This window comes from Colias croceus, chromosome 14, assembly GCF_905220415.1.
Source record: "Colias croceus chromosome 14, ilColCroc2.1".
Classification (NCBI taxonomy): Eukaryota; Metazoa; Arthropoda; class Insecta; order Lepidoptera; family Pieridae; genus Colias; species Colias croceus.
In genome coordinates this window covers 7232890-7303209 of record NC_059550.1, presented here as the reverse complement: position 1 = coordinate 7303209, position 70320 = coordinate 7232890, and the positions used below count along the sequence as shown (strand labels likewise).

The following is a 70320-nucleotide window of genomic DNA, read 5'->3' as shown; positions in this document are numbered from 1 at the left end:
ATTATTTATAGATTTTTTTTTCAGATCACAAACTCGAAAATATGTAGAGCCAATTAGTTTTAACTTTAATTACCTAGTTTTTCTTATTATCTGAATATCTAATAAAAATACCTACTTTTAATTACTTTCAATTAAATTAATTATCATTATAATTTTACGTATTAACACTTTCATTTTACAGCAGGTGATTCTTATAAGTATATTTTTTATAAACACAACAAAAATTAATTTATTTAAAGGAGAAAGTGTAATATGATCTACATAATTAAAATGTTTTTCAGTAACGAAACAGATATAAAAAAAAATTGCTAGATGACCACAGAACATAATTATATACTCAGGGGAGTAGACTTTGATACATATAGGTACCTACCTATATTGCTTGTATTATGCATACCCAACAAATTGATTTATTTGATACCATCGATATCGCTTTTCAGTCTAGGATAATAAAAGCAAAAGCTCTAGTAGTTAACGTCTTACACGATATGCAAATAGTAAATTCAAACCTAATCTACTTAAAACCTAGTTAAAGGAAAAATATCAAATTATTTAAACCAGAAAATATAATATGTAAATGTAAAATCAAAAAAGTTCATTGCGCGCTTTTCTCCAACAATCTAAACATTCCCACATAAAGAAGCAATCATTAGACCCATTATCCTACTATAAAAGCCTTTAAACCTATACAAAAGTCTTGAAATTCTTAATGCTTTCTGTATTGATTATTTTCTTTACCATTTCTTTACTCATATATACCACAAAGCCTGAATGACAAATAAATAATATAATTGTGCGTCTCTACTTTCCCTCATTTACGGATATGAATCTTACCTAGATTTAGCACAAAGAATATCTAGGCTTAGTTTATTACGTTATTAGTTACGGGTTATTTTTAATGTCGCAGCGGCTGTAATGTGGCAAACTTTATTACTTTTACGATGGACTATAAAACATTTATTACCTTTCTTAACTTGATTTTAAATTGTTTCTCTTCATTTGAAATCGTGAGCTTCTGTAATTCTACAAATATTTCTTAGTTGAATCGTATATTATTATGTAGTATCTACCGCGTTAAAAATACTTAAATAAATTACAATTATTGTTTTCTAGTTTCCCTTTTCACTTTTATATGTTTTTAACGACTTCAACGATCATCAACGACTTTCTTCCAACGACTTCTACGAAAGTAAATATTGTTTATAAGTATCACTAGAAGGGAAAAATGAGTTTACTTATTAAGAATGGTTTAAAGCTCTTATAATACGTAGCTCTTTTTGCAGAACGGGCAGGAACAATACGCAAAAACCTACCGTTTTTGCTTACGTGTTCGTTACTGAAGAAAATTGCTTTTACCAGTATTATATGAAAAAAAAATGTAAACAAAAGTATAAGCAAAAAGGTAAATGATACAAATTATGCTGCTTTACTTATATCATTTCAAAGTAAAACACTGAAATCTATACAAATGTTATTTAAATTTTAATTCTACTAAGCTTTCTTCAAACTAATTATAGTGGAAGTTAGAGTAGTAATATATTAACGGAAATAAACCTACATAACAGAATATGTTTATTTATTTTTCCTAACATCAACAAAAATGCGTAGATAGTTCAAAAACTTGTCTTGCAAAAACAAAAGCTCGGCTAATTGATATATTTATAGATCCATACAAATTATTCCTTTGTTAAATCAAATTATTTAAATTCGTATATCTTACAAAGTTGGTTAAATAATAAACTAATAGATTAAACAGAAAACGCTTTGTAAAGTGGAAACTGTCACGGTGTGAGAACGATAAATGCATCTTCCATTTAACGCACAACGATTCCTTTATGCTTTCTAAGACTTAATTTTGTTGATTTCTTACTGAGATTTCACTTGCACTTCTGTGTATACTTTGATTGTTATTATTGAAGAGATGATATATTTAATAATTATGTAAATTACTGAATTGTGTGTTGGAACTTGGAATAAATTATTAATTTATTTCTAATTGTAGTAAAGTTGATTTATTACAGGCATTTGTATGCACTTTAATAATTATAGAGAGAACCCCACAAAAATTAAGTAGTATTGGAATTATCCAAGTTAATTTTTATCCTATGATTTAGGATTCATATATACTTGCTACAAAATTATTTATAACAATAATGGTGCGAGATGCCTCATTCTAGACTGTATGATGAAAATAGAGATATAAAAGTAGGAAAGCTGGTCACGATTCACGAATAATTGAATAATGATTTAAGTACAACTTCATACAACACAATTTCCTTCCGGAACATTGTCCCGAGGAAAAGAATGTAATAACAAAACACGGGTGGATGCCATCAAATCCCTTCCTCCTACCAACCGTGTAATGTACGTATGACTTTCTTTTGTATTGTTCTTTTGTGTTTTTAAACATATACTAATTATAAATAGATTCGGAAAGCTTATGTGAATATATTTGTATTTAGCAATACCAAACGATAGCAAGAAGGTATCATTATAAATGTATCATGCAAGATATTTATGTACTTATAATCTCATTCTTGTTTGTTAGCTCATGGTTCGCATTAAAAAACGAGAAGATTTATCTGTGTGATCCATTATATTGAACCTGAATAAACTGAACGTTCAAATTATGAAAAATGTTGTCACATATAATTATTATTTGATTGCTTAGGCACCTACATGGTTTAATCCAGACTTGTTGTATAATCACGACTGTAACATGTACAATATAGAGATATGTAATACAATATGAAATTTCACCTATTCCGACAAAAAAGTGAACCGATTCTTGTTAGATGAAAAAAATTTCGTAGATGAAAATAAAAGCTTAGAAACATAATACAATACTTATTGACCTGTTTTTATCGCTGTTACAACAGCATATTGCTCTATCTAGATATCATAGACACATTCTATCCAGCATATAGCTCTATCTAATTTTTCAGAGACACGGTTTAACCAAAAACCTATCGCCAAAATAGAGTAGCGTAAAAACTACAAACGATACATAGTATATTATTGTTATATTATATAACAAATGCATTTCACCGAATGAACAGTTCACCGCGTTTGTATCGTGAGAGCGGTGAAAATGTTTTTGTTATTATAAAGTGAAACCGGGCCTTGACCGTCACGACCTCGTCTATGGAGTCGCTGTAAGATGATTATTTTTTTTATTTATAAACAACACTTTTAACGTGAACGTAATATATTGTGCCGTAATTATTTTTTATTTTTTTGTTGGACCAAAGGGGAAAAGGAATGTGGGTCGACCATAAAAACGGTGGGCTGATGATATAATACACGTCGCAGGAAAAGACTGGATAAAGACGGATGGAGGAGGCCTTTACCCAAATAGGGGTCGAAATCTCTTAGATAATATAACACTAATTATAAGTAACCTTAGTTTTTTTTAAGTAACTACTTACTAACAAAATTGTATATTAGGTATTAATAAGTGAGATTTCGAATAAATGGCTTATTTATTATTATTTATTAATTATTCCAACTGTTTTATTTTATTTCTTTTTTATATTTATAGTGTACTCTTTATAAATAATCAATTTTATTGTAAAGGATGAGATTATGAGGCGTGCACTTTTGGATTTTCCAAACTATTTTTTTATTTATTTATAACTAACACTATTAACTTAAATAAATATAAAAATCTAAATGAACGTTAGAAGAAGGTGGGGATTTTTGTATGTGTGTTGTAATGTATTTTACAAAAATACAAGACATTGGTCCTGTATTTTCAAAAATTCTATCACTATCCGTTGATCCCAGATCGGTCACCGTGGAGGCAGGTCGAGCAGCTAGTATTATACTAGGAAAAGTTTACCTTCAAAAACGAAGGACGTTGACGAGGATGGCTTCATAAAAGTCCAGAAGAAGAAGAAGTTGAATCGTCAGAACAAGTGCGGCACCGCAACGAAAGATCCAAACTTGCGGATGCGCGCAGAGGTGCCGACGACGCCGCTCTACGTGTCTCGTGTGCACTACTGTACCAAGACTGAAGATGTTGTCGAGTACTTGCATGCGAAGACAGGTTTGAGTCTGCGAGTGGAACGGCTGGAGTCTCGCCATAATGTGAGCTTCAACTCCTTCGTGGTGAGAGTACCGACCGCCAAGCTGAGCGTCTACATGGACGAAGGGTTTTGGCCGCAGGGAGTTGTGTTTCGCCGCTTCCGCGGACGGATACCCGGCCCCCCGGAATCGCGTCACACGCCGAAGACATAGCGTGTATTAATTTAGTATTTAAGTAGTTTTAAGTTCATATGGGCCGTAGTTTTTAAGTTATATTAAGACCTTTAACTGTAACTACATTTGTTGCCTGAAATAAAGAAATAAATAAAAATAAAATAAAATAAAATAAATAAAAAATAAAATAAAAAAATTATACAATGCTTTATACACTTAATATGAGACATAAATAAACATTTCTTTCATTCCTTATTACAAAAAAGGTAAAAGAGATTCATAACATAAAATATTTTCAGGCTTGCTTAACAATTTCGCTGTTTTGCTGAATATGTTTTTGTTGAAAGAACTTTTCAGGTTTTAACGGTTATTCCAAACATTTAATGTTCCATAAATAACGAGCTTCAACAGAACCAACAACATATTTAATAAGTAACACAAAATTTAAATATCATAACAGACTGCTCCACAGCCACCTCTGTGCGAGCTTCAGTTCTCAGCATTTAGGCAGATCGTGGAAAGTGCTCATGATCTCGTAACATTGGCGCCAATTACGCTTTCGAAGCTTACTGACGTGACGCAATTCTATCGCCGTGACCGGACACGTAACTTTTGGGCTACTATTACGATCTCGTTTTGTCTATTTTCTTCATTTATATTATTTGGGTTGGTTTTGTTTTATTGTTTCCTCCTTTAAACAATACGATTTAGGTATTTGCGTTATTATAAACGAGAAAAGAATTCTTGGAGTCGAAAGAATTTTTAAGTCTCCATGCTTAGCTTATAAAAGGTTACAATTCTATAAATATGAAAGCAATGAATGGAATTAATTTAAAATTTGGAGGAATCATTTCCACAACACCATACGAATGAATAAACAAATATTCAAATATTTTGCAATTCATGTTTGATGTTAAAAAACACAATACAACCAAATAATTTAACCTACACCAAACTGTGACACCAACAGTTCAAATCCAAATTTCTACAAAGAAGCCAGTTGTACAGTTGTTATTAGCGCCCTCTGTGAAATAAATGTTATAACACGTGCATTTCACTTTCTTTTTAGAAAGGAGAACATAATAAAACTAGGGTACCTTTCTACGCACAGTTTCTACGTTTAAACTTTTTGAGTTAGTTGTAATTGCGGACAATAGGTGGCGTTGTAATGAATTTGTTAGAAAAAAATTTTCAACCTTAAATATTGATTGTCAAAAAAGGCAATATTTTATTTTTATATCTTACTTTTTAAATGGAGGTGTTGGTTGGTAGGTATATCCGACTTTTAAATATACTTTAAGATTTATTAGCGGTTCGCCCCAACTTCGCTCGTGTTTTCTCTACATAAGAACCATCCTTGTACTTCAAGGAATATTATAAAAAAGAATTAACGAATTCGTTTCAGCCGTTCTCGAGTTATGCGCTTACCAACACATTTTGCGATTCATCTTTTATATAATAGAAGACCTAAAAATGAGACTCTTCTTACATTATGTACTAAAATATGTAAAATAGTAAAAATGTGCAAAAGCATGATCATTTCAAGCCTATGATCAATATTTTTTGTAATTGTATTAAGTAGTACCACAGCTAGTATCCATAACTATTTTAAAAAACATAAGTCATAACTTAAAATAAAACATAATATTATATCAAAATACATAACAATATCTACGACCCTGTCTATGGAAGAATAGTCTAGAAATATCATGCATGGTGGACCATGAACACTTAGATAATGTAGTCTTCTATTGTCATTTTACTTTCAACTCCACTTTAACTTTTAAAGAAAGTACCTACCTTCCAGCAATCATCTATTGGTTATGTAGAGTTCGTGGAACCCATTCCTATGAAATATGTACAATATAAATTAGTTAAAAACTGTAAAGTGAATTCGATAGACCTAGAGAAAAACAATTCTATAATTTGAACTATAAAGGATTTATACCACAATTTTTTTTTTGTCTTTCATTCATTTTGAGTCCTAGAACATTAAATGTTTTATGTAAGTACTTCATTAAAAGGAAAAACAATCAGCTAAGAAGTTTAAAATCATCTTAAAAATAACGATGTAACATGAAATTCTGCATACCCTGAAAAGAGGGGTGCATCGGTTTAACAAAAATAGGCGAAAGACGTAAACAAGTAGGTGCGTTACTAGGTGCTAATATGTATGAAGACTCCTAAATGTATGATGACATTGTCACACCCCAAATATTATCGAGGTGCCATAACATATTACATCATATTCACCGAAAGTGCAGTCATCGCTGCCCTACATAACTACATAACTATTACGGAAGCAAATTGACTTGTAGCGTGGTCTAAATAAAAAGGTTCCGCTTCTTTATCATTGTCGCCTCATGTCGATTGTGACCGTCGCTTCTTTATTCCATAAATATTTATCCAATAGTGGCAATAGCCACCTTGATCTTTAAACATAAAATATTAATGATGTCGTGTAAAAAATTACACCGCTTTTAAATTAAGGTAAAAATTAATTGGATTAAAAAGGGGATAATTTAAATTCCTACTGCAAGGTTGCAAAATTGTGTCGTCATTAAAAAAAATCATGTTGTCTAAGGTTATCGTATTACCCTTGTATTACCGAATACCAGCTTAGGCCTGTAGAACTGAGCAATACGTTTGGTAATGTTTAAAATCCACACCACTTGAAAGCAACAACAATAGAACCATTAGGAGATGTCATCGTGCGTGCAAAAAACAAAAGCGGACTTAAAGAGATAAAATAGCGCACTGCACCCGATTCTTAACATCCTATCTCTGCACATTGTACCTGCAGTTACCATCCGGCACTCTTTAGAAATGGTCGTCTTCTATCTCTTATTACTACCCTGTGTCACCCTTGCGCATTCCGGAGCATATTCCTCCCCACAATATGCCAAGAAAATGTACCCGAAGAATTTTGATACCAGCGCTTTGCTGCCGAAGGACAAGCCTGCACATTTTAAGAGCGAATCGATTGATCGGTTCGACAATAGCTTGAACGATACTTCGCAATATGGCCGGGCTACGTTCCTGGATACAGCAGGGAGTTTCCTCAGTGGTGCTGGGAGTCAGGTTATGTCGAGCCTGGCAAAGGATTTCATAGCAAGGTCCACAGGGAGCAGTCAGGTTGGTTTTGACTGCATTTCGCAGGTTCGTATCGCACTTGTATATTGATTGCACGCATTTTTGCATGACTCAGCTTTGCGTTATCGGCCGTTCCGAAGTTTTTGTTGAATGATTCTTGGGGTTGTCTTTTGTTATAATAGTACATAATATTAAGTTCAGATAACTAATTGTGAGTATTAAAACAAATGTTATAAATAAAATAATAAAGTAAATATTCATAGAAATTAGAAAGAATGAAATAAATATGTAATTTTATAATTGATGTTTACCTATTCATTGAAATACCATGTATTATTGCTTTATTGTTTAAAAGTTTTATTAATTATTATTAGCATGTTAACTCTACTATCAATTTCGTATCAGAAAAATATAAATAGATACTTAATTGTAGAAAAAATGTAACAAAGTCAACCTACAGCATAAAATGTTTCAAATAAATACTAACGATATTTGAGACAAAAAATAAAAAAAATATAATGTAACAGTACGAGGTCGTTTCCATACTTTTCAAATTATTCTACTCAAATTTTCTCTCTAACACTCAGGTACTAAGCTTGAACCTGACCAATCTGGTGATCCTCATAGTTTTGAAGGCTCTAGTACTGGCTGCGGGATTCTTTGGAGCTGGTGCTTGGAAGGATCATCATTATGGAAGGAGTTTAGAAGGTACCATTTAAACATGCAACGTATGAGAGTCAATTGATTCTGTACTAACGGTAGTTTTTTGAAAATATGGCATATATCATAAAAATTCGTATTATCGCTTGAAAGTTGAAATCGTTACAAAAAATGTATTTTCGCGTTTATCATTTAAGCAGGATTTTATATCTAAAGTCACGCAAACATAAGTTATAAAAGAACAAAAATTAGCACCAATTTGTGAAGATATTACAAGATTAAAACATTTAATGTGATGAATAATAATAATTAGCCGGTTATTTAATATGAAATAGACGTCAGAAACCATAATAACTAACTAATATAAATACAAAAAGACACATAATGGTGTAGACTGTAGAGCTTTTCATAAACCGCATTTGATTTTCGATAGACTATTAATACTCAAATAAAAACGAAAAATAAATAAAAGGTTCGCACGCGCCTACATCTTACATATCAGGAAATAATCATAATAAAGTATAAAATGTCCACAACAATAATCCGGAAGCTACTAAGTACCTACTAGTTCAGTAAACATACATCTGCCTAGTCTTCTCGTTTCCTACTTACTATTCTAGACTTTAAACGAACGTAATAAAGAGTATTATGCCAAATTTTTAAATATTTAAGCCTTTGACCACGTGCCGAAACTGACCATCAGGGCTATTAAGTTAATCCAATAGAGTTGGATGCGTTTTTCTTGTCCTTTCTCGAAGTAATCCCATTGCAAGGGATAATCTGCAGACACCGTGCGTTAATGACTGTCAGATTTGCGGAAGTTTGTTAAATAAATTGTATTGGAACAGTTATATATGCTGTTGATATTGTTTTTTTTTTTTTGTAAGTACTTAATGTTTAAATACTTTTAGATCTAAAGTAAATGTCCGGACACTTAAACAGAGCCATATATCCCCAAATTACACCAACAATTATGTACCTACCTACCATATTTATGCAGTAACTTATAAAAAAAAATGTAAATCTATGTATTCTTTACAAAATAAAAAAGCCACTGTTGCATTTTAATTTCTACAAAACATATGGAACTTGCAGCTGAACATAACAAATATTCTAATTTTAATTCCACATTAACAGATAACAAAAACGCATCATACATAACTGAAGACGAAATCCTATTATATCTGAGCTATCTAGTGGGGCAGCAGACGCAAGACTACGGCTGCCTCTACCGTCTGGCTTGCCAGAAGCCGCAACAGGCCGCCATCTATGCTTCAGGAGCGGAACTCATATTGCAGGGAACGAAACTTGTGCAGGGGTATGGTTTAATGTTTTTCTTTGCAGTTTTATGAATACACACAAGTCTACGGCCTCGTCTTACTGTCTGGCTTGCCGAAACGATGATATTTTTGATTCATTTTTATGTATAGAAATGTTTTAATTAGGTGCAGGCAAACAGATTTGTTACTTAAGTGAAAAATCTTCATTTATTCTTCTTCTTCATATCTATTTAAACGGATTACTAATATACACACACAAAAACTTAACACAACATAATATGAACATAAAAAAAAACACACTACGTATTATCCTTTATTGTCTTTTATCGTCACCAATTATAACTTAACACAACGTAATTAAATGTATTTAACTTTCAGGAACAATATTATTATGTACCAAAATTTTTTAATATTAACGACACCCATACTTTATCTTTTAATCTCACTAATAATAAATTATAAATAAATGTCTTGCAGGAACAGTATAAATTTGAATAAACACACAAATCAAACATAAAGTTTACTACACCACACACCATTTATTGTCTTTCAATCTTTTTAACGTCATAAATCAACAATAAACAATGTCTTTCAGGAACAGTATTGATTTGGAACCATACGAGAACGTATCACACGGCATCCAGCAGGCCACGGCGTGGGGCGAGCAGGGCAAGCCGTGCGAACAGCGATACCAATGTAGCTAGTTGCTTATGAGATTCCATAGAATCGTGGCCCTGGAATTGTTTAATGCTTTAAGTGTCGATGTCATATTTAAGTGTAGATAGTTAAAATTAATGTCTATTCAAATGCCGTAGGGTAGTTCAAAGCAGAAGCATTAAACTGTCTGTTAGTTCAATATACAAAATTGAGATCAATTCATTCATGTTAATGATTTAAATTATCTACTTATTCAATCAACATGGCCATTCTACTTATAAGTGAAATTATTTATATCCAGTTTAAAAAAAATACGATTTAAAATGACAGCCGTAGATATTCTTTGGCATTTTATTAGTAAGTAATATTTTTTCTGGTATATTTATAATTAATTGCGTAATGACCATGCAAATTTGTACTTGATACATTGAATACTTGAATTTATGTAATCTTATCGAAGTGTACTTTGTTTGTAAATAATTTTACAATAAAAAAATTAAAATGATATCACTTGTTTTATTTATATTTTCTATACACATCAAACTTTTCCACTATTTCTTTTTCAAAATTTAAAGTGTACAATTAGTACTCTGCGTACGAAACATAGCCATCGCCGTCTGTGTCGTTCGTCTCTAGAGTACGGTACATTATATCTCACCTGTGCTATATAGTGCCAGCGGCCACAACTCTGGGCGTCCTCTCTGTTGGGTTATTAATTCGAGCGGCGCGGTACTCCGCGTACGAAACATAGCCGTCGCCGTCTGTGTCGTCCGTCTCTAGAGTACGGTCTACCATCGCTGGAATTGTATTTATATCTATTACATTATATCTTACCTGTGCTATATAGAGCCAGCGGCCACAACTCTGGGCGTCCTCTCTGTAGGGTTGTTAAGCCGAGCGGCGCGGTACTCCGCGTACGAAACATAGCCGTCGCCGTCTGTGTCGTCCGTCTCTAGAGTACGGTCTACCATCGCTGGAATTGTATTTATATCTATTACATTATATCTTACCTGTGCTATATAGAGCCAGCGGCCACAACTCTGGGCGTCCTCTCTGTAGGGTTGTTAAGCCGAGCGGCGCGATACTCCGCGTACGAAACATAGCCGTCGCCGTCTGTGTCGTCCGTCTCTAGAGTACGGTCTACTATCGCTGGAATTTTGTAAAATGTTATTGTTAGGAAAATTATTAAAGTATTAGATATAAAGCTAGATACGTCAACCCAGACATGTATCTTTCTCAATGCCTTGTTATTGTTAAATTGAAAAATATTATGATATCCAAATATTATATCCTTACCAATATACGTCGCAATATTATTAGCTTCTGGCTCTATGGAATCTTCAACATCTGAGTGAGGCTCGTGTTCCATTGTATGATACACTGCCTGAAATTTATAGTATAATTAGTTAATACATATTATTATTTTTAATAATTTTGTGTGAAACATAATAACGAATGATTAATTCAACCAGTTCATTAGTTATTCGAAACAGATAATATAATCGATAAAACAATAAAGAACAAAATATAACATTTTATTTTTACCTTTAGCATTTCCAGACCGTCCAACATGGAGTTCCTATCAAAGTCGTGTGCTGAAAAATAATGAAATTCCAATTCCTCCGGGGTCATATTAGCCAACAATTCTGGAGTCAATTCTTGTACATCCTCTTCGATATGTCTGAAAATATATTATTAACCTTAGTTTTTATAGATATTCATATTATAATATGGATTCTCGTATTTAAAAGAAAGAAAAATTATTAATTATCAAAAGCATATAAATAAATATTCAAGCAAATAAATAAACAAATTGGAATGAAACACAAGGAATCAGCTTGAGCTAAATGCTGCACGAAACATGTTACAATTATTTCATGTTGATACTTATAATATAGGTTTTCAATGCAGTTTTATTAATTTTGTTTATGTGTTCATCGCAAAACGTGCAAAGGAACGGAACGTAGATCTTTAAAAAACCATAAACAGTAACTTACTTGGTATCATGTAGCAGCTTTGACTCCCGGGTTAGCTTCTCCGTTCCCCTTGGCACATAGTGATGGTGAGCTTGTTCTACGCCGTGCCCGTGGGGGTGGTGGGGGCCGCGTCGCATACAGCAAGCCATGCCGCTTAGAATTACTAGGATGATGGCTAGCGAAAATTTGTATGTTAGACAATTAAGAGTAGACATCCGATTTTGTAAATCGTTTGGAAAATATTATTAAGTAGCCACATATGTTTTTTAAGTGAGAATTAGCTTTTGATTGATGGTTGAGATTTGTTTTCTTAATAAACCTGCTTCATCAAATAAGAACTTCTATACATTCTAATAACAATAAAGTAGCGATCATTCCTTAATTCGTTCCCTAATTTATGAGTGCATCTTCATTTACCTTTCATACAGATAAGGTTAGTCTTACCTACTGCATAAACTGAAAAAAGAACGTGTCCGGTATTTAACAATAATAACATTGTCACTACATTTTTTTCTAAAACCCCAAAAAAGTGAAACCGGCACGCGCCTTCGACAAATTGTTCCATACAAATCTTGCCATAGCGCATACCTGTCCATCATTGCAAGGGGTGGGCAGCTGGCGCCCCCGGGGGTACCAGCGGGTTGGCACCCCATTGAGACGCAATATTCACACCTCATTTCACATTATGCTATTAGTTTTGAAATCGGGCAGAAAATCTAGGCTAAGAAATGACGATTAGCTCGGATTGAAAAATGTAGAGTAGGATTTTATGTTTTTATTAGTTTTGCGAATTGAGTACCTAATAATTAAGTGCAATAAAATATTTTCACATGCAGTTTTTACTGCATATATTGTAAATAAATCTTTAGATTTTCTTTGACAAATTAGACTGGTTAAAAATTATTCAACTAGCTTTGGAAGAGACGCCATTTATAGTGTAGAAAGTATTGAATGCCGATCACATGCCAAAAAAACATACTGCTTTTCGTCTATCAAATATGTGACGCAGAATAGAATATGACACTATTAACAAAAACACACCAGCCTCACATTACAAAATAACAAAACAGGTGTTAATCAGCGCCCCATCCGAAAATCTATTACGATACAATTTCAATACATCGAATGAATTATTTATATTCGCGACCCTCTCAATCAAACTGCACAGTTGTTTCGTAGGAAAGACGAGACCGGGTCTAATCGGACCCTACTTTGTAGTATAAAATGAAGCCATAATGGAGGACAAATTATGCGCTTCGTGACAAGTGCGCTCCGTATGTCGGGGTGTCCGACACAAGCGGTTTACATCTGACACACTAACCGCTATTGTAGAGAACAAAATTAATATGAACTTGATGTGTCTATCCTCGTGGATAGGAGAGTTTTTTCAAATATGTCATAAAAACTACACCACTAGCTGCAGCTACTAGAACTTTTTTTTAATATGTTATATTATTGACCTACATTCCAAATCACACAATATAGCCAAGTAAAAGCATTCGCAATTATATAGTCTTCGCCAAACTCACTTAAGTTTCTCTATAATTTCACCTCTTTATTTAATTTTTCATATATCTGCCCTTCAAACTTTTTTATTCTATCAAATATATTATGTTCCTTTTTTATTTATTCGCCATTCATACAGGCCATGTGTCACGACATCAGCGCAACCCACTGCATTATCGCCTTATAGCGCCCTAATCCCATGATTACAATGGACACAACCACGGCTCATAGACTCCTTTATACCTTATCTTTGGTTACATTTCGTATAAAGTGATTATACTCGTATTAACCATACCGCAGTGAGGGATATGCATCGAAAAAAAGCTGTAGAATACTGAGTAGAAGATAACTTTTTTATTTTTGTTTTGTTACCAACAAATTCTGACCTACTTAGTATATTGTATTGCTAATCATATAGAGCTACTAAGTCACATATCAGGAATATTATTCAGCATACATAGTGAATTGAAACACAAAATTAAAATATTTCACATGCTAAATACGTGCTTGAAAAAAATTTTGAGAGATTTACATTAGAAGCTAATTCCCATTTAACAATACAACAGTAACGGATTTGTTGTTACTACCTAAATAAATTTTATCAATACACATAATATCTTCAAGATAATATCTTCTCTATCAATAGAAATAATACTCTACAAATTAAATTATTAACCAAAGCTGCGTAAAATTTCAGGTTATGTTGACATTCTTTGTAAATAGTTAAACATGAGTTAAACAGTTAATTTTTAAATAGTGTCAGCTTTAGGAGAAAATTTAATATTTCTCTCGTATAAATAACAGAACATTATTATCATGAAATACTTTTCTATCATAATTTAGCCTTACCATATGTGTCATATTGACACAATAAAAACAAACTACCTATATAGTTGTGTAGTAGTAGAAAACTTTCAGGAATCTGTATAAAAATTACCTACCTTCAAACCTCATCCTCACATTACACGAATTCTTGATTATCTTCGATTAATATTATGAATTTCACACATAATTGTTAAAAAATTTGTGATACAAACACTCCATATTCTGTCAGTTTTCAGTATTCAGACATGGCGGACTCGAGCTCACTACGCTTGCGCAGTTTATTGATATGAATGAGTGCTAAATTTCAACTGCATAAGACTTAAAATTATATGGCAAGAGTGTGATTCCCGCGCATGTCTTTTTGGTCCCGAAAATAGTTCGCTCAACGTTCACGTCATTGTTTTGTGAAAATGAACATAGATGGCGCTAGTATTGGAAAGCTACAGGAAAACTAATTGTTGAAAATATTGCAATAGCTGAAGAGAAAAAATCCCCAAAATACTTTAATTTTTTTCTAGATCAATTCTAACAATTTGGCTATGGAAACCGTCCATGGCTCGTAATATTTTTTTTTAATTTATGATTAAAAAGGTACCAATTTAATTAATTAATACGTGGGTGTATTTAAAAGTATCAAGATGTATTCGATATTTAAAGGACATCAAATTCAAAGACATCTTTAGTATTAGAATAGATGAGGTGATCTAAAATCTATACTAATACAATTAGACAATACAATACAATTGGCATTGAGACTAGTAAAAAGCAACTCCATAAAAAGTAGGTTCACTTTGTCAATATTATTTTTAAGTTTAACTTTAAAAGCAACCCCTTATCTAAATACATTATAAAATAAACTTACAACAAATGAAAATAATTACGTCAGCCATCAATAAAGACCTCTGAATGTTTTAATACATATTATACTCATTTTCTCGCAACCCACCACTGAAAGAGATCTTTATTCCTAAGATAGGCGCTGAATTTACTGACATAACAACGCAATCTCCACAACAAAACAGCTTATAACAAAGTTTCTCCCGACGATAATAATTCTTAACTCTAAGTGTTAAGACGTTGTTTCGTTTGCGTTGTTGTTGAGAAGAAGCGTTTTATAGTTAAATTGTTTATGTTTGTAGCGATCTGTTAAAAAGAGACGGGCGTATGTAAGCGTGTGAGTATCGTATGATCAATACATCGGGGGATGCGTTATACGGAGGCTTCCCTAATGGTCGTTTTCTTACATTTGCATGCTAATTGATTTCACCACTCAGAGCATTCCTTTTGTCTTATGTGTGACGCAAATTGCAACGAATTAAGTTCCGTCGCATTGTGTTGAAGTTTAGTAGAGTAGTTTAATGCTTTATATTTAGTTTATTGTACTTATAGCTATTTACGTTTTTGCTTTAAAAATTATTTACATAGGTACTGTGTAAAATGATGTCTTGTAAATATATGTTTATAAGAAAACAAATTTATTAATACTACAGGAAATACCAAGAACTCACCTTAGCCGTTTAAGCCTCTTAAGTGAATATTTTTCTTTTAATGTGACACTTTCAACGGAAATGTTTTGTTTTACTAAAGCTTATTTTATGATTTTTGGCACGTTCATTAATTAAATAACATCTAATATTCATTTTTATTTGAATAGATTATTTGATACATCTCCGATAGAAGGAAATCACAAGATTTCTACTTCAAAGTAGATATCATTTGTTACGACGAATCATGTCATAATCATGTAGATATTAAATTGCATATAATGAAATGATTATTATGATTGGTACGAGTAGGTAATGAACCTAATGTTATTATTATGCTTACAGACACAGTTGTAATTTATGTGTAGCTATAGATACGGTAAAATACATGTGCTTAGATAAGGAAATAGGTAAATATATGAAACCTGTAACACTATTTACTTGAGATATCATTTTACTCATTCACAAAGCAAGCAAAGATGAAAGATATCGTCTGGTAAAATTATGCGAAAGTTGATAAAAACTACTCACTGTAATAATAAAATAGAATAATGCATAATTGAACTAAAAGTAGAGAGGTAGAGTAGTGTAAGTTTCGCAAAGTAATAGGTACTTACAAGGGTAGGTAATAACTGTGCCTACTCTATTAATTTTTTATTGCTACGTAAATATAATTCTAATATTTTGTAGAGCAAAATTAAACATTGAGACTATTTTATTTAAAAAACAAAACATGAAAATCAAATCCAAATTCCAAGTCCAAGTACCTACATAGAAGGCCCTTGCCTCTGCCTAATTGAAAAAACACAATCATAATAATGTAAAATGGCTATCCACCTTATAAAAAATGTCGTCCCATAGTTTTAAGAGCTGTTTTTCAAATTTATAAACACACATTAATGAACAGTCCCAAATCCGAGATTTGTGGCTAGGGAGGCGCGGGCGTTGCTAGGCAACGCCGGGAGGCGGGCATCCCGGATCACTTTTAAACTTTCATGTCGGAAAGTTTTTAAGGTTTGCTTGTGGCACTCAGAGTCTCTTCCTTTTTGTTTTATACAGCTTTAAACGTGATACTGATGTACCTGTACGTTGTTTTTATTTCGTTATTACTTTTTTGAGTTTTCTCCTACTTAGATTGATGTCACTTTTAATCTTTGTTCAAAGTGACCGCGTGGCGTGTACTATACCTACATTGAAATATAAATTTAAACCAATAAAAATATATTTGCCTTGAACTTGCTAGAGTTTTTGGTAGGAAGAGTATTTATTGGTAAAATAAATAAACATAAGATGAGGAATGCAAAATAAACCTAACTAGAGGAAACTAGGAATATAGGGTTTGCGTGTATGATCGGTTTAGCCTAGCGAGTTCACATTAGCGCTACTTAGGTACTACATTTTAATTAAAAATTCGACCAGTAGTGCATATAAGCTTTTCCTTCTCTTTTTGTAAAAATAATAGCACAATTATATTCAACCATCTACAGAGATTCCCACAAGTACCAGAAATCAAAATTGAAACTCTCGAAACGTCTCTTATACAGGTATTGAAAAAAATAAAACCAACTCAATTAAAATCACCAACTTAAAGCATCAAAGATTAATTCTTATCAACCTTAAAACATGGAGCAGATCCCCTCAATAATTCAAGAAGTCGCATGAAAAGTTTCCAAGCGTTGAGAGTGTTCCGTACAAAATTGATGAGCTAAGGAAACCGCGTTCTGCGAAGTCAGAGAACCCGACGTTGCTTTTAGCCCCATAATTGGTAAGCTTTTAAGACCGCGCATTCGTTTGACGTTTACCGTTACCTACTTGGAAAGATATAATGTACCTTCTTTATTTTGTTCGAATTTAATTTTTTTTATATTATGTAATTAAAAAACCCAAATATAGGATAGCTGGATAATGAATTTTTATCAACATTATTGCACATTTCGGACAATAGAGCACTACCTAAGCGCTCTATTTTCACCAAATCAAAAAATCACGATCCACAGATTATCTTTAACAATTTCCAAAGACATTTATACTAAAAAATTAAGTACCTAAACCAATTAAAGCAAAAGGTATAAGATTATTTATTTCGATTATTATCATTAAAATAAAGTTAATTGAGAAAAATTTTGCGTGGATATCAGTTTGTAAACAAGATATCTTACGAAAAACTCAACTTATATTTTTGATTTTCATTTTCATCAATTTCAAAATTCAGAAACTGTATAAGTATCAAAAACTTTACAACCATTAATCTCAACGGACTTTTATAGCCATAATATTTACAGGGTTCTCCATTTTCATTAAAGTTAGTAACTTTTCGCATCGACACCAAACTAATTTTTGTTTGGCTGCTGACACGTGGCCGTAATAAAAAAGTTAAACGTTCTAATTTCAAATTATAGAGGGCGACAACTAGTACGCGAACATAATTGGGCGGCAATTTTGACAGCAGGATAGGCGCGAATTTTTCTGTCAAAATATTTTTGCAAACAATTGCCATTCTATTCAACGCTTACAATTTCAACGCCCACATTTTTGTAACAAAACAAAACCACAATTAGCGTAATAGTAACATGTAAATTACATTGTAAATTCAACAATGGCATTTTAAATCTAAGTGCTCCCCCATTTTTATTAAGTCACGTTAAGCAATGATATTTCGTAATATTCATGCAAATTATTAATTGCCTCTCAATTAACCTGTTTAGCAAATCAGAAATGTCATGTAAATATTTGATAGCTGAAAATGACTCGAAAGGGAAGAATTATAAAATTATCTCTCAAACGTTTCGTTTCGAGGCTCTGAAAAGGGTACGCTTTTAAGAGCTGTAAAAGGCGTATTTTGTCCCTGTCACACGGATCAACTATTAGGCCAGGTGCTGACCTCTTTTGAGGGTCATATCTATTTGGTGAAAATTTTTCCCTTTTCGTAATAGCGAATGTTGAAATGGATTTCTCAAGCTTTAGGCTATTACAAGATTGCTCTGATATTTTCTATAAAAAATTTACTCGACATAATTTCGAAATCACATCAGTAGGTACCTACCTATACTTAGATTACATTAAACTGCATTTTATTTCGTGTCGTATGTCCTAAGAAAAATAAACATTTTTTATTCCCAATACTAAAAATGTTCTATCAATTCATCCATAATAGACTGCGAAACAAATCTTATACATAAATATGTACTCAAGCTCCACAGAATCCAATGAAATAATAATTAAAGGGTATTTCAAAGAAGCTGTCCGATATTCGGGATGGATAGCGAGACGCCCGTAGCTATTAAAAACTTATTAAACCTCATCTCGGCCAATTACACCCTAGTTACAGGCCCTTCCTCACGGGAAAGTTAAATGTAATGATACAAAATTCTCATCAACGAAATGAGAATCCTTTGTTGTGTTTTGGATACAGTATAATAGACTATATAGGTATGATGTTTATTTATTGTGTTAAATATTTTTATTAGAAAATTAATACTCGTAAGTTGTATATCGTAATCAAAATCCAGGTAAGTAGATTACCTAGGCATTTGATGTATATGTTACAGGAAATGTATGTAATCCGTCATTGTATACAATTCATAGGAAATATATACAATTCCTAAAATCGTACGGAAATGTGTGAAGTAAATTATTTTATACACATTTCCTAGGAAATCTATACATTTCCTAAATAGCTATCGGAAATGTAAAACATTTAAGATATTGATGTGTCGCAGGCAAGGGTTGGACTAAAGCAAAGGGGGCGCAGGACATAGAAAATTTTTGATGGAGTTGGTGTCATTATAACACCTATTTATTATTGTTTTATACGATATATATAATATAGATATATAATATTAAGCATGTTTTATAGGAACAACTTTTCTCTAAAATCAAAAATAGCCGAGATATTCGCCCTCAAAGTTAGGTTAGGTTTAGGTTAGGTTAGCCGTTAGGTTAGGTTAGGTTAGGTTTGTTTAAAAAAACTACACAGAAATAGGAGCCCCGCGAAGCGGGGCTCCGTCGACGAAGATCGAACGATCAAAGATAATAATATGAACATAATATTATTACAATTTTACGGTATGACTGTTACCCGATTGTATCAATAAGAGCTAGGTATAATAAAAAAAATAACAACGTGTTTTATTACAGAAAGCATTTACTTTACACATTTCCTAATACGATATAGGAATTGTATACAATTCCTAGGAAGATTATACATTTCCTAGGATATGCATGCATTAAATAGTTTTTTAAACAATATTTTTTTCATTTCCTAAATGGTATCGGAATTGTACACATTTCCTAGGAATTGTATACAATTCCTTGATTTCATACATTTCCGGTAACATATACAAATCTATACTTAATATTATAAAGCTGAAGAGTTTGTTTGTTTGTTTGAACGCGCTAATCTCTGGAACTACTGGTCCGATTTGAAAAATTCTTTCGGTGTTGATAGCTCATTTATCGAGGAAGGCTATAGGGCATATATCATCACGCTACCACCAACAGGAGTGGAGCCACGGGGGTGAAACCGCGCGGAGCAGCTAGTTAACAATATTTTGAGACAAGCTACGTTTGTAAGCTAATTAAAGCTGTTGTTCAATTTTTTTTTATCAGCCCAGCAGGATTTAACTTTATTCGTCACTTACAAATTTTTCTTTTATAGAACATAACCTCTTTATAATATTCATACTGATAGACCAAAGCGCTGTGCCAAAGCGTATCTCTCTTGCCTGCCTAAGTGCGTAAAACAAAACAAATCATTCATTTATTTCGTTCATGAACTTCGAAAATATACCACGAAGGATATATAAAACCTCTTTAAAGACGAGATATGCAGGTTCGGTTAGCGGGCGGATGAGGTCCGGATGCAGCCGTCCACAGGAAGCAGCCACGACGTTTCTACGTCTGCAATAAATTATCTGACTCTAGCTTATTGATTTAAAAATTTTAAGAATAAAAGTTATTTTAAAGTATGTAAAATCTCGGGCTGGTTTGTATTGCAAGTTTATTTAATAACTACTAACTAGCTTTCAACTCACAGCATCGGTCGCGTCGTTTATTTCATTCATTTCATTATTAAAAAAATAATTAACACAAACATTTTAATTAACAATTCCCAATATGTTCAAATTATTTTCAATATGTACGTTATCCTCATCCTTTCAAACTTTAAATGGAAGCTTTTTCTATTTATAACGAAACAAAATTTTCACGAAAAAGCTTTGAGCAAAGTACAGTTTTTTTCTAAACCATCACTTGTCGTATAGACTTATGAATCACAAATAACAGTAATAAGCTTGCGAAATATAGTTTAAATCGAGAATCAACAAATAATCCAGCACGTGCGAGCAATAACAGATGAAAGACGTATAATTTGTAGCGCTAAAGCATGGGCGGGCGGCGGGCGGGGCGCGCACATGCTCTCACAAATGTCGCAAATTGGTTATTCTGTAACAATCGATGTTTATATTGATAGCACGAGTGTTTAGACTTTAGATAGTCGTATGTGCCTATTTATAAAACATTTTTCAAAAAAGTTAAATTTGCGATACATTTAAAAATACAGTCATTACAACCCTTTCACTCATGAACGCTTACATGTATTAAATTGATATTCACATCAAAAATTCGGATCTATAATATCTTTAAGATGTAATAAAATCAAACTTCTTTGTCAACACAATTAGAAGAAATAGCAATTAAAGCGGCATAATATTCTGAAACTTGCAAGGGAATCAAAACCTACAAGGTAGGTACTTCCAGTAAACACAGAGTCTTGAAATTTTGTTAAAACCAATGTCATAAAGCACATATAAAGAAAAAATTGCAAAAACATAAATTTTAAAGTTACAATATATAAACTTTATAAATTTATAAGTTACAATATAATAAAAAATAGGTTTGGTCGGAGCCCTCGGTGCGCGAGTCCGACTCGCACTTGGCCGGTTTATTTTTTATTTTATTTTTTCTTATTTTTAAGAGATTAATTAATAATTATGTATAGTTCCTATTCTGAGGAAGGTACTGATGTGAATAAAACTGTTTAAAATCGTTTTACATTTTTAAGCAATTGAACAAGGGGCCCTGTGGCGCAATGGATAACGCGTCTGACTACGGATCAGAAGATTCCAGGTTCGAATCCTGGCAGGGTCGACAGTAGTAATTTTTTTAACTTTACAAATATAATTTCATTCCTTTTTGGTATTAATTTATTTAAAAAATCACACAATAAATGTTTTGTACAATTTCCATTCAAAAACTGATTCTTAAAAAAACCAATAAAATAAAATATATCATTCCACGATAAACGATTACTTACGATATTATTTGAACGACTCTTATAAATAATAATTTCATGAATAAGATGGAATGTTTCTTTTTTTTATTTTGAGCCACCTCATTTTGTTCTAGAATGTCAATAGAGCTTTAATTAACTAATTGGATGAATATATCCAAAATATAATTGTTATTATGAGGTAGGTACTAACTACTAAATATAAATTACTTATGTCTAATTTGTTCTACTTTTTTTAGAATTTGCACAACCGGCCCTGTGGCGCAATGGATAACGCGTCTGACTACGGATCAGAAGATTCCAGGTTCGAATCCTGGCAGGGTCGACGATTATTTTATGCTTTTAAGAATAATGTATTGTTTTTAAATATTCTTTATAAGTTGCAAAAAAACTTTGTTGTTTTTATATAAACTTAATATAGTTCAATAAAAATACAGCGTCAAAGAGTCCATCTCAAATCGGGAATAATTTTAATTTAATTTTTCTTTCAATATCTAAAATTGATAATGTGACGTGTTACTTAAATTCTAGTTTGTATATAATTGTGAGAAGCTATAAATGATTATAAGATTTATTTTATTTTCTGAAGTTTGATTGATTTTATCAAGAACTTTCATGTGCTTTTAGAAGCTTTTTGTAAAGAAAAATAAAATATCTTTAATGTTATAATTTATATATTTCTTGTATATCAAGTGAAGTCTAATCTCTATTCGATGCCTATAATTGAAGATTCGATAGGTTGCTTTTTTTACACGTCCAAATTTTTTTACTACATTTTTTACTCGACCTGTTTACATCCCTTTAGGATAAATAATAAAACTATTGTCGCTATAAGTAAGCTACCTCATGGTTTACAACATTAAAGGACGTAAGTACCTACTTACCTACTATTTATAACACAAACTATCTGAAAAAAAGGAATAAAGACACTTTACTTTCTCTGTTTACCTTAACTAAAAGTGAAAATAATAATATATAAAATACTAGCTTTCCGCCTGCGGCTTCGCCCGCTTTGTCTATACCTAATAAATAATATACTAAAACCTTCCTCTTGAATCACTATCTAATAAAAAAAACTGCATCAAAATCGGTTGCGTAGTTTTCAAGATTTAAGCATACAAAGGGACATAGGGACAGAGTAAGCGACTTTGTTTTATAATATGTAGTGATAGTGTACATAATACTGATATAAATATTATAATAATATGACAACTTACTCAAAACTTTGGGCAAGAGATTTTTTTTTGATAGGACGTTTAAAAACCAAACTCTCTGAAACTAAATAAAAAATTTACTGACACTCAATATGAGAACATTTGCGTTTGGAACTCGATACATCTAATGATATTCATAAACTATTAAAGGGTTGATCATATCATTAAAATATTTGTTCAAAGAGATCTTATCGATACACCAGCACTGCTCTATATTTGAATAACCACACGAGCTTTTGTTGAGATAAACAATTTTATTTATTTGTATCTACTGGCTACTTTATTAGGTAGGTATTTAAACTAGTACCTACCTAACTACCAATTTATTGTTATGTTGTTTTGATTGATTGTCATTAAAAAGCATTTTATAATGAGATAACAACCCTTACCTAGTATTTCTATCACATATATTATTTTTTTACTTGGGATGATAGCGCTTTCGTTTGGTCAATATTAGATCCTGTTGTAACGATTACTTTTTAACACCATTGAGATACACATAATATGGAGACGACACCGCCTACATCACTTATGTTCCGCTCAACATACGCCATATGGCGTAACCGCACGCTCATTTTTTATTTGTTTTAAAGTGAAACGCATCAAATAAGCCTTCGTGTGTGTTACGATATTGCACAAATAATACAAATAATACGGAAAAGTGCAAAGGAATAACTTTCATCGGTAAGTACCCAACTAGATAATAATTTTTAAAACTTAGAGCAAAAAAATGTTTGTACCCAACTAGATAATAATTTTTAAAACTTAGAGCACAAACAGATTTTGTTCGTGGTGTCTCCTCCATACGTAGTATTATTATCTCAATGTTTAACACATATTATATTCGTAGTTGCATTGAGGACAGTAGCTCACACTGTAAATAAAATTTTCAGTTGTTTTGTTCCTATATTTGTTTTGATTAATTATTGGAATGGAGATAAAATTCACATATTCACATATTTACCACATATTACCTACTGATATTGACGAAAATTTTGCTTTCAATTTATAATATTGTAATATGAAAGTCACAAAAGCATAATCTCTAGCTTTATGTATTTTCCCTGACTGATAGACTAGTTTCAAGGTCATTTTTATTAATTGATAAATATGCTAATTTTTAAACGAATTACCTACTAATTAGGTACCTACCTACATTAAAACAAAGGAGTCTCCTTACAATCTTAAAAAATAAATGTTCTTTTTTTAATTATATTACTAATTGAATACGGGTGCATTAAAACAAGAATGTTGCGTATCAAACATCCGTCAAGCACACTCTTCAAAGTTCATTCGTCGGTGACATTCAGCACACTGCAGTTCGATATTCCAATCCCTTTAAATTATTCATTTTATCAACGTCTACCAGCCAGGGAAGACCTGCTGCTCACGTAAACAGCAACTTTGTATGAACGAGGTTATAGGTTATAGACTTCATATATACCTATGTAACAGTTAATAAGTACAAATTGTAATGATAACCTATCGATAAATTTGTGAAATAGGAAAAGTATAAAGTAGAGATAATTAATAAATAATTGCAGTCATTATTTTCACCCACTTTTTTTTATTGATACCTAAATAAAACTGAAATAAATATACATACCTATAGGTATAGAGATAATTTATAATAATCAAATTTAATGTTTATGAATTAATATACCTGTAGGTAGAGTCTAAACATAGAGATAGGTGTAAGTAGCACTATTATAAGGTACACCCCGAATGTTTAAAAAAATCATTTTTAATTATTTGGACAACGCTATCAAAATATTTTTTAATATTTAATGTTAAAATTGTTTAAATTTAAAATATTCAAAGAAAAATTTAGATACCGTCACATTTTTCTTTCAACAGATTTACCTCAAGAAGTTCATACGTGGTTTAGTGTTTTGTAGAACAAAACATGGTACAATGCATAAACTTTAAACGCTAGAACGACGAGAAACCATGGGGACAATAAAACAAAGAGAAGCGCTCCTAGCCTGAAGCGGTGTGACGCACCCCTAGCCGAGCCGGCAGCGGCCAATCGGCTGCGAGCACCGCGCGCCCGACCCGCCCACCGCCGCCCCCGTCGCTCCACTGCGACTCAGCGCCGGGGATGAATGAGACGCAGCATCCCTATAAAGATTTTACATCGATTACGGGGATACCGAAGTGAGCCGTTTCGCTCTCGCTTGAGGGCGGCGACGTGATATCATCTCGCGCAGTCGCGAACAATTAGTGCGCGGGGCGGCGTGTCGGCCGTGTACCACGTCACTATAATGTGGTTAGTCAGTGAACGTCGGGGCCGAGCCGACGGCGACGGCACGGAGCACGACGCCAGGAACGCGGGCGAGCCGCGCTACACGATCAGCCAGCGCACCGGCCCCAGCACGGTGGAGTTCAAGAGTGCGGCGTGCGCGGGGGCCGGCGAGCCGCCCGCGCCGCCCTTGACCGCGCTCCCGGACCCGCAGCAGTTCAACATCTTCCCGGCCTTCTTCAGCCGCCAGCTCAACTTCAGCGGCAGCGGCGGCGGCGGCGGCCAGGGCGCCAAGATCATGGAAGAGCTGCGGCCGAACCTGGTCGGCGGGTTGCTCGGCGTGCCGGGCCTTCTAGACGAGCACCAACATGATGCCAAGTTCCTACCTTCGGGAGGAGAGAGTAAATACACGCCCGACAAGGGCAGAAAATGCAGCAATGCGTCAAGTTCCTCAGCTGAAGAGTTCGGTGGTCTATATGGCGGCGAACACGCAGCTACGCCTCCAGCGCCTCCTATCAGCCGGTCGTTACAGGACCACACAGGTACTTGTACTTTATTATTATCAATATTACTATTTGTCTTGTAACGTAGTTACGTTACGATAATAATAACTAGTTAGTTGTTATTATCTATGGGTATCTTAGTTCTATACAAGTTCTCGAGTTTCCTAAATACCCACTGATCTATGAATTTTGAATTAAAATGCACGTAATTTACATCGAATTTAATACAATGTAAACAGGCATGAGGCAGTACCCATACCTAGCCGGTTCCAAATAATAAGTGTTAACCGAATGCATAGGTATCTTTCAGCAACTACATACCCTTTTATAAATTACTAGATTTCCGCCCGTGGCTTTGCCCATGTAGAAAGAAAACTCGCATTAGAAATAAGAAACATTAAAATAATAATTGATAAAAAAATATATTTATTTTTAAGGCTAACCTATTTTCAACGACTCCTCAAATATTGTAAAAATAATAATTATTAATCAAAACTCTTTAATCTGTATACTTACTATGCCCCTGGTTTCAGCCTCTGAAAATTGCGCGTTGGCTCTTTGAACTTTTTGCATTAAACGCTCTAACATAGTGTTCCTAATTATAATCATATAATAAGTAATTTATACTCTTTATTTTGCTAATAAAAAGTTTATAACGTACTTTTATTAAGTTGGTATACAGGGTTACTTGTAAAACACCGGCAACTTCGCAGGACAAGATAGCTAACATCATAAGCAACAACATTTGTTCTACGACTTTTGATAATTTGTTAGATTTTATTTTCATACAAAAAAAATATTCATTTAATTTTCCGTTTGAATATTATAAACTCTACGCCTCCCAAAAATTATGTAAACAAGAAGCGAACGAGAGGGGGAAGGGGGCGTCGCGTCGTCCATCCGATAATGAATAGAACATAGACTTACAAATGTTAGGAGAGTACAATAAAAGTTTAAAAAATCATTTAAAAATAATTTATTGCGTTATGCCAATAGTCGTAGAACAAATGTTGTTACTTGTGATGTTAGGTATCTTGTCCTGTGAGGTTGCTAGTGTTTTACAAGTAACCCTGTATACGTAGGTAGTTGCTATTTGTAATATATGGAACCTGTGTATGGAATTATCTATTAGTTTCGATTAAATTTCTTCTCAAATTGAGCTTTTAAACTTTAAAATCCCTCTCGGATATTAAGATTAACATTCGCAAATTTGAGGAAAAAGGTATCTAATTTTCGTTATTTTTTTTAAACTAGACTTTTACAATAACGAATTAGAACATAGGTACCTACTCTATTCATTGACATTGCCATTGGTTCTAAACTTTACAAAGAAATATAATCACAATTGAGCTTTTATGAGCATTTAAGAAGCTTTTATGAGCTTTTATTATTATTATTAGATAATTTCATTTTATCCTAAAAATAATAAAGTAAGTAGGTATCTTGCAGAAAAAACCTTACTTATAATTTCTCGGTTATTTTATGATTTATATTCGACTAATAAAAGAATCCCAATTAACATAATATACAATAGGTATAATTAGTAAGATATAGGGTAAAACCGGGATAGATCTAGATGCCGCACTGGGATAGATGCCTCATTTTCAAAAAACCTAACTTCCAAAACTCGTGACTACGAATTAATAATTTAAATAGGTGCTGCTATCACCCCGCACCTCTGTTACGCATGAGCTGTTGTTTGGTGAAGACGTGTTTCGCTAGTGCGTGTTATTATCTCCGCGGCGAACTTCACGAATACGTCAAATTTTGAAGGGTTAATATTTGCCTTTGCAGAACTTTATAAGTATTAATAAATTTCATTATATTTCTTATTATGTCAATACACTGGTTCATTAAGTATATAATATATCTAAGTGTAAATGGTCGGTCTTTTGTTATTGTTTAATAAAAAAAAATACCGGGGCAACTATCCTTATCAAAAAGTATAGTTGCCCTGTTTTTTCGAGGGATAGATGCCCTTAGGGGACCCTAAGGGCATCTATCCCTCAATACATAATATATACATGTCATTGTCGTTAAACAATCATGCAGTTTATATTTTTACCTGATTGTGTCAGAGGTTTTCTGTATGTTAACCGATTTTACTTGTTAAATTAGCTTTTTTACTGTTATGTATACTTACTTATTAATGATTTGACCTTATATTGATTGTATCAGAACCATGCCACGAAAATACAAAAGAAAAGAAGGAGTGCGAGCGCGAGTGTATTCTTGGACAACAGAACAACTAGTGTTAGTTATGTTAACATGATATTTGCCGGTTTATCATGTAAATTTTATTTGATTTCGCGTTTATAGAGTATGTATGGCATCTATCCCACTCTGCAGGCATCTATCCTCGTTAGTATTTTCATGGTAGGGCAACTATCCATATAGGTAGGCATCTATCCCCAAAAAGGTGTTCTACAAAAATTGTTATAACACTTTATCTATAAATGATAGGATAAAAAATATACACAACAATTCAAAACAGATAATTCACCTAACTATATTCATGCAAAGTGTTCATATAAGATTCATATTTTTTAAATTATGAGGCTATTTCAAAAAGTGGGGCATCTATCCCGGTTTTACCCTACAAAGGTACTAAAGGCAATAAGGTACGGTGTTTTTAGCACCGTTAAAGTATCATAACTGTTAGCGTTGACAATTAAAACGTTGCGTTACAGCAAATTAGATGTCAAAAAAAGTCGTCGTTAGTGCAATGGTAATAAGACAATAACCATTGTTAGAATCTAAGGTTAGAATATTGGTTAGAATCTACTGAGCAGATTGTGAAAAACTGCGAATGTGGCTACAGTACTGACTTCCAGAAAAGTAGAAATTCTATTTTTACAGGAAAATTAGAAAGGTCGATCTAAAAAAATACCAAAATATTAAAATATTTTTTTATAAAAATTACAATGTATGGTTACATTGTAAATTTCAATTTTAACCAACAACAAAAAAATTTAATTACTTTCTATATCACCAACATTATAATAATAAATATGTACAATGTACAATACATGTATCATTTAATAATAATAGACCATCAGCCTTGTTGGTTTAATTGTCAGCTATATTACAACGATAACTTTAGCACCTTTTTGTGTTTTAAATTATTGCTTTAAGATTTTTTATATTAAATAAAATAATTATTAAATGAAAGTGTGCATAAGCTTTTTGAAAAAAATATACGTAAATAGTAAAAAAGCTCTTACAAAAAGCAGATAGCCTTTTACTTTTTTTGAGTTCGTCAAAAAAATACGTAAAAATTACTAAAAAACTTTCGAGGCTTGATTATTTTTATTCATATGAATTTAACCTCTTTTATTGTCAAACCTAATTTGTTTCATAACAGTAGGTATTAATGTAAAAATAATTTTTTGAAAGATTGAGTGTGTATCTAACACACTTATTCTAAAAATGTAAAGAAAACAGATACCTCAATGTATCTTAATGTCGTTATGTTCCAGCTGTCTTAGTATCTAGTAATTTACTTTGTATTCATTATATATTTTGTCGAAACATTAAGATATATTCAATACTGACAATTTCTATAAGGGCCGATTTTTCAATGTCCAGATAAACAGTCTAATAACTACCCCTCGAATAGATTTATTCAATTGCTTATCTAACTCATAACGGCTCGCCTATTTTTCAATCGTGATTTATTTGATGAATAACTATCTGACCAAATATTTCCATATTGGCAGCTCTGCTCTTGGAGTGGCGAAACAAACATATTAAATTAGTCAGGTTAGAGCGGGATAGAGTCAACTTGCAATATGTCAACAACCGTCATTATGACTCACGTCAGGAGTGCATTTTAAGTTTATCTTGTGTTCTATGATTGTTGATTATTGTTTTGATTCGAGTAAAGAGTTTTGATTAAATTTGTGTTAAAATTTATATATTTTACGATGGAAACGACATAAAGGCAGCGTCCGGCAAATTTTCAATGGCATGATCATCAGTAGGTACTATCAAAAACATCAATTTCAATATGATTTTAATTGATAATTATTTTATAGAAAGAGGCTTTATTGTAAAAATTCTACGCTCTATGTTATTACATACGAAAATATCCCAAATTTGACGCGTCAGTTGTCAACTCAAACGTCTAATCGTCGAATAGCACGCTATCTGGCCGTTGGAGCAGCAGATAGATTTATTCCTCAAATAACGTAGTTATTCGATAGATAAGTCCTATTCGTCTATTGAAAAATTGAATATTTTGTTAACTGAAGAATAAAGTCTATCTAGCTGTTTATCTGGGCATTGAAAAATCGGCCCTAAAAAAACAGGCTGCTCACTAGGTAGAGTTTTTTCTGTTAATCTTTCAAAAAATTATTAAAGTTTGTTCAGCCGTTCTTGATTTTTAACCGACTTCAAAAAAAAGGAGGAGGTTATCAATTCGGCCGGTATGTTTTTTTTTTTTTTTTTTTTATGTATGTACACCGATTACTCCGAGGTTTCTGAACCGATTTACGTGATTCTTTTTTTGTTCGATGCGGGATGGTGTCGAATTGGTCCCATAAAAATTTTATTTGGATAGGCCCAGTAGTTTTTATTTTATGAGCATTTTTGTCTGTAGGTATTTGTGAATTTTGCAAGTGCAAGTTTGAAGTCGGTTGTTTTTAACGCAGTTATCCATTTTGGTTTATTTATTACTTTTTAATGATAATTAATAATAAAATTAAAACAAAACAGCATCATCACACAAATTTTGTTCTGCTATTACAAGGCCCTGTGGCGCAATGGATAACGCGTCTGACTACGGATCAGAAGATTCCAGGTTCGAATCCTGGCAGGGTCGAGGTTTCTTTTTCTTCATTAGTGAAATGATATTTTTTAATCTGGTTGTATTTTTATACCTTTTAATTAAAGGGCATAATTTATTCTAGTAAATCATGTATATTAATTATATGAAAATCTTAAGGCCTTAGAGAACAATGCTTATTCCAAAATATAACTTTTTTAATTTGAATAATATAATTATTTTCACAAAGCAAACAACTAATGACCTTTTGAACCTCATAATTTTATGAGGCTAGTTTTACATACTGTTTATATTTTGTGAGGTTCTAAAAACTAGCCTCATCAAATTATGGGGTTCAATAGGTCATTAGTTGTTTGCTTTGTGACAATAATTATATTATTCAAATTAAAAAAGTTATATTTTGGAATAAACATTGTTCTCTAAGGGAAAATAAAACAATTGAGTTTTCAGTCAACCTAAGAACTTAATACATCTTTGTAAATAAATTTCTGGACTGTCTGCAGAACTTGGCACACATTTAGATCTCATTTCTTTTTTTGGCAAATTAAGTCAACGATTGAACTCGGCTCCAATTTTTACATTTATGTTTTTGGTGGGATTAATAAATTACCTGATTACCTACGTTATTATCAACGTTTTCATTTCGATGTTTAGGTTATCGTTGAAAATACTGTGCTAGATGACACTCACTCTATACGTATTTAAAAGTCACATTTTTAAAAACTTTAATAATTAAAAAAAATGAGAGACAAAAAGAAAAAGCTTATTTGTCTCGTTCTCTTCTGTTAAATTAAATGGAATAAAAGCTACCATTTTTCACGTCATTTTTTTTTTATTATACTATGGTACAACTAACTTCATTGTTGCATTAATATAATTAGGTTTTAATCATTTCAACAACTATGAATATCGAAGCAGTTTATTATGAATCAAACTCAAAGGTTAGCTTGCAATGAACTTTGTGATTAATTTTGATAACTGATAACCTGCTGCTTTTCTATAATAAATATTTTTGCTTATTCTTATGTAATTTCAATGACCTTAAGCGCTTTAATATTTTTAACTTTCCTATAATACACCCATTCTGATCAGAATATTAATTTTATAATACCTAAGTATTTCTTTTTTCATACGTTTTCAGCGGGTTTTGAATCATTGATATATTATTATGATTATTTTCTGATTATCTGGTATCTGTGCCCAAAAAAAAAAATTGTTAAATAATAAACATTTCATTGCTGTATCGCCAAGTTTGATTTAATTTTTTCGACGTCGAAACAAACAAATAATACCAATAATGAGTAGATACCTATCCTTTTAATTTACTAAATGACCGAATTAATTTTTTGGAATTATAAAGCTTAATTTAACGCAAACGCTAATAGAGCATAATTAAACATGAATTTGTTGAAATAATGTACAGATAAATGTTTTTATTCATAATATTATTTTTATAGGTTACTATAGTTATGTACTATAATTTATTTTATTTTTAAATGTTTCGTAAAAAAATTACTAGATAATTTAAAGGAAAACAAATCCCAGAAATAATGGTAATGTTATTTGGGTATAGATTGGTCTATATTTTAATAAATGACACACACATTGGCATTGGCTCTATAAAATATCTACACATTTCACTATTGTCGCGCCACAAAATTTGTGAGTTAGAGCCACATTATTTTTTAATGTCACATAGTGTACCAACTTTCTTTTTTTATCCAGTCAACCCGGTCGAAACCGGTACAAGCGGCTAGTATAAAATAATATTATAATAGTTCTTCATATGCAAATTTATTTTTAAATTCAAATTCAAATTCAGTCATCAAGCTCAGACAAAAATGCTAATAAAATAAAAACTAGCAGGCCTATCCGAATAAAATTTCTATGGGACCAATTCGACACCATTCCGCATTAAACAAAAAAAAGAATCACGTAAATCGGTTCTGAAACCTCGGAGTAATCGGTGTACATACATAAAATAATAACAAAATATACCGGCCCAATTGATAACCTCCTCCTTTTTTTGAAGTCGGTTAATAAATTAAAACGACCTTTATTGAAATATACAATTAGAACTCCTCATTTAGCCTTCACCCAATTTAAAACTAATCACAGTACCAAATAGGACATCGCAACTAATAATTTCGGACACGTATCTATCCAGAATATGTACATATTACAATTCCAATTAGAGTAATATTGCAAACAATCGGCCCGGGGCTGACGTCATGAATACGAAATGTCGCTAACGACCGCCCCCGGCCGTGCGAAGCCTGAATTTTCAAGCAGAGCTGTGTGGAATATATTTCAGTGTGCGTTCTGCGTAATATGCGTGGTTATGTGCAGCGAATTGTTCTGGAATCACGTTCGGTTTGGACTCAGGTAGAGGTTGGGCTGAATAGGGTGTAACAATTATGAAAAGCGCATTCAATAAAAACCATCGCATAGATAAAGAGCATGTCAACGTTGTAAATTATGTAATTAATGAAAATATATGTAGGTACCTTATTGATGAAGATAATAAATCAAACCATTTATAGTTAAATATACTAATTATTTAATTCGATAATACATATTAATCAATGTTCCTTAATATTCAATTAGTATGGGCATTACCTATATTCTTTTTTCACATCGTTTAATATCAGTGTAAGTATATTTCTTTAACTTTCTATTGTGTATAACCGTATAATATAAATTGGGTCAATGATGATGATGACGAGGCAATAAAATCATCTGGAATGATGTATGCTATTTTAATTCACAATTGTTCCTGTATTACAGTTGTTATACCTACAGTTGTTCGCTCGTATACAGCGCGTAGCGACCTAGTCACGTCTACGAAGGCTCTAACAATGAAGAGAAACGTGCAGGCTATAATAAATGAAGTCTTTGTGTTCACGCGCCACACAGAATAGCGATCAACACGCCAACCAACCTTACATAATTAACGCTTTATAATAGACTAGATTTCCGCCCGCGGCTTCGCCCGCGTATGCAAAGGAAAACCCGCATAGTTCCCGTTCCCGTGGGATTTCCGGGATAAAAACTATCCTATGTGTCCAATCCAAGTTACCCTCTATATGTGTGCTAAATTTCATTGTAACCGGTTCAGTAGTTTTTACGTGAAAGAATAACAAACATCCATACATCCATACTTACAAACTTTCGCCTTTATAATATATTATAATATTAGATAGATATTAGATATTATTAAATGCAAGTGAACTTTTACTAAAGCAGATACAGTGGATAAACAAGATCGGGCATAAAAAAGTTTAACGTGGAAATAAAATGAAAAGATTAATTTCAATTGAAGCTTTTTATTCAATTAATTCACATAGTAGATAGTTTCGCTGTGACTTACTGTCTTATAATCTGGTACCACAGGCTTAACTTGGAAGAAAAACTTCGTTTTCATTATCGGCTTAAGTAAATATTTATCATCTTGTTCGGGCTTCTCGTTTCTTGTATTTGTGGTACTTGGATTAGGAAATTTTACAGCTGTGTTTCTGCGTCCACTACTTGGCGGATGACTTAAAATTGGTTTTGTGCGATGTATGTTGCCATTATAATTATTGATACCATTCCCACTAGGAGATACATTTGTCATTGGTGTATCAGTAGGTGGATTTGTAATAACCGAATTGCTTGTTGCAGTGTTATAAGCATTGTTATTCGGTATTTTTAACGTTGGGAGATTAAAATGAGGTTTATTTGAAATAAATGGAGAAGAAACCTGACTATTTCCGCCATTCTGGTATCCATTACTGTTCACATTCGTTAATACACCGGCTCCTTTATTTATATGAACTCCAGGATAAGTATTAGCAAAACCTCCAGGTTCTGTTGGAGATTCGTTGGTATAACCGTTACTATTCTGATAATTTCCATCATTCTGTTTACGCCGATTATTTGCTGCATTCTGTTTTTTGATCGCATCCATGATATGGTTGATTTTGTTTATGTCGTTCATTATTTTAGGAAGATTTGCATTATTTTGAAAGGAATTTGAAATAGGCGCATTTCCATTTGTATCTATATCTATATTTGTAGGTTTATTATTTAAATTTCCATCATTTGTTGTAAATGCATTAGGTAATCTGTTATTAAAGTTATTGCCATTTGTGAAAGGAACTCCTTGATTATTTAGTAATGGATTATCTGAAAAATTGTTATTATCGTCATTAGTTCTACCATTATACATATTCCCATTATTAATGCGATCTCTTTCTTTTAATAGGGTTTCTGGTAATCTCCAGTTATAATTATTTCCGGGATAGTTTTGAATAACAGGTGCCATTGGGTTATTATTTTCGTTAAACATGTGATGTCGTCTTGACAATAATAAATCCATGAGTCCACCATCGCAAAATGAATGAAATTGTGCTGAAAATAATTTTAACATTAACATATTTACACCATCAATATTAATATTTATTCTAGGTATTAAACTGTTAAAACTCTCTCATCTTAAATTATACGAAGAGCGGTACAGAAAAAAAAATTAGGTACCTACTAACGTAATAAGTAGGTAGGTATTACATAATATTTCGAAATTTACTGACCATATCGAATGAAAATTAATAACTCACCAAATATTAGGTAAATGCTAAAAATATAATGATATTTTTTCATATTCACTAACACTGTAACATTATTTTGTTCGTAAATATTTAAAACTACAATCACATCTAATTCGCACCATTCTGAACTAAGAACTAAATTAAAACTATTAAATAATCATTAAATAATCGTTAAATAAGTGTTTTACCACCGCTAACCTGATGACGTATTTATTGAACTAGTAATTAGGAAAAATTACAATCTATTCTCATACTCTCTTCAGTAGCGTGGTGCCTTGTTTCATGGATAATATCATCATAATATTAAATGAACAATAATGATAGTCGCCAGCACAACGTTCTTCAAGGCACGTAAATTCTATAATTTAGAAATGAAACTAAATTTGTTCCTAAGCGCAAATCTCGAGAACAGCTTAACCGATTTCGTGAACTTTTTTTCAATAATATTCCTCGAAGTATGAGGAATGAGGATGGGTCGTATGTAGAGAAAACGTAAACACTTACAACGGGCGAAGCCGGGGCGGACCGCTTGTTATTTAATAAGAGCGTGTGTGCCGAGCACACGTATGAGAAGTGAAACTACTATGGCAAGATTCAAAGATACCATAATCGTCGCTTTACACCATGACGTGACGGTATTGTTAAAGAAGTTTAATTTCAAAAATATTCACGTTTTGATAGATGTTTCAACTTAAAGATGTACTCATAACAACCCCCGCTTTGCTCCACTTTTGCACATGTGGAGTCATTTAAAATATTATTTACATCCATTATTATTTCGCAAAATACCCTCACAGGACCGCTAAACATTGTCAAAAGGCAAACAACTAACAGGACACACGTCGGACATGTATATTTCTATTGATTTATTGTTCCCTAATACGTGACGCGTGCCTGCCGCCTGCCATGGCCGTCACAAACACCCACTACACCCAACAAGCCTTTACAATATAATAATAGATGTAAAATCACTCTTACTGTCAAAGATATACCATTGTATGGTTAGAAACAAGGTTAGAAATCATCTGGATTTGTGGAATATTTGGATTTAGAATCGTATATTGAAATACCGCGATGTTTTTTACGTAGTAGTTATGTTAATGTATTAACATTTCATTACGGATGATAGTAATTTATGAGCTCATGAAATATTTTATGAGTATGAAGTTAAATGAAGTGCCTATAATTATTTTCATGCGGTCAAGTGCGTGTTTAAGCGCGCACTCTGTGGGTTATTTGTATTTCAGATTCATTAAACAAAAAATGAAAAAGTGCATAAATATAACAAAATGAATTAAATTTAAATTAGTAAACGAACAATTCTGAATAGGCATTGGTAATTAGCGATCTACTTTGAATGAAAGCTTTAAAAAAGCTACCTTTACTCTGACTTATAATATAAGAAAGTATAAAGGGAATCTAACAATTCAGAACATGTTCCGTTATTTTCACTAATAACATTCTAGTTAATTCAAATCCACCTTACCAGTACCAGCTTGCAAATAAAATGCATAAATAGTTTGTAATAAAGTGCGTACTCAACATAATGGAGAGTCTCGCGCCCCCGTAGTCACTCCAATCCCTTACACCTATTGTCAACTGGGGATCAGCTGCCACTCGATGTAACAAATGTCCAACGGGTTAAAAAGAATTCCTGTACAGTATTTAACGTTATTTTTGACGTTTTTGGAAAATACAAAACTAGGGATAGTTTTGTAGATTTGTAGAGAAAAAGCACATGTCACTTGCTACACAAGAAAAAAATATTTGATTTAATTCTGATTTGATGTAATGATAACAAATTGTTGTTACTGGTACTTAGTACCTATCTATGTAATGATTTAAATATTATGGGGTGTATTAATAATTGCAAGAACAAATTTACCATAAAATATAACTGCAAAAAGATTATTTTTTCAAAATAAGGACAAAATTCACATATCTATTTGAGCAGCTGACCTTAACGGCAGAAAAATTATGCAATACTGCCATAAAACAGTCAATTAAAAAGATATCAATTATAGATAAAATTGAGAGGGATTTGCTGGTTCCTCAGTGATTATAAATCTATTAGCGGCATGTGATAACATATGGAGGCCGCTCGAGGGGCGAAGCACCCCGCCGGCCGGAGCGCCCGCGGGGTGCCAACACATAATAGATTTCAAGATCTATTATAAATTGCGATTTCGAGAGTATGTTCAATTGAAAATTGTTTTTACACTCAATAGTTTTTATTGGTACTGTTTACTTAGTTGTGCGAGTCTAAAGTTAGAAAGTATTGATGGCAGAGCATTTCTATCATAAATAATTCAATTTGTTCTATCGAAAAGATAAAATAGTTCACATTAATGATTCAGTAGGAACTAGTACGTATTACGTAATTCTCGGACTCGAAACTTTTATATAAATACAAATTATTACAAAAAGTACATGAATATAAATAACTAGAACGAATCTATGTAGGTAACCTAATAAATTATACAAAATGTACCAAAGTATTTTTAATTTTTAATCTATCGTTTTAGTTTCATTTATTAGCCGCTAGATTACAAGTAGAGTTCTAAATAGATCATTATCTCACTTAAAGAATTGAATCTTATATCTTAAACTAGCTGTGTCCCGCGGTTTTACACGCAGTGCTCCGCTCCTGTTGGTATTAGATGATGATATGTATATTCTAAGTGTATATTTATTATAGCCTGTAACCTTCCTCGATAAATGAGCTATCTAACGCCGGATTTTTCCAAATCGAAACAGTAGTTCCTGAGATTAGCGCGTTCAAACAAACAAACTGTTCAGCTCTCTAATATTAAGTAAAGATAATTACCAAAAAAGCTCTCTTCATCTCGCTACAAAAATATATACAAAAAACAAAAACGTCAAACAAATCATCACCTAAGTACAGTCACCCGACACCTCTCGACCGCTACAGATGGCGCTTTTATGTCAATCGTCATAATTAGGGGATTACGGCCCCCTAATGACATGTTACATTGAATATTGTTACCCGCGCAAATGTGCCCCATTCGGCAATATTGTGCATTGACTTGTTGTAAGTCAGTTGTGATTATCACGGATTGTACTTGAATGTGGGTGTTAAAAACAAAATCTGTACTTAGTAAAAATTGTAGGTAAAACATTGAACTCAAAAATGATTCTTCTGAATACCTAGTTCATGTTTTATTAATTATATTTTAGAAAGGCATTGGTCTATATTTTTAACAATACCTATTTAATACAGAGAACTTTATTTTTGAAAATGGAATCTGAATTACGAAGATTATTATCTATAACTAGCTTACCACCCGCGGCTTTGCCCGCTTTGTCTAAAACCTAATAAATTATATACTAAAACCTTCCTCTTGAATCACTCTATTTCTTAAAAAACCGCATCAAAATCCTTTGCGTAGTTTTAAAGATTTAAGCATATAAAGGGACATAGGGACAGAGAAAGTGACTTTGTTTTATACTATTTAGTGATCTAACGTGTGTTGGAAGGGTTGTAATTTGACTACGTATGAAGACATAAAGTACATGAAATAAAAATAGAAGTTCGAACCTCCCAAATTGTGTATACAGTATCTGACTGAAAAGGACAACGTTAAAATCCATTAAGAAAAAACCGCAGCGACATAGCATAACACGTTAATAGCATCAAAAAATATGTCAGCTAAAAAACGAAACCGATAGCCATCAAAGCTTCTAAAACGTTATGAAAAAAACAGCTTTTAAACGTTAAAAGGCTACGTTTACTGCGGACGCAAACACTTAGCTCCATGTTAATTAATAAGTAGCTGGAGCCTCGTCAAAGGGAATGCATGAATACTTGCAAACCGACCTCCGACGGTGCTTTTAAAATTCTCCCCTCTTAATCCTGTAGCTCAGAGAAACCGACGGTAAACTGATTACAACCAATTTTGGACTTTTTGAACTTCTATATTTATGTATCACGTATAGGCATATGTACCTATTACATTATATCAAGGTATTATGATATAAAGTTCAACAGTAGAATAGATATTAATTTAAAGTTAACTTGAATTGACGCGTATTCAAAATAATTTGTTTACGCAAGAAGTAGGTATAAATAACCACTTAACAAGTCCACCACATGTCCACCACTGATTTGTGTTTTAATGACATATAAAACGGTGAAATAATTATTTAAATATTAAATATTTTATAATTTGTGTAATAATGTCCTATAATATTTATTTATTTATTTATATCGTTTCAAAAATGTTTAATGGCCATAAAAATTGTTCCTTTAATACAAGTTTAATATTTTCTTCTAAAACATGGTGTAGCACCTCCGCGTAGCATGTCGTAGAGCCCATTGATGCAGTCCGCCCGATGAAAGATAATTAAGAATAAGTCACTTTAATAATTTATATTCCATGTTTATATTGCAAACAAGGTCATTATTGAAAAAAAAATTATAACACCTAACTATCCAACAATTCGAAAATAAAACAGTATTAAGGCACATGCGACATTAAATATTATCACTGATTATATCTCCGCGCTTTTTAATGTTTTAAACTTTGACTTTAAATTAAGTAAACGTGTATTTAATAAACATCAGCCGGTTTGTCGCACATTCCGAGACTAAATCAAAGTTCAGTGAGCCTGCGAGACGAATCATTAGGTGTAACAGTGTTAAAGCAACGCAATTACAATTACGGACGGTTGCGAACTTGACCTACGGTAAGGATCGATGCGACCCACTATGCAAATAAGAACGGTTTCTTTGAGAATACGTTTTCAGTTTTGCTACGCTGCTTACATTGTTTTTCAAGAGTGGTTAACGCTCAACGGAGGCTTAGTTCTTGTCAGGATATTTAATAGAGTTTGAGTCTTAGAGAAAACTATACTTTAACGTTTATTATTTACTTAATTTTTTGTTCCTATTATAATGTATCGTCTTTTCATCCCAATAGTATGTACTTTATCGTATTAAAAACCACGGCATATTTTATCGAGTTTTTTCTTTTTTCATTCATATACCTATACCAATAAACGAATACATAAATAAATAACAAAGATGTATGTAGATATATACTTAGTTACTGTTTGAAATCGTTTTCTTCGAGTGGGATAAACAAGCATACCGTTTTCAATTTTCAAAGATAATTTATGTTATTGTGTGGTAAATCACAATACAAATAAATAACGTTAGACATATAATGCGTGTGTGTTGATACTCTTTTTTTCAAACCGATCTTATCTGTCCAGCGGAAGGCGCGTTCAAGAAACTGAAGCCGGAGCCCGGCGGGAACGGCGCGGGGTCTGGCTCCTCCGCCCTGTCCCCCGCGCTGGGCCCACAGCACGCGGGCCACACGCCCACCACCGCGTCCTGTCCCACACCTGCGAGACGGAGACATAGGACTACTTTTACACAAGTATGTATTTGTAATGCTACAGATAATATACTGCAGATAATATAATACTATACTATAATAAGGTTACTATTAAAATGAGTTTGATAAGAGCGCTCATGACGTAAGTTTGTTAGGTAGTGGTGGTGTGGTGCTGGCTTGAAAGAATGGTAATCCATGTTGCCTGTAGATCTCGTTACTATATGTATGTGGGTGAATGTACACCCATAAACTGTCAGATTTATAATGTGTAGGATTCATTTACACTCACTCATTTTATTTTTCTGATGTAGAGCTGAGCTCTACTATTTAGTAACTAATAATTCGGATTATCAGGTGAAGTTTAAGCTGTAAGCTGAAGTGCTAATCTGGTAGGAACATACATAGAGCCTTTTCAAAAAATAAAAAGCTAAACCTATCATAAACAAAATTAGAAGATCTTTTAAATAAATTAAAAGATTATAAAAGTATTTTATCGAAGAAAAGTTCTTTAAGACAAAAACTATTATCATCAAACTGGAGTCTTATAAATTCAGTCATAAAGAAATCTTTGAACTTTTCTATTGACAATTAGAAGGGCGTCTTACAATCGTCAAAGTCATCTTTCTTTTGTAAAATAGGTAAAGAAAGATGATGTAGAGACAAGGTAGAGACTATCGATTCTGACGTTAAATTGTAGGTCATCGTTTTAATACCATGTCTTTTTTTACACAGGAACAATTAGCAGAATTAGAAGCAGCTTTTGCGAAATCTCACTATCCAGACATTTACTGCAGAGAAGAATTAGCAAGAACGACCAAACTAAATGAAGCCAGGATACAGGTTAGATAAAGATTCATTTTACTCTTCTTTAAAATTTCGCTTTTTATTTAATGAAAGTTATTTATTTTATTTTACTTATTCAATTAAAACTAGAGTTTTTAAATTGTTTATATTAAAAAATGGTTTTCAATACCAAACATACGTAAATATAATACTTGAGTAAACCAGAGAGGACCTTGTTTTCTTTTGAGTGTGATATTTCAAATAAACATAGAACATCATCATATGACATTTTTTTGTTTTAAGTAATAAAACCTAAATATCAAAATTAATGCATCGTAATAAATCAAAAACATGGAAAAATGATATTGTTATTGTAAAGTTTAAAGATTTAAACCAACCATAAGATGCGATATCAACCACGGCGAAATAATGTAATAATCAATTCGATTTGGCAAAAACAAAAAGCGCAATAATCTACAATAAAAGGAAACACATAATAACCGGCAAACAAGTGAGTTCCTTGTTCTTACGTGGATTGTCGAAAATATCAATGATGCGCGAATATTCGGATAATACAATTTGAAGCGTAGGCCGGAGGCAGATTGAATTAAAGTGCCATCTGTCGTCTTCGTCCGTATGAATACGAAATGCTTACAGTTAGTCGCGATCCTTATCTCAGTTTTAAAATTGCTCAATCCCTCGGGGCACTATTGATTTGTCCCCAGAGCACCTAATTCGTCGCTTTAGATATTTTATTCAGAACACGACTTTTAACATTCTCTTGAAGTAACTATCGTCCTTAATTTCTTGGCTCACATTTACGGAATATAAAACGCACTCAGTATTTTATGAATAAACTGATGATTCTTTATCTTATGTTACAATATGTTTAGTTTCCTTTCATGAACTTTTAATAAAGAATATGATAGATAAGGTTTCGTAACAAAATAAAAATAGTTTGCTAATTAATAGAGCTAAAGTGTTTTTATTTTTCCTGTACACTGAATTGCATACCTCTCTCAAAATTACCATGTAAATACTTTCAATATCAAATTAGTCATCCTTATAGATACACGCGTGCTTCTTCGTAGTAAGTGATAATGTATAAAAGCCTAGCTAAATGTTATTAACAGAAATTCTTTTACATATCGCCGTTAAAAGCTCGCGAGCACACGCACACAACTGCGAACACGCACACATGCCCACACATTTAACATTAGTACACGCTTCGTATCTATTAACGTTCGCGACGCTACATAAGAATGTAAACGTTAAAGACGACGTTCCCTCCTTCTAGAGGAAATTTCGATATAAAAACGAAACGCTAGCGGGCGAACGAGGGAGGGAGCAAGGAGGGAGTGGGGTGGCCCCTGAGGCATTGCAATCCCATCAAATGGATCCGTAACGAAGTTAGCCGTTCATCCTCCCCGCGCGCCTCTCGACATTGTCTCTGCCCTCAAATGAATTCTACAATTGGAAATAAGAAAATGTTTTGTTGGATCTCAGTGCTTTTTCAGTTTAAAGGCGACCGTTTTCTCCAGATAACACGGCGCTCTGCAAATGTGAACGGCTTTTTGTATTCGGGCAGGGTTTCAGGGATCTTTACTAAATTAGATTTTATCGACGTTTAAACCGTAGCTAAGTGAAACTGACTTTCTTTTTTTGTTTAGATTACTGCTTCAACATTACTTTATAAGTATTTTTTGTACTATCTTTACTACATCTTTGAACATTATTTATTTACGTGTTCATAAGTATATTATCTTAAAATAAAGCAAGGAAACTACTCTCATTAATTTATGTAATGTAGAGTGAATTTATATCTACTTACCAATTATTACTTCAGATATAGAACCAGTTTTCAGTTTAGTTAACTTATGTATTATTAATGAGAAATATCACCGTTGTTCATTGTATTACTAAACTACTGTTTCCAAAAAGTAACTTTTACAAAATATCTTCGGGAAATATACCTACCTACAACAATTTTGCAATGTAGAGTACATTTTTTTGTACATACAATTTTTTTGTGTAGTTTTCGTACTAAAATTCTACTTAAAATAAAGAAAAGTCAAAATGATCTTATTAAAAAGGTATACCAAGTGTTTTAGGTATCTCCTATTACTGAATTAATATAAATATGACGCAGTTTCAAAATAAATACTGATGAATAGACTTATTATCGACTAGTATATGGATCTTTAAAATTCCATACATCCAGTGGAATCGCGATCACTGAACCATTTAACCTCGTAGGTATCGTAGTAAGAAATCGTACATAGCAACGGGAAATTGCTTCGTTTTTCATCACAACGCGCGTGGCGAGGGACGGATGTTGAATTGCTTTGCGAAAAACTAATATCCCATTTATGTTTCTTCACCCTATTTCCTATATACCTACACGTTTGCGATTTAGGACTTTGAACCTTGTGTTCAGTGGAACAGAGTGGGTTTTTAACTGGGTGTAGCTTTGGGTATTTATGTTTATGTAGAGAGTGCGTTTGGAGGGCGGCTCCCCGGCTCTCTCCCTCTAATCAGCTGTAATCACCATATCAAACGACGCACGCCTCATTCCCGACGACAACACACAGATTATAGCCTCATGTGTTTTCATTGTGAGGACTTAGTTGAACATTATGTAGTATATATAGTTGTAGAGGGCCGGTTGGTATGATCAAACAGTACCTCCTTTTCAATCGCTATACCTTTTGTGAGAAAATTATTCGTTTTTGTTTTTATTCGTCTACAGAATGAAATATATCATAATTGTTTAATTTAACACAAAAATATATTTTTTTATACCGTGCAAAAAGTGCTCTAACCAAAAACATTTTAACAGGTATGGTTTCAAAACCGTCGAGCGAAATACCGCAAACAAGAGAAGCAGCTTCAGAAAGCCCTGGCACCAGCCGTGCTGCCTGGCTGCAACGGGATGATGAGGAACATCCAGGGGTACCGCGGATACCAGCCCTACCCACACCCTAACACTATCAATCGATATCCACAGGTAATGACTGAACTTGAGTAATGTCTTTCAGAATCATTGGAGATTAAAACTGATAACGGTCAAGGTATTACTGTACTCGAAAAAAATACTGACAGCGATTTTATTGTAGAATTGCAGTGTAGCGTTAATAAGTATAAATCATAGAAGATTTCATTCAATTATATCTATTTTCGAGAAGTTATAAAGTTTATGTCATAATGGAAAGAAACGTTCAATAAAAGCTTATCATAATATAATCACTAGCTTTATCATTTCTCGGTTTTCATAAATTATAAAATAGATGCACCTATATTCAATCCTACACTAGACATAGATAATAATATCTACCTATTAGATATATGGAATGTGTTATAATATGTAGGTACATACTATGTACCTACATGACAACATGACTACGTATTACCAAAGCGCATGGTAAATCACGGTTGACAGTTGATGAGACAACATCCTAGCTCCAATGTCCAATCTACAAATGCGCACAAATACAATGGCTACTTCCTATTAATTCTCCTCCCATGTAGGGGTAGATACCATATATATGAATAGGTAGATCTATGTTGTTGATGAATAGATGGGTGAGTCGTGTCGCAATCAATCTGTATGTATCTACATCAAATTTGCCATATCTGGTTTGGATTTCCATAAGTAATAAACTGTTGTGTGATGCATTTTACTCAAACTATAGGCACAGAATACATAATAGTAGCTAAACGCTACAGAACGGACACTCTCCGCCTCCCGCCAAAATTAAACACTTACCTCACCCCGCACGATCAGACATGTTATGGTAGGTACCCATTTCCCCGCAAGGACGATACCAACGACGTCTTAGCCTAAGCGCGCACCACGATTTTAATTTTTGCGACACGATTTCAAAATCGCGCTGTAGAAAATCGCAGAGAGTACGGTGCGCGCACAGCGATAATTAATAGTGATTATTACTCACTTTCATCATGGATTTCGTACAAGTTGCTTGTCTTTATTTACTACTTCGGAGGATAAGAAGAAAAAAAAAATTCGTCTATACTCATTCTTTTACAGCAGATAGAATTGTCAAAAGTTTATTCTATCCATACTAATATTATAAATGCGAAAGTAACTCTGTCTGTCTGTAAATTTGGTATAGAGATATTTTGATACCCGAGAAAGGACATAGGATCGGTTTTATCCCGGAAATCCCACGGGAACGGGAACTATGCGGGTTTTTCTTTGACTGCGCGGGCGATGCCGCGGGTGGAAAGCTAGTCAGAAATATAATGAACTTCGGATGTATCCCAAAAAATTCTTTGGCTATTATAGAATGAAAATTCCGCCAAAGGGCTGCCCTTTGTGCTTTTTTATTTTTTTTTATTATTGTAACCTTTATGTATATTTTGTTTCTTGTACAATAAAGTGTTAAATAAATAAATAAATTCAAACCTTTGACAGACTACTGAGTTTATGTTTACTAAACAGTACCTACCTATACCACTACGATGTTTACTGTTGGACAGACGAAACACAAGTGAAGTGCCGGCCGGGCTCGAGTGTGCGATTTTATTATCGCAGTGCGCGCGGTTCCATACAATTTCATATTCTGCATTTCATTTTCGCGACAATCGCGTCGCGAGCAGTCGCAGCAAAATGTGACAAATCACAATTTTAAAATCGCTGCGATTATTTAATCGCATGTGCGCGCATTCTCATAGTAACTCATACGTTGTATTTCTGCGATAAAATAATCACGCTGCATAAAATCGTGGTGCGCGCTTAGCCTTAGACGAAACGCAACGAAGATTGACAACATTAATCAAATTGACATAAAGTAATTTTATTATTTTGGATTTGTGATTATCGTTTTTCGTAGAAAATGGTTAAATATTGTGCTGTTTACGGATGTATTTCATCAGAAAAACGCGAATTTTTTTTTACGCTAGTCACAAATGTGCCAACCATAAAGCGTTAACACACACATTTGCAGTCTCTACAGTGTGACTGTCAAAACAATCATTTTGTATGGAGTGTCCGGGGTGTGCTATAGGTACATAAACTCAATAGTTAAATTATTTCCATCAAAACATGGTATTTTCTATATTATCAATAGACCGCTGACTGAAAAATAATATACCATCCAATTTTGTACACAAGGATACAATATGAGTAAACAATTATATTACATAGATGTCGACGAATTAGTTAAGAGCATTTCATATCTACAAACCCATATTACCATATACGAAATCATTGTATTGAAAGTGCAGCCTCCTGAAGCTCATTACAATGCAGCGCTAATCAGTCGCTCTGATTACACGGTAATACATTATTACCGTGGTAATACGATTGCAAAACCGCCGAAAATAATGCAAATGGCGCACGACATGCAACAATGGCAGTCATTATTTTATATTTACTTAGCGAAGTCATTGTAAGTGATTGTTCATGGGTGTTACGCAGCTGTAACGCGGCTTTTGTACATCTTACTGAATTTTCTGCCATAATGTGAAGGTTATATGAATCAATTACGCAGCTTTACATTACTGAAACATTATCTTCATAATATAAGGAGATCGAAACATAAATCATCACTTCATCACTTTTTTTATTCAATTTATGTTTACGTTGGCAATGTTTGCTAAATATCATCAAACTAACCACAACTAATTTGCTCTAGTATACATACCGTTATACATATTGTCATACCTATCGAAAACGTAAAAATGTATTGGAATTATTACACAGTCTATGTACATTTGGCCGATATTATAAACGATAACAGCCACAATCTAGTGTTAAAAATATCATTGTTTAATACGCCAAAGCTGTGGTTACATATACCACCGTACAATCGTTAAAATTGCATTATCCATTAACGAAAGTGATAATTCAACCAACGCATAAACGGTCGATTCTTACAACAGAAAGCCAACGCGTGAAAAACTATTAAATCGCAAATAATTTCGTTAATGTGCGTTTACGAGGTTTCAGTGGAGCTTTAATTGTATTTCATTATTAAAATGATAATGTTATATTTGTCCGGCGAACAGTAATTGATAATGTGATAGCTATAGTTCACAGTTAAGTAACTTCTCTGTAAAGTTAAATGGTTTAAAGTTTATTTCCCCCCCAAACACACAAAGTATAAACTTTTTTATGAAGCTCTGATTTCTTAAGCTATCATTCTATTCATATAATATGATATCATTATATTCTAATTAATGTGTAGATTGGTAGCTTTCTTTTATATTGCACAATTTTTTCTTCATATTTCCTTGCTGAAGGCGGAGTAAATATTTAGCAATATACTTATATGGTCTCCGTAAGTATGATCACGTCACAGAGTATCGTAACAGGCTGAAGTGGTTACCTATACGTTTACGTCGTAACATGCATATCTTAACATCATTGTACAAAATCCTTTTCTATCCCCAAGCCCCTGCCTACCTTAAGGAAAAATTTGAATTCCGTTCGAATGTCGAGTTCAATCTGCGATGCACTGGCAACCTGCTGTTGAAAATCCCTCCCCATAAATCCAAATTTTACCACAAATCCTACCATGTCCAGTCCATACTCCTTTGGAATGCTCTACCAATAGAAATCAGACGTGCGAAATCAATGAATATTTTTAAAAATTTAATACTCAATCATTTCTCCTCCCAGATAAATAGTTAGTATTTTTACTGTATTTGTTTATCTCTATTTATTTTATTGTAAATTATAATATTATGTATTATTTGTATTAATATATAAGTATATAGATTTATAATTATATTTATATATATGTATATATATATCATACATAGGTATATGTATTTATAAATCATATTCATTCATATTTATAAGTAGTTATTTGGTTTAAATCTATTATAATTAAATTTTCATAATCTACTGCACCACCTATTGTTTTTCCCCTTTTTTAATTCAAAATCCTACCCTTAGGTTGCCTGGTAGAAATCGCTGAGTAGCGATAAGGCCGCCTTTTTGGCATAAATTGTAATATTGTCTTTTTTTTTTTGTTTTATTGTCTGCTTTTTTTTTTATCTGGTGCTAAATAAAGTGTATTTATTTATTTATTTATTTATTTATTTATTTATTTATACGATAACACTATCGCGCAGTTCCCGAAGCTTGCTTATCCAAATACGTACGTTTTACAAAATTGATCTCTTTGTTGATCTCTTTGGTTGCACCATAACACTATTTTCCGAAATCATTCCACATAAAACTATAACATAAAATAATTATTGTCTAAATAGCACCACGGCAGTTACGAAGAACTACAGAAGGACATCTTTTCGCTATCGCAAATGGGCGGCGGCTCATACCCCATGCCGCAAGGGTTCTCCATGGGACACAGTGCCAATATGAGCGCGGTCGGCATGCGTCAGGATACTATGGGTAAGTTATTAATGTTTTTCAGGTGTTTAGTTTGTAATTCAAAGATGTGTAGCTAATATTGACGATTGGAAACTACATTTTACAAACTTTACATCTGTCATCGAATATTATATTCTTTATATATTGGTACCTACCTAAAGTAAATAAATTGCCACTCTTCCTTGCTGCACGTACTAATGATGAAAAAATTTGTTTATTAATAACATTTAAAACAATCCTAATACGTTTTCATACCATTTTATCGAATCGGATCGAATTTCCCCGTTTTTTGGAAGCTAGACAAAACAAATTAAGTTATTACCTTAACCTTGTTATTGCCTATAGGTATATATATTCTCTTATCAAATAAACTTAATTTGATTTAAAACTATTCTACTTGAAATAACAAACCTGGTTCTAATTAAGATACAAATATTAAATTAAAGGTAAAAATTATCTTTTTAATTATTAACCAACTCATCTTCCTTTAGAGTAGACAATTGATAAAATAACTAATTGTTTTTCAATATTTTATATGAACGCTAATTTCATATTCATCATGAAAAAACGTTCCCTTCAAAGCCAATTAAAAGACTGAACTAGACAAACTTATAATACGCTGTAATAAAATTAAAAAGCTAGTGTTACAAGTACAATTGTATAAAATTGTTCGTACTGCAGTAGCAGAAACTAAAATATAAGTTTGGAGTGTAAAACAAGACCGTCGACGACGCGGCAGCTTTCATCAACTTTCTATTAGCTACGTCAAGGCAATTATAAAGTTGTGGAGCGGTGGATGATCGAGCCTCGTTTTTATACAAATATCCCTTATAATAATGAGAAAACTTGCTCTTTGTTGGTCAGGGATAAGTTCCGACAGATGATCGCAAAGATGAAGCGGTAATTTGTTAGACGCAAGCAATTTGCAGTTTTACTTTGGCCTTTTATATTTTAGCGACGTATTTAAAGTTCAATTACTACTGTATGCAAACAAGGATACGTAAAATAATAATATGCGTTTTAACTAACAAACCTACCCTTACTAGCGTAGCGTAATTAACTAGTTCTTTTTTTAAATTCCCAATATCGTTAAAAATAATATTGTAGTAGTTATCAAGTAAACATAAAATTTATACAATTAAATTATTGTAAGTTACGAAATAAATGCTATTAATTTTCTTAAACAGTTTCGTAGTTCTTGAACCTTAATTCAAATGAATGTTAAACTATTCATTCACTAAAATTGGGCACAATACCTATTGAGGATTATTAACATAATTTTGTTGAATGTAGGTTTGAAGTTTCTATTCATAATATCAACGATACTAACATTGCGAATTTATACATCTTGTATTTTTAACCAATTACTTTACTTGTTTCAAGTGAAGTTTAGTAATGCTTAATGCGTCACGACTCACGATCGTTTCATACATGAGCTATTCCTATATCACATAGATATTAGTAGAATCAACTGAAGACGGTAGAAGCAACGTTTCACTAATTTAATATTCCTTGAGTTTGCGGCCGGAGATTATAAATTTGTGCCCCTCAAGGCAATATGTATATATTTACATATACTCGTGTACTTCGCGTACACTTGTCGCTCGAAAGTTTAGTTGTATAATTCAGACTAATTGATGTTTGCACATTGTACGATGTATCGCTTATTCAGAATCAAAATATAATTCAAGTTAAACGTTAAATGGAGTAGTTAGATGGCTGTTGAAATGTTTTGGATTGTTTAACGCGTTAAAAGAGAACAAAAAAGTGTTGCTATTTCATGCAATGTATAATTCATGTTATTTGCAAATTCATAACTCGATAATGTTCACGAAAAAAATATCTCATCAAAAATACGCGTTAAAGCATGTAATGTGGGAGTGCCTCGAGCAAATTCCTGCGTAAAAAAACACGTAATGGAACCGAGGCATCGTACCGTAGATATTCTAATAAGAAAATTTCCACTACATTTACTTTGGCGGGCGTCCTCGCGGCGTCTTCGCAAATATCTTATTTCCTACGGCGAGATTGCATCTTGAGAAAACGCGAGGGTCGAGTTGTTGCTCTATTCGCCCCTCCTATTCGCACCTCGTTATACCTACCTTTTAGCGGAGCTTCAGCATTCAACTGTACCTACGAGAGTCGAGAATAAACAACAATGTTTTGATTTATTTGTATTAATGTTGAGCTGCGGGTTTTATAAACGTAAAAGTCACATTTTATTTACTTAACTCAAGGATAGTTTATTTTTTCCTATTCTGGATATTAGGATTTCAAGTATAACAACATTTCGTTTAAAATATTATCTCCTATCTCGAACTTTTTTTAAATTAGATATTATTTACTTATTGATATCCTGTACAGGTATGAGCGCGGAAGACGAGTGGTACAACAAATCGCTATCAGCGCTGAGAATGAACAGCGGTCACCACGCGAACCTGGCTGCAGCGCCCATGCTGCAGTACCAGACCTAATCGTTGCTCCACGGCGCTGACTACTCGCCGGCGCCGGCGCACGACTACGCGCCATAACGCTGAAATCGTGCTGTTTCAGTGTCAATTTGCTGTTAAGCTTGGCTGTACTCGTCGCGGATAGAGTTACACTTAAATGGCGGGTCCACACAGAGCGAGCATTGCTACACGCAACAACTCCGTCTGTGTGGACGTGGCTTAGCCAAGGAAAACAGCAGCACACAGTTTTTCCTTCGCCGAGCCACGTCTTCGTGGACCCCGCTACAATACTGAATGTTACAATTAAGACGTATAGAGTAGTTATTCCGTAATCAGTTGTGATGTAAATACAGAAGTGAACGAGGGATTTTAAAGTATTGGTGTGGCTAGTGCTCAATCAGCTAAGTTCTTCGCTAGTCACATTTTTTATTAGTGCCAAACGACTTACCAAAAAGACAAATATCATTTACAATTAAACACGTTCTGTATGACTCTATGAATAGAGCACGTTTATAGACAGTATTTGAATTGTGATTGATCACTTTGACTGCCTGTTCGTTTAAGATAGTAATTTTGGTTTATTAGATTAAAACAAATCTTACAAGTAGGTAAAACTGAGAAATGATTAGCATCATGCATATAACATACCTACTGTAATGTATCGCAACATGTCAGACATTATCATATGTATTCAATTTTTTATTTTATTCTTCGTAATTATATTAATCACTTAAAGGCTGCATCGTTTTTTTATAAGATAGATATCCTCAAACATATTTTTTTAAGAAAAACAGAAGTTTTATCATAATAAACGAATGCGCACATGATATTACAATGCTTGTTTTAATGCTAAATTAAAATAATTATTTGTTTTTAAACTCAAATATTTCTATGTTTATTAGAGAATGGATAAAAAATTCAACGAAATTCTTGTGTACTTTATTTGAGATGGAGGTTATTTATAATGTAAATATTAATGTATCATCAGCATGTTTAACGAATATCAAATAATTTATTTCTAAACAAAACGTATGAAAGATCTTGCAACGATCAATCTTCAATAGCTCAAAATCAAATATGAATTTAAACATAAAGTTTAATGACACTAATTTAATTATTAATAAAATAAAATAAATATTTTTAAGGACTGTAATTCGTTACATTAAGGTATTAAAGATGTACAGCATTCTATTGAAAGGACAAAACTTAGTATAGATATACATAGGGTTTCTAATAAGAAAATCGATTTCGATAATCAATATTGTACTCTAGTCATATTGTGTACTATACCGCCCTTTTAAACCTTAGTAGAATCTTTTCGATTGATGTATAACGTAAGTCAAGATTTTATTTTACGGATTTTCATATAATAATGACTCCTTATTTTAGTCGTTCTAATTTCTAGTCAAAAACTTATTTTTATACGCCTTTTCATGGCTTCTGAATACAGAAGACATGAAGAAAAAACTGCCGTACTTTCAAATTATTTGAGCAGAATGTAACTCTGTATAAACCTACTAAATATTTGGTGAAATTTAGTGCTTTCCACTCCGAAAGCTTATTTAGCAAATATTTTTTATTTTATATTTATTAGATCCAAGAAAAGACGTACCTATAATATCTTGACTTACATACCTATGTAAATAAGCCGTTTGCGTGATCATTTTAAGGTGTTACCATCTCAACGACAAAATATTATATTATGTATAATGCGAAAGTATTAAGTCTACGTTTACTACATAAGTGTTGTGTATACCACTGTCCTATTTAGTTTTTATTTTGTTAAACGCTATAATGTATACCTATGTTTTTTCAATGCTAGTCGTTATTGGAATTATCTCGAAAACTAGTCAGTTTTTTATGTTACCGATACTTTTTTGTTATTTTATTTTCTATCGCCGTAACTGTGCATTTCGTGTAAATATTATCGTAAGCGGAATATTATGATAACATGTGTAAAATTAAATAAATTGTCTAAAATGTGCTTGTTTTTTCTTTCTCTTATCCTTACTGAATATTGATGACTCACAGCTCTACCTATATTTTTTTAAATCAATAACCTCTACATATTATATATCTCTCTCTAGAGTTGTATGTGGTTGTAATTTGTAAATATAGTTTACACTTAGTTTTAATGCCCTTGAGTATATTCTATGTTTAAGAATCAAAAATGAACTGCAAATTTTCGAATCCTCCCAGTTCTTTGAGATAGTGCGCGAGGTGCGACGTGACGATGTTCTCGCAACCATCTTATACCCACAATTCAAACACAAATAAAACACCAATGAAAAAAAATCAACATTTATTACAACAAACAACAAAATCATCACAACATCTACACAAAAAAAAACATTTATTTATTCAAAATCAAGTGAATTCTGGCTCGGGTACGGCATAGTACGGATTAATAACGCTATTCCGTTTGAGATAGTGCGCGAGGTGCGACGTGACGATGTGCTCGCCGCCGATCGATCGCCAGAACGCCGCGGCTTCCTGACGCAGCTCTGCGTTTTGTCCGCACTCCTGAGAGATATAGTGAAAAATTAAACATTTTTATCAGATTTCTATACTAATATTAACTATAAAGAAGGAAGGTAAGGAAGTTAAACCGCGTGCCACAGCCAGTAGAGAATTATTAAGTATGGATTGGATTATGTAACGCTTGAACCGAGATAACTATATTACAGAAATACTACCTATTTAACTTACAATATAAATTGATTAAAAATCTAAGATGAAAAAACAATTAAATACAAACCATTAATTTATTTGAAATGCACGTTTTATCACAGGTAGAAGACTCGACGCTCTCAACAAACTCGTAGTATTTGGTCTTTACCACATCATACACCTTTAGAAGTAAAGTGAAAGTAATTATAAGTTAGATTTGTTAAATTACTTCTAATGAAAAGATTTTGAAATATACTGATACTCTAATAACAAATACAGTGCTAGTAATATGATTTTTGTAACTTTTTAACATTAACACTTTTTGATTTACTTCAGATGTTTTCCTTACTTATAATACAAATCATCCTATGTTAACTATTCAAATATAAGCAAGTTTTTGCTCTTTCTATAGCTTATTTTAGTTACTCACGATTTAGATAATAACTACAATAACATACCGTTTTCACTTCGTGCTCATGAAGTTCACTTATTAAATCAATGAATGATTCTTGATACAGCGCCGACATCCACGGCTTGGAGAAGAAATCGTAGAAGTCATCAATCAGGTGTAACTATTAAAAACCATCGTAAGTAATATTTTTAATTGTAAAAAATGTAAATTATAGTATAGGAAGAAATGCATTTAAATATCTACTGACTCGAGAGACAAGTTAAAAGAGTAAAGACTACCGTAAAATTGAAGGAATCCCTACTTTAATATTATAAATGCGAAAGTAACTCTGTCTGTCTGTCTGTTACGCTTTCCCGCTTAAACCTCTCAACCGATTTTGATGAAATTTGGCACAGACATTCTTTAGACCCTGAGAAAGACCATAAGCTACCTTTTATTACGAAATATGTACCACGGGCGAATAGCTAGTATATTAATGGCTTTAAAAGTTTAGAATGAATTAATTAATTGTTTCTACTATCTATGAACTACTTAAAATTATTCATAGTAAAAGAAACACAATAGAGTTAGGCTGAACTCTACAAATAAATAAGAGCTAGCGCGCAAGAGCAACTTTTGTCTCCGCAACTATTTTGTCTCTCCCATCAACTCTATGGGCTAGTAAGAAAGTGCGCGCACGTAGCGACGCAACTTCCTATAGAGTTGATGGGAGAGACGAAATAGTTGCGGAGACAAAAGTTGCTCTTGCGCGCTAAGTAGCTCTTACATAGATATATGTATTTTTTTTTTGTGTACTCACCTCATATCTAGCAAGCAAGTTATTGAAATACGCCTCATGTTTTCCATACAACAGAGTAAAACTTTCTGAGGAAAATCTCTTCTTAGACAAACAAGTGATAGCTTCGATGCAGTGTAATGCGTTAACTTGGAGACGAAAATAGTTCTCATGTTTATCTGTTATCAAAATGTGACCCTGGAAAAGTTTGCTGAATTGGTAGCCACAGATAATGTAATAACCGTACGTACGTAACATATTACATATTTGTTTTTACGTACAAAATTTTCAAATTATTAAATTAACTGTCTTTTCGTGTTAACGAAGGTTGATACATAATATATGAACAACCTACACCCTAGGTATATATAAGATAACTTTAAAATCACTGGCAAGAAACAAGAATTTATACAAATATTAAAGTCACCACAACGAATAATAAACGAACTTTTATTAGATTTGTTATACTATGATATACTTTTATTTATATTGGGAGTATTATATTCGAAAGCAAATAGTAGGGAAGTATCCCATTAAATTAATATCAAGATAGTACCAGAACATACAATCCCACATTAGCAAGTATCAAGTAGTGCTAATTAACTGCCAATTCTATTGATCAAAATTATTGAACTCAATACAAATTAACCTGATGAGGCAACGACAGTTTCACTGCCATAGGTATCTCCGGACCGGGTGTTCGGAGCTGCATGTAATACAATGGTCCGGGTAATATCCCTGACTGAACCAGAGGAGCTTTGAATTTGGCCACCGGTTGCCAGCGTCTGAACAAATGAGTACAAGTCTAATTTAGGGCATTTCTTTTTATTTTTGATAGTATAATTCCTGCAGTCGTTATATCTATTGAATTCTATAAATAGGAGTATACAAAGTAGGTCTATAACTCTATGTTAAGTAACATAATATAGAAGTTACTATCAGATGTTCGTATGTGTCATATTTTACATATTATGGTAAATAAAATTTTACATAATATTGATAACAATAAAACATTGCTGAACTTACCCTCTAATAGCACTGGCAGAAAGACGAATAGCACTCCCAACGCTAGCATGCGAGTCTTTGAATCTGAAAATTTGATATTAATTTTAAATTAGTTGTGTCAGAAAACAAAAATAATTTCTACCTTCTCATATAAAAGAACCGATTCGTTAATAATTTGAAAATATAATATATATGTAAAGGACAACTCACGCCGATAAGTTAGAACTGAAGCGTGGCATGACATCCGATGTCGGCGACTCGACCTCGTTCACGCCGGTCATGAAGGGGTCCAGTTTGTGGAGGAAAATCCTTGCCAACTGAGTTAAATGATACAGTTAGAGTAAAATAAATGATACAGTACAATTTACGAAATATTAACTAAAAATATTTTGTTTTAAAGAAATAGCTAATTATGTTTTTAATTTTGAACGAAATAGATCGCCCATCGAATATTTGAATTTTAAACAAAGTGCATCTATTCATTTGACTTTTAAATATTATAAATTACTGTATTTAAACAAAGCAGATCACAAGATTTGAAATTAGATAAAAATACCTACCTTCATATTTTGTGTGAAAGAGATTACTAGAACTACATTAATTGAAAAATGAATCAAATGTTTGTCTAAAATGCATCACTACATTTGAAATCTGAACAATATACATCCCTACATTTGACTGAAATCTTAATCTTAATCTTATCTTATCTTATCTTATCTTATCTTATAATATATATAAATCTCGTGTCACAATGTTTGTCCTCAATGGACTCCTAAACCACTTAACTGATTATAATAAAATTCGCACACCATGTGCAGTTCGATCCAACTTGAGAGATAGGATAGTTTAAACATGTAGGTACCACGGGCGAAGCCGGGGCGGACCGCTAGTAGATCACTAAATTTTAACCAAATAGATCGCTATATTTGGAAGGACAGACATCCGGCCCTGTGGCGCAATGGATAACGCGTCTGACTACGGATCAGAAGATTCCAGGTTCGAATCCTGGCAGGGTCGATATTATGTTTTTGTTTTGAGATTTTTCCAACAGATAATTTTTTGTTTTTGTGATGCATAAAGGCTTTCATATAATAATTATTATATTAAATGAATACCAAGTGTTTTCAATTACTAACATTTTATTATATTTTTTTTTTTATTTAACAACTTGAAAATATTATAATGAATCGAATGTAAGGAATATTATTGCGTGAATACGAACTGGACATATTTGAGACAGGTTATCGTAATTTGTTAGCTAAAAAAATATTCACCTACATCTACATGCCAATATAATACTTGTGCTGGTTAATGTTGGGCTTGCAGAACTTGCAACTCGACAACCAGACCCCCGTCGTATATGAGACCACTGTTAGTAGTATATCAGACCGGTGTCGTATTCCAGACCGCCGTCGTATACCAGACCACTATTGTTGATACACATACAATCTACACAGAATCTTCTAGAACCCTACCGCTTCACCAACATCCTCCGAGCAATAGTTTTTGTGCTGGCGAATATCCGCGTATAGTTTGCGCGAGTATCGCACGCACGGCCCCGCCGCGAACACGTGCGGGTCGTTCGTATCGAAGCTTGGGCCCACTACCAGACCGCCGTCGTATACCAGACCGCTCTCATTGATTGCTAGTGCATATAAAGTTTTTTAGATCTGGTGTAACAATTCAATTAGTACAGAGGGTGCAGTAGAATTGGTGGTAATTTCAATTGTGAAAATAAAAATGTAATACATATTTTAAAATTTAAGATTCCTTTCAAAGTTTAGATCAAAAGTAATTCAAGGATAGCTCGTTCACTAAAATAGTAATTTTAAAGATACGAACTATTATTATTTTTTTTTATTGCTGAAGATAGTAAAATTAAATAGGTACCTTTAAAAGCATAAACATCAATTGCCTTTATCCCATAGTAAAAGAAAGCAAAGCACGGTAAATGAAAAGCATGCAATGGCGACATGAGACGAATAGTTTCAACTCGATTGCCTTTCTGCCACCAACCATACAGGTGACTTTTCCTATATACTTGGATTTTCAGCTTTTTGAGCATCATTTGAACTCTTTCATCCACCTACAATGATAATAGATTATATGATTTTTATAGTATAAATTCATACCATGGAAAATTCTTTTAAGAACCTTCATTAAATAAAAAAAATAAACAGGAGGAAATATAAGAAATGTCAGAATAAGTTTATCTGATATGTCGAATAAAGCCAAAGACGGATAAATGTATACATATATTATAGCTACAATCAACATTTACCGTTTCATTATTAAAACAATTGACCCTCATTTTAGTACTATCTTCTGGTGGGAACGGTTCAACAAACGCTAATAACTTCGCTGATATTCCCATCTCTAACAACGCGGCTATACAGCTGTAGGCTTCTATGTAATCGCCGTATACTATAATCCTGTTGTCTTCGCTCAAACATTTATCCGATTCCTCTAAAATAAACGTATAGTTTTAAACAAATAGCTATTGTATAATCCCAGATCGAGCATCAAGCTCTAGAGTCTAGATTTCCAACACGATCGATAATCAAATTAAAAGCATTTCGTATTGCCGCTCCTAGAGTACCTACAATGAATAACATCATAAGCTTTTAGTTTTCTTTGAATGAAGAACTATGTTTAAAAGTGGAACTTGTAGTCAACCAATGCTCAAAAAATGTATTTTAACAACCTTTCATTCTCAACTGTGCAATTGAAATTGTGCAGTTTAGGACGTTTTCAGATATATCATTTCTAATATTATCTTAATAATAATTTGAGTTCTTCTAAATACTAACTCGCAGCCTTAATCATCACTTGCAGTTTCCTCAAACAATTATTGGCTTGTTCCAACGAGTTGATAAGCATCACATTATCTGGTAGTTCTGGTGGAGGTGGTACTCTGTCTGGTTGGTACTTCGTGTCATCCATTAGGAGACGATCACATGGCTTATTGGGACTTGAAATTATAATGAAATTCAATTTGATCTCTATTCGTGAAATTAACGGGTTCTTATGTCCAATTACATATGCATTTATCGCCAGACCGTTTCTATAGTTCTGAAGTACCATAGAATTGGTCTGATGATAATCATTAAATTTAGTGAAAGGAATTCATGTTCGACTAATGTCCTATAATACAGAATATGCCTAATTTGGACTTACTCAACGTCTCTAACTGGTTCAGGATCTTTCAAGTAATCTGGATGTTGGAATTGCTGACCACATGTTAAAACTAACTCATCATAGAACTTCATTCCACCATCTTTCAAATGTATACATTTCTTTTTTCTGCAAAATTTTATTTATATATTTTTCGGACATTCAAGGAACGCCTTCAATATCCAAAAAGAAAAAAGCTTTAATCTTCTTATACCTATGTAAGTAATAAAAAAATACGTAAACATTTTATTTTAAAATACATGTTACAACTTCTGATTTCTTATTTCGATGCAAATTTCTCTAAACATAATGCGCTAACCGCGTCATTAATGAGAAGAAAGTAGACAGACATAGAAAATAGTCAGTCAAAGGAAATATAAAAGTATCTAATACCAAACAAACCTGTCTATTTGCGTCATAACAGCAGAAATGACATCTACATAATAATAAAACGGGACACTCTTTATATATCTGTCTGTATAGCGGCCATTCCTCGGCACGCAAGTTTCTGCTGCCTTTAAACAATCTGGCACTGTGGGCAATCCATGTTCGGAGACTAGGGTAATGTTCGTAAATGTTAGGTATTGGTACGTTGGTCTGTAAAAGGAATACGTAATAATATTTGGTAAAAGCCATGACAAGTTTGTTTAAATACATCAAGTGTATGAAAAGAGGAGTAAAAGAGTTCATTTTAAGGAGTTGGAAATTGAATTCATTTAATCTGAATTTAGATCTCTGAATATCTGAATAGAATAGATATCTGAATTCAGAAGTGGCGAAAATTGACCTAGCCTGTCAAAATGCAACAGGAATAAAGATCACCCATAGCATTAAACAAAAATATAATTTAAGTACCTACTTTGAGCTTCTTTTTTAAAGAGTAACAACTTCAACATTACTCCGTCATGTGCTCATACAACAGACAACAGGAACGAAACTACAGGAATTACTCATAAATGATAAAACATATATTCCCTAAAAATATTAGCTTCAAAATAATTATTTACCCCATAAAAAGCTGTTCGATGAAAGCAAGCCCAGTCCGACTTGCTCCCACCACCACAATATTGTTATTCACATAGACTCTTGGCAAACTTGTTAGGGCTCTTTCTAAGGTCCAAAGAGCAAATGGAGCAGATCTATTGAAAAAACAATTTGTCAAATTTTTCTTTGTAAATGCCAATACAGTAGGTAATAAATTAAATGGATTATTCATATTCTATTTCAGACACAGATATAAGTAAGGCGCTGTTGAAATCGTAGAAAACAGTTAATTTATGTTCAGGCATGGTTTGAATGTTAAGGGTCGGTTTCACAACTTTTGGATATGTTCTACTTAGCTTAAATAAATAAATAAATAAATCTACTTAGCTTATCTGTTAGTTAATATTACACTTATTTTTGTAGGTTAATAAAACAGGTAAAATGTGATTGTTATTGATGCAAACATACTTTTCATAGTATCTTTCAAACGTTATTGAATCTATTTTAATCAGGTAAATATTTACAATTATGTCCTTACAAAACTTACATGGGTTGAAATATAAGTTCTAAATCCTTATTGCCCTTAACGTTGGGGAAGAATTGCCGAGGCACTACTGGCTTCATGAAGTGGCCCAGTGACATTAAATGTCTTGCTGGACTCTACACATAAAATATTCAAGATTTCTTTAAAAACCTTTAAAAAATTTTATAAACTGGGAAGTCATCGTTTTCATAGCAACGATATAAATAAAACTATGTATTGAAATTTTTAAGCAGAACTAGATACACAAGTCAAAAATAGTATATATACTATATGAAGTTAAAAAATTTAATAATTATTGTCTTATTTCATGACAACAAATTTAGAAAAGTGGAAGAATTTAGACAAACAAAGCTATCCTATGCAGGAACCTATGAATTGTTAAAAAAAGTTTGAACAAATAAAATGAAAACTAAAATATTGTTTACCGCGTCTCCTTTCGCAAAAAGCCGACAAGCCCAGAACAAGGTAACATATTTAGTATGTCTAATTAGATCACGCAAGTACCATCGTGCGTGAGGCTCCATTATTGGAGACATTACACCAGCCAATAACTATGCAAAAATAAACTTCTTTTTTTAGCCTGAACTTTAATATAAAAATTGAATTGAATTTAAAAACTTTACCACAATACGAAAGTGCAACTTTAAAGATTAGGTACTACAAACAGAGAAAGAGGCAGAATTAAAAGAAGAGATACTAATTTTTGAAACTACTGCCCTTAATAATGTTATTAATTAAAGCCCCCTAAAAAGAATTTCTAATACCTAAAGGCTACAATGTGTATCTTTCATGTGGTACGAGTATTTCAAAGTAACTTACCGCAGCATCAGTCCCATATTTGTGAGGTTCAGGCGGCAAATCATATTGGGCCCTCACTATAGTATTCTCATCTAGAGCTCTAAAAAAATAGTAATAAAGTAATAATTATTATTATCAACCAGCATCAAAATACCTACGTAGTGTCATTGATTATTTTGAAATATGACAAAAAAATTTTATCAACAGATTTGGGCTCTTCAAAGAAACTAAATTTTATAGATATCGGGTCTACTCGCAGTTGTCTATCATAATAGGTATACAGGGAACACATCTTTTTTAAATATCTTCGATTAAAAAGGCGTACCTTGACAAAACTAAGTAACATAAACATAAAATGTTAACTAACATAAAAAAATCAATAATCTAACCCAAGTATAACAAGACCGATCGGCTGGTTCTGGCTAAGGAGGACAAAAGACGAGAGAATCCGTAGAACAAAGCTATCGTGCAATAGATCCAATATTTCATGTTTTCTGGGAGAATGTTCTAGAACTTCCGTAACACTGGGAATGTCGTACGGTTCGGCTGCACGTACACGTACATCTCTAGGTAATAATAATTTATAATATATTATCATCATCACCATAATTATTATTTTTATCATCAAAATCGTGATTATCATCCTCATCTTACTTATTGCGTGTATGTATTGAAAAATCTTTTTACTATTGATACTGGTGTATGAGAGGTCAAAAGTAAAATGTTTTGATTTTACGAGATGTAAGTGGCATGTTTTTTGTGACATACTGTTACACATTACATCACATAACTTAAAAAAAATGTTACCTAATCAGTTTGAATGTAGATTGTAAAGCAATAATATCTCAAAATCATTATAGAACTAGTAAAACCTCTAAGTATTTAAGTACATAAGTATTTGATGTCGCAAAACACACTTACCAAAAACAACCTATAGGTAGATAACTACGACTGCTTTTTATAAAAAAAGCATCTGCCACAACAAATTTTAATTTAAAACCATTAATTTTTAATACATTTTGGCGAAAATATCGTGTGATAAAATTAATAATATCTTACCCTCTGACGGAGTTGATGTGGGCCACATAAAGCGTTTCGTTGATAAATCTCATGCGGTAGCTCTGCGGCGTCACTAGCTGAAAATATTTTCAATATTAATCTAGTTATTGCTGTATCCTGAGTAATATTAAACCTCATAACTTATGTATTAAAGCAGAAGGTTTTTTTTATATTGGTATTTGATAAAAGATAGAATATAATATGTACAATTTTTTTATTGTTATGTTTATTTAGCAAATATCATCTTTAAAGCTGTCTTTAAAGGCATCGGTTAAAAGCTTTTGTTTGTTAGCATACCTATAAACTCTACTAAGTATACATGAAGCAATTAGAAACATAATTTTTAAAAAGTAAAACTAAGTAACTACAAATATAAATAATTACTAATATAGTAGTACTATATTGTGAAAATGTAAATTATATGTACCGTAAAATGGTCCAGCAATGGAAAGCTCGTATGACATGTTGGTAAGCAAATGATGCAATAATCTCGATTCGGAAATAGTTCGTAGGCCGCTTGTAGCATGTCGAATCCATACCTTTAATCACATTAATTATTATCCGTAGACAAATTGAAATAAATTTATTTAGGTATATGATTAATTCTACAACGAATTATTAAAGTTGTGTTATAGGGGAGAGGGGGGCATAATGGGGACGTTAAGGAAAATACACAGTAACATGATCAACGCAATGTATTTATTAATTAAAATGAATCACAACACTTTGGTTACTTATTAAACTATCATTTGGCATAGAATTTGGTGATGTAAATAATCATATCACGTTATAATTTTAATTTTTTGAAACTATTATGAAAACCCCATCGTGCCCCAGGGTAGGGGCAGAATGGGGTACGTATTTATGTTGCGTCACAATACAAGCACATGTGGATTTCTTCTGTATTGTCGTCATCTACACCAGCACAAGATATATGAGCCCACCGTCCACATAATTGACAAGCCACCCAACCTTCCGAAGACCTTAAATAGTGTGGTTCCCGTCAAGGCAGTACATGCACATGGTATCCTCGTCGGTATTCTCTTCAGAAGAGTCTTTTTGGGTCTTCTGTTTCTTAGAGTTCTTCTTTAACTTGGGGTCATTTGGATTAGAACATTTCTTCGTTCTCTTAAATTGTTCTCGTTTTTTCTAACATAACGGGATACCCCATCGTACCCCGTAGCCATGTCCCCGTTATGCCCCAATTCTCACATTATTTTAAATAACAAATCAAATAAAATGAGTGAGGGTTAGAGTATTTTTGTTCAAAACATATCAATAAATAACTTATCTGCAATAACAAAGTAAATACATGATAGTAGCAACATAAACACTTACCATTTTATAAGCGTATTCATAGTCACTCAAAATTACATGAAATTACGTTGAAAATCGTTTTTCCTATTAAAAATCAAACGTGCGCAGCCTTTCGCCGGTCACTTTCAGACTTAAGAGAGATACAAATTGGCTACCTATTAGCGAAAACAAAACACATCTACACCGTATAGTTTTCTGTAAGTGTGGATGGCCCCGTCGTGCCCCGCGTCCCCGTAATGCCCCCCTCTCCCCTATACCAGAAAAAACTCTTATGTGTTTAAGATTTAATAGATAAATTTAAAATTATAAACTAAGTTATCATTTTGTAGGATTTTTAATTTAATATTTATTTTAAGGTTAAGATATAGATAGGATACCTTTCATCATAATCTTGGTGCATAGCAAACAACTCAAGTAAAAATGCATTAGGAGCCCCGATATAGCGCGTAGGTTGAGGCGGTTTAGCAGGAGGGCTTATAAGAAATTCCGCTTAAAATTACATAACATAATATAATATTTGAATGTAAGAGAAAGAATCATTTCGTAAAAACCAAAAAAGTAAAACATCCTTGTAAACATTGATCGAATACTTACATGTCCTCTTGCCTTTATCTTGGTCTAAGTATTTATTATCATAAAAAGACTCCCTTCTGTGAGATTTAAAGCCTTCATCGGTGCTGAAATACAATAAATACAAATATAACGATAATATATTTAGTACTCTTAAACACACACTATACCAAAAATGTATCTCAAAACTGCTGCACTGTGCTACTTTATCTGTTTTGGTATTGTTTAGTAAACAATCCCCAAATGCTAAGTTACCTTATGCCCAGCTTCTCATAAAAAAACTTGGGAACTTTCAACAAATCGTGGTCAATATTAACAATATCGTATTCCACTTCTTCCGGTTCGTCTTGGAAGAAATTCAGAACATCTAGTTGCGAGTACGGACCCGGTTGGGTAACAGGACGAGCCTCTTTGTCCTTGTCAAACTTTTTAAATTCGTCTTCTTCGAATATCCAAGTCACCTATTAATTATTTTTATGTAATTACGATATAATAGGTAAAAGGGCATACTTAGGTATGTAACATCTTTAAGAAGCTTCTGAAATATGTTGCAGTTTTCGGCGCTGAATAAATATCTTTATAAGTAAATGAGTTAAAAAATTCAAAATGTAAGCAATCAAAGGATAGTGTTTTGTTATCTACTCACCCTTGATTTAACGTCCTTAGAAGTAGTGCTTGTAAAAGAAGTCTCCTTTACTGGCTCTTTATTTTCTTCTAAAAGGCTAAAAATAAGCAAATTTTAAAGCCTTTTACATTAAAAATACTTTTATTAAATGTAGGCTCCTAATAATATTTTTTTTAATATCCATAAGTTATAATTGATACCTTCTTTGCAAATAAATGGCCACGGACAGAAAGATATCTAAACTAACCTAATGTTAGACTCGAGTATCTCTTTCTCCGGTTTAACAATACGTTCCAAACGCTTCAAACCAGCGAAAGGAGAAAGCTCAAAGCTTTCCTCCAACTCCTCGTAATTTATTTGTGTGTTCAAACACATTACTCCAACGGCTACTTCTTTGTGCTAAAATGCAGGATATGGAAGTTAAATACTAATAACATAGTCAAACCATTTATGTAATCTTTTTTCAGAACACCTAAAAAAAATAAAATGTAGAACTCTTCAAAAATAATTCATGCAATAAGTGATACGTAGAAATCGCACAAATATATAAGTACACACTAGCTTTACAGTAAGATATCCGCTCATGTTTATTTTTCTCTATACAACATATTATGTTGCCTTGTAAGTACCTCACAAACAAGCAACACTCGTTCCGACTCCGGGTGCCGCGAGATCAGCTCACTTACATAGAAGTCACCATATAATTCCCGGAGGCGAGTGGATTGACGCTCTATTATCGGCACTATATCGTCATTGTCTTCTTCACTAGTTTTGGATATAGTTATTATTTTTATTATTTTTTCATAATAAGATATAGGTAGGTACCTAATTACGGAAGTTATCTATAATGAAATGGTATGATTACTGTGAATAGGCTTTCTAAACAGAATGTTGTGATAACATAATATCGTAGCTGAAAAACAGCGGTGAAAGTGAAAGCATTTCATTTCAAATGTCATTGTTTCACGAAATGTTGATTCCATGTATTTTTTTTTTAATTTTGTAAGTACATCTTATCTTATCTTAATATCTTAATATATATAAATCTTGTGTCACAATGTTTGTCCTCAATGGACTCATAAACCACTTAACCGATTATAATAAAATTCGCACACCATGTGCAGTTCAATCCAACTTGAGAGATAGGATAGTTTAAACATGTGGGTACCACGGGCGAAGCCGGGGCGGACCACTAGTAGTTATGTATTTTTATGTATTTATTACCTACTAAATTATAATAATAATACCTACATATTTTCTTTCTTTCCCGTTGCTTTCATAATGGAGGTATTATCTTTAGACAATTTAAATCTGATCAACAACAACATTGTAAAAATAGCAACTAGCACACAACTAGTTTCATTACAACCTACTTCTGAAACGGGTATTTAAGGCCGTGTACGAGGTCCGTGCGCTGTTTGGCTCAAATATGTGATTTTTCAAACCAGATTGTCCATCAACCACTTATCTTACAAACATACGGATTACTAATAATTTTAGGAAATTTTATTGTCTATATAGTTAGTTAAGAGTTTTTTTCAATTAATACAGTATTTGTGAATACCATCAAGATAACTGAGCCGATGATTACTTGATTTCACTTTTAGTGTCAATTTCGAAGCTAAAAATATCTGAAATTGCTGACAGATCTAACACACATTTTTTTTAACTAACTGCAAAAATCCTTATTAAAATAGTTAGTTAAGAGATTTTTTTATTTTGGACTCCTAACTTACGAAATTAAAATCCGAACAATGTGAATTTTTTTAGAAATTATAGTCGACAAAATGATTATTTTCACCAAGATATTTGACTTAGTTGAATATAATTTATACATATTGCAATAAAAGAACGTCTTACTTATAAGATAAAATTTAAAAAATCAACTAAGGTACCTCTATTATTTTTCTACAATTTTTTTTAAAGTACTATAAAACACTGCGCGCTACCCGATTAAAATCAGTCGGCAGCGAGCCTTTCCAGAGAGAGGACATGTTGCTCGGCGCTCTCCTGTGGACCTATGCTGTTCATAGTAAAAGGATAGCGCAAGCCGCGATCTATCGTAATAGATCGCGGAGATTTTGACTTGCGTTAAATTGAATAAGCCCTCTTAAGTGCCTGCAATACCAGATCTTTAAAAAAAAGACGTGTGGCACTCGGGTACTGCCGCGGTAAAACTATTGCATAGCATGCCTTCAAGCCACACCTCCGTCCGTCGGAGTGGGGAGCGTGAGGTTTTTTCGTTACGGAATTTCTGGATTCGGTCCCGGCGCTCAAGGCCCGCGATAGAAGCTATGCAATAGCTTAATAATTAAAAAGTGACACAAAACAACTAACACAGCTCTCCGTACCCTCAACCGAGGGCTGACTTCGCTCCTATCAGCGACCAGCAGCGCGGGCAGCTGGTCCCCGGGCACGCCCCGCTCCAAAGCCTGCATGCGTTTGAACGACGCTTCCGAACGGGACTGTCCCGGTACTAACACTAGGTGGAAATATCGATTAAATACTTTTTATTGTATCTAATTAGAGGGAAGAGAACAATTACTATGAAATAGTATCTATATAATTCATTTTAAGGTGAAATTAATAAAGAATTCGGAACAGGGACATTTTTTGACGTTTAATCATGTTAAGAGTCATATTTTAGAATTGCGATTTTAATAACTAAGTTACTAAGTATTTATTTGCTCTTGGCAAGTTAAAGTAACTTTAATTAAAAGTGTCTCTACAAAATTCATACTGGTAGAATATCGTTAATTTTAGCTCAATGAAATAATTAAAGTCTATCTATTAGAAACAGACAAAAAGTTGAATGAAATGAAAATTTACTGAAAAGATACCCATTAATTTCTTAGTGGAAAGTTCGAAATACAGGCACTATCCATAATCCAAGTTTAAAATACCTACTATAAACCTTAATTTTTGTTTATAGGTAGGTAATCAATAGGCATATTTTTTTCTAAATTCTAATCAAAATCTAAATCCGCATTTGAATGAACCATAAAAAGAAAAGAAATATCCCACAAGACATCGATGGTATTATATGATGCAGATATAAGATTCGAGATAATATTAATTATGATAAAAAATAAACTATTTTACAAAAACGTTGCCACTCCACTTACATGGACATTCAATTATAGTTCTCATCATAGCAACATACTGTAAGTATGGATCGTGCATAAACAAAGACTTGAGCATATTATCCACAAGTTCCCTCGCATAAATTGGATTCCAACAAAGCAAATGTAAAAATAACGTATTTCTGGAATTCAATTCCACACATCTACAAAATGTTGAACACAGGTTAGAAATCCAATTTTACATATTTTGCAAAATGTGTTATTGTCAGTCATTAGTGTGGTAAGAATTACACCAAATACAATAGCTAATTCCATTTGTTTAATAAATGCCATGCGAATAGGAAAGTTTTCGAACCGTCACTTTTGTACGGTCGAAATAATAGTTTCATACGTACCGTCTATAAAAATATAAACATTTTATGTGTAACTCAATTGAATCTATACACAATGATAATATGGAAAGTATATTTACTTATATTTGGTCCATACGAAATCTTCCCAAGCCGCGGGATTGACAGATGGTAGCAGCGGATAATCCTTTGCTGATAAAAATCCAACTATAGTACCATTAATATCGAGTTGGCAAATTGATAACACGCAGTTTTTTCTGAAATATTATATCGATAAATTAATACATAGTGAATAGAAAGAAAGAAAGAAAGAAAAGTTTATTTAACACCACACACATACATAATAAAAGAAAAATACAAATAAAACAAAAGCAACAAATGAAATAAAAAACAAAAAAAAATAGTGACTTATTCCTAATCAGTGTGGTGCTAAAAAGGGTCGCTACTCAGCATGTGCTGCACTTGTTGTGAAGCGCTGATTTTCAGTAGCCCCTTGTTGGAGTGCCAGTCAATAGACTCATATATATAATGGAATGAATACAGTTAAGACATTATAAATGGTTCAATCATGTACCTATGGCAAAGATACCTATCTAATATCAAACACCCTATGGATCTCTTATTAAATGAAAATATTTTGAATAAAATTTCCATTGTGATAAAGGTTGTAGGAATGGTAAAGTTGTATCTTATAATAAATTACCTACTTATAATTTCAGCTATCCAAACAAAGTAGCAGGAAATGTGGTATGGGAGGATCCAAATCTCATGCGATAAAGAAAATAGATAGGTAAGTAACTTTAAATAAAACTTAAAATAACAATTATTAAAAAGCGAATAATTTGCGAATAAATAATAATATATCACCAAACGCCATCTAGTGTTTTTTACTCTATGACCTATTATACTACTACTATTATACTACTATTTTTTATATATCATAGTTTTTACTAAGGTTTTTTACTAGGGAATGTTATGGAATAACTCCTGATAAATAAATATATTAACTTTTACATTATCTACTAATTAATTAGTATTAAGGTGGGCTCTTTCATCCCTGCAGCAAAATAGAGTAAAAGATAAAGGTAATAATCTAAAACGCAAGACACAAGTAACGCGAATTAAACTTTTAACGTTAAACGTGAATGTTCTACAAAGCTTTATCCAACTTCTATTGATTCTCATTAATGATTAACTTACAAAATATATTTTATATCCCAAACATTCTTCACTCGAAAATTCAACGACATGGACTCATTCACAAGAGCCATAATAGCAGGAGCATCTTCCTCCATCGCCAACTTTATGCGGCCAAGAGGCACGGCACGAAATATTCGGGAAACCATATTTTTGTATCAATTTGTTTATCATTACAAAATTATTATTATGAAAAAAAGTGTCGTCTTCTTTCAAGTTGACGTGATTAACTTTAATTCCATTGATGATAGAATTATATTAACAGAAAATATATATGAATTTCAGATTGGCAAAATCTATGCCCAAAAGTGGTCCGGCTGTGGGTCCGGCTTCTCTCTCGTTGTTTTCAATTATTTATACATAAGGAAAATTATATTTTAAAGATTTTCGATCGAATAATTTCTGGTTAGTTTTTTTGTGGTTAGTATAATAATTTGTTCCGGTGTGGAATTAATATACTTATTATAGAATCTGTTTGAAATATTTTTTGTGTTAAAAGT

General features: G+C 32.7%; 4 protein-coding genes, 1 long non-coding RNA gene and 4 other non-coding genes across 9 annotated transcripts; 6 read left to right on the top strand and 3 right to left on the bottom strand.

Moving 5' to 3' along the window:
• The first annotated feature begins 5855 nt into the window (after positions 1-5855).
• Positions 5856-9966, top strand: LOC123697453. The gene is made up of 4 exons (XM_045643976.1): positions 5856-7335; positions 7881-8001; positions 9091-9271; positions 9829-9966. The coding sequence occupies exons 1-4, from the start codon at positions 7027-7029 to the stop codon at positions 9935-9937; spliced, it is 720 nt and encodes a 239-aa protein (XP_045499932.1). The 5' UTR covers positions 5856-7026; the 3' UTR covers positions 9938-9966.
• On the bottom strand, positions 9753-10858 carry LOC123697454. The gene is made up of 2 exons (XR_006752239.1): positions 10725-10858; positions 9753-9967 (listed from the first exon to the last, which is right to left on the bottom strand). It is a non-coding gene; the product is annotated as an uncharacterized LOC123697454 (long non-coding RNA).
• Positions 10859-10899: 41 nt separating this feature from the next.
• LOC123697452 (multiple coagulation factor deficiency protein 2 homolog) lies at positions 10900-14466 on the bottom strand. The gene is made up of 5 exons (XM_045643975.1): positions 14314-14466; positions 11888-12041; positions 11436-11571; positions 11187-11274; positions 10900-11039 (listed from the first exon to the last, which is right to left on the bottom strand). Exons 1-5 carry the CDS (start codon positions 14324-14326, stop codon positions 10906-10908), a joined length of 525 nt encoding a protein of 174 aa, XP_045499931.1. The 5' UTR covers positions 14327-14466; the 3' UTR covers positions 10900-10905.
• Positions 14467-21755: 7289 nt separating this feature from the next.
• Positions 21756-21828, top strand: Trnar-acg. Its single transcript has one exon. It is a non-coding gene; the product is annotated as a tRNA-Arg (tRNA).
• A 394-nt stretch (positions 21829-22222) lies between these two features.
• Positions 22223-22295, top strand: Trnar-acg. Its single transcript has one exon. It is a non-coding gene; the product is annotated as a tRNA-Arg (tRNA).
• A 3153-nt stretch (positions 22296-25448) lies between these two features.
• On the top strand, positions 25449-51281 carry LOC123697318 (homeobox protein unc-42). The gene is made up of 6 exons (XM_045643790.1): positions 25449-25968; positions 40540-40706; positions 41397-41504; positions 44287-44454; positions 48687-48828; positions 51172-51281. The coding sequence occupies exons 1-6, from the start codon at positions 25449-25451 to the stop codon at positions 51279-51281; spliced, it is 1215 nt and encodes a 404-aa protein (XP_045499746.1).
• Trnar-acg lies at positions 30679-30751 on the top strand. Its single transcript has one exon. It is a non-coding gene; the product is annotated as a tRNA-Arg (tRNA).
• Positions 51282-53580: 2299 nt separating the features above from the next.
• Positions 53581-69918, bottom strand: LOC123697588 (cilia- and flagella-associated protein 61-like). Its single transcript, XM_045644129.1, has 30 exons — positions 69824-69918; positions 68746-68880; positions 68316-68476; positions 67528-67672; positions 65820-65955; positions 65438-65589; positions 65212-65287; positions 64821-65026; positions 64590-64672; positions 64373-64484; positions 63106-63217; positions 62679-62755; positions 62009-62185; positions 61641-61719; positions 61247-61372; positions 60825-60937; positions 60301-60432; positions 59696-59890; positions 59297-59422; positions 58930-59090; positions 58401-58585; positions 58010-58205; positions 57595-57764; positions 56330-56436; positions 56141-56203; positions 55764-55899; positions 55139-55312; positions 54386-54499; positions 54016-54108; positions 53581-53780 (listed from the first exon to the last, which is right to left on the bottom strand). The coding sequence occupies exons 1-30, from the start codon at positions 69916-69918 to the stop codon at positions 53625-53627; spliced, it is 3993 nt and encodes a 1330-aa protein (XP_045500085.1). The 3' UTR covers positions 53581-53624.
• On the top strand, positions 57064-57136 carry Trnar-acg. The gene has a single exon. It is a non-coding gene; the product is annotated as a tRNA-Arg (tRNA).
• Positions 69919-70320: the final 402 nt, after the last annotated feature.

Bases quoted from the DNA above. Each gene is read 5' to 3' on its own strand.
- LOC123697453 (XM_045643976.1), top strand. From the start codon at position 7,027: ATGGTCGTCTTCTATCTCTTATTACTACCCTGTGTCACCCTTGCGCAT. The intron at 8,002-9,090 runs GTACCATTTAAA...CCACATTAACAG, and splicing joins TTATGGAAGGAGTTTAGAAG to ATAACAAAAACGCATCATAC. The intron at 9,272-9,828 runs GTATGGTTTAAT...AATGTCTTTCAG, and splicing joins GGAACGAAACTTGTGCAGGG to GAACAGTATTGATTTGGAAC.
- LOC123697452 (XM_045643975.1), bottom strand. The intron at 11,572-11,887 runs GTAAGTTACTGT...ATATATTTTCAG, and splicing joins AAGCTGCTACATGATACCAA to ACATATCGAAGAGGATGTAC. The intron at 11,040-11,186 runs GTAAGGATATAA...ACAAAATTCCAG, and splicing joins TAATATTGCGACGTATATTG to CGATAGTAGACCGTACTCTA.
- LOC123697318 (XM_045643790.1), top strand. From the start codon at position 25,449: ATGTGGTTAGTCAGTGAACGTCGGGGCCGAGCCGACGGCGACGGCACG. The intron at 44,455-48,686 runs GTAATGACTGAA...TTGTCTAAATAG, and splicing joins CTATCAATCGATATCCACAG to CACCACGGCAGTTACGAAGA. The intron at 48,829-51,171 runs GTAAGTTATTAA...TATCCTGTACAG, and splicing joins CATGCGTCAGGATACTATGG to GTATGAGCGCGGAAGACGAG.
- LOC123697588 (XM_045644129.1), bottom strand. From the start codon at position 69,918: ATGGAGGAAGATGCTCCTGCTATTATGGCTCTTGTGAATGAGTCCATG. The intron at 64,673-64,820 runs GTAACTTAGCAT...ATTGTATTTCAG, and splicing joins TATGAGAAGCTGGGCATAAG to CACCGATGAAGGCTTTAAAT. The intron at 56,204-56,329 runs GTGAGTTGTCCT...TCAAATTTTCAG, and splicing joins TTCAGTTCTAACTTATCGGC to ATTCAAAGACTCGCATGCTA.